The sequence below is a fragment of the Conger conger genome, chromosome 11, assembly GCF_963514075.1.
Source record: "Conger conger chromosome 11, fConCon1.1, whole genome shotgun sequence".
Taxonomy (NCBI): domain Eukaryota; kingdom Metazoa; phylum Chordata; class Actinopteri; order Anguilliformes; family Congridae; genus Conger; species Conger conger.
In genome coordinates this window covers 5,713,201-5,765,414 of record NC_083770.1, presented here as the reverse complement: position 1 = coordinate 5,765,414, position 52,214 = coordinate 5,713,201, and the positions used below count along the sequence as shown (strand labels likewise).

Here is a 52,214-nt window from a genome sequence, read left to right as displayed (position 1 = left end):
CACAAAATAATAATGCATTGTTTAAGTGTATACTTAGCTAATATTAACAGCAGACTGCGCAATATGTATTTGATAATTTGGTCATGGCTTAGAAATTGGGAGCGCACACTACATGAATATTCTTACTCGGTGAGGGATTTTGCCACTCTATATTGGTCAATGCAAATTGGAAGCATTCAGGCCCTCTCGATTGGTCTCAAAACCACTGATACCAAATACTCCACCAGGCGGCAATGTCGAGCATTGCATAGTTTTTAGGAAAATACATCTAATTCATTACATAGTCTAAATGTATCATCAATGTGTAAGTAACCTTATAATCTTTGGACATAATATAATAACTATAATACATTTTAAAGTCATGATTTCGACTGCACAGGGTCTTTAAGGGTGCCAATAATTCTGGGGCCCACTGTATATGACTCCATCATATTCTTCTTTGTTTAAGTTGACTTATAATTGGAAATCCAATTAAAAAAGTGGAAAAACAAACAATGATGGAGGGATGAAAATTGAGTGACACGTTTTCTGTCACACCTTTTCTCATACTAGGCCCAAAGACAATCATTAAAATCACTCGGGGACATCGTCCCTCCCAGTGCGAATTACTACCCCCTGGCTCTTGGACTTACACGATCGGGATACAAAGATTGTCTAATTACTTTTTTTAAACCTGCCGTTATGAAATCAGAAGTCCTAATCAAAGTTAAGCTCCACAAATCTATTACAGCAAAATAATTATAAAAAATATAATGTAGTAAAAACAAATGTCGATTACTGAAGAAATACAGTCTCTCTGGACAGTGAAGTCGGAAAACTCCAATTTGTTGGTGAGTGACAGGTTTATCCCTGAACAATAATATTTTCGTTCGCACCTTGCTCGTTCCTCTTCTTGTGTAAGGCTTTTATTGTGTACTCTTAAACACGCCCACCGGTTGCCTGCAGTAAGACTATTCTGTTTTCTGGAACTGGTATCCTGGAAACCATGAAGCTAAGTTGCTTTTAGCCTGACTGTTGTTAGTTATACATCGTGTTAGCCTAGAAAACCATTAAAAAGGTTTGACTGGAGGCAAATAAACAATTAATACAATTCTCTGCTATGTCAATGGCAGATAAAAGATTCTTGCCCAGCATTGTACCAGCGGGGAAAGACCTACATGCATGGTAAGACGTTTTAAGTGGATTAATACAGCCTACGTTAGACCTAGTTTACATTTAGCAACTTTTTTTTTTTTCACACCGAACCAGCATTAAATTAGTATTTTAGCTACCACTACCCCAGTTTATTACACTGAACTAGCATCCATTTTTTGTTATCTTGTTTTGTTATTTCTATGGTGACTTCGCCGCCAACATATGGATGCCTGTTTCCAATATTGTATAACTATGACATACTAAAATAAGTTTATCAAAGTAAAGCTATGCTTTGCGCGGAAATGGCCTAACGGTTTTCGTATTTGGCTGAATTCTGAAAATATTACCAGAGCATTTTCCAATCTTTTTTCACAGAAACAACATTCAACCCTTGCCTTTAATTAACGGAGACCGGGGGTGGTTGACACTTTTCACTCGTTGCCCCATTTCTCTGGTATAATTTGTGTGTTATTCTAGAATAATCTAATCAAATTATTAAGATCGCAGTTCTAAATGCATGTTAATGTCCACAAATGTTTTGTAAAATTAGGCGGCTAATGAATAAAAGTCATGTTTCGCACTTACGGCTTTGGCTGACACACATTATGGGGTTGGTTGGCACAATATTAAAATGCTATAGTTACAAAGAATGAAGCAACCAATAGAAAAATTTTTGAACATTCACTTCAAATAAGAACCAGAATGCACAAATACTAAAAGGGATAATATGAATATAATAAATATAGTAAAATAGAGTTAAAACTTTTTACTTGAAGTTCATCATTTGAAAGGCCATAGGCCTACCTACAGTGGCCTACTATTCTCTCCTTTTATCTTTCTCAGCGCCAGTGCTATGTACAGGACTACCTACAAAAGTGCTTTCATAAAGTACATATTATGTGCATTAATGGGCTACAATAAACCCATAATATTGTCCAAATAGCTTGTGAAAAATATGTTACAATGTCAGCAAACAGTATTAGGGTGGTATAATTATTGACATTGTCCATATAATTACTATTTACACTTACACTTGTGACTGTCTATAGTGGTATTTAGCCATGATTTTGATTTACATGGTGCAGTGGGCTCCAGAATGATTGGCAACCCTGACTGGCAAAAAATAAATAAAATAAATAAACAATGATTACTGAGAAAATCAAGATGCTGAACATGTGTGGAAAAATACTTTATTAGTGTTTCAATGGAACCAACCAAAATCAAGGATCCATAATTATTGGCACCCTTGGTTTAGTACTTAGCATCCACCTCTGGCAAGACAAGGTTAAGGGACATATTTGGAGTGAGTTGGGACCATTCCTCTATGCTGATCCTTTCAAGATCCTTCACATTCTTGGGTTTGCCCTTGTCAACTGCCCTCTTCAGTTCAGCCCAAAGGTTTTCAATTGGATTGAGGTTTTATTAAAAAAAGAGAAGTTGTTCTACAGTGCTTGTTTCAGGCGGCTTCTTTTCTGTCTCACAATCCCCTGGCCTTTGACAGTGTCCTCTCACATGGCACAGGTGTGCTCAGGTATTGGATGGCGACCCGAAACAGGTGAGGATAAATCTGTTTATGGGACAACCAGTGGGTCCTCTGCCTGTGGGAGGTGTGCATCTTTTACATACGCAGGATAGACAGAAGAAAAACATTTAGTCAATTTCATTGTCATTCAACAGCAGAAAATAGACATGGAACATATTCTACCTACCTAGGGGGCAACATGGCTCAGGCAGTAAGAGCAGTCGTCTGGCAGTCGGAGGGTTGCCGGTTCGATCCCCTGCCCGGGCTGTGTCGGAGTGTCCCTGAGCAAGACACCTAACCCCTAAATGCTCCTGACGAGCTGGTCGGCGCCTTGCATGGCAGCCAATCGCCATCGGTGTGTGAGTGTGTGTATGAATGGGTGAATGAGAAGCATCAATTGTACAGCGCTTTGGATAAAGGCGCTATATAAATGCCAGCCATTTACCTCTGGACTTCCACAATGGCACTCACATGCAGTTACACTGAGTGCTCCTTGCTTTGCATCCACTTGGCTGTCCAGCTGGCCCCAGTGATCCATGTGAAACTGGTTTGTGTGACTGAGCAGGTGCAATGAAATTGACGCACTCTCTTACCGGCTTCTCAACAGCAACCTGAGTGAAGCTGGCATTACTAAAACCCAGGTCATTGAACCCTGGCTCCAGCAGTGTCGTCAGAGACAGGGCAGAAACTTTTTCTATCACGAATAGTTTGTCATTCAGATTTATTTTCACATTGTTGGCCTGCTTCACTTCAAATTCATGCCTTAACCACTGTGGACTGTCTGGTTATGTTATTTTGAAAGAGGGAGGACCTTGGAGCCTGACACCCTCTGTTCCTCAGACAGCTCCACAGTGGCTTGGTGGAGGTCAGTGTTTAGGACTGCGAGTGCTGGACCTATAGGTTCTCTCCTCAGACAGCTGTGTGGATGGTGTGGATGCCTACTGTAGTATACTAGTTGGTGAGTCACCTACATGCCATGTCTTACTGCTTTTAATGTATGGACTCATTATAGCTACTTTATTATCTTTTACATTTACATTTACATTTTAGTCATTTGGCAGACGCTTTTAATCCAAAGCTGCATAGGTTCTTCCATTGCAGCCAATCGCCGTCGGTGTGTGAGTGTGTGTATGAATGGGTGAATGAGAAGCATCAATTGTACAACGCTTTGGATAAAGGCGCTACATAAATGCCAACCATTTACCATAATACAGTGCAATTAATTTTTTTATTTTTTGGTTAGACAAGAGGGATATCGAAGGGGGGGGGGGGGGGGGGGAATCAGGAGAGAGGACTAAGGTACAGTTTAAAAAGGTGTGTTTCCCAGGTCAGAGGTCTGCGTCGAAAAAGGGGGAGGGATTGTGCTGCCTACAGTGGTAGGCAAGTCATTCCACCACTGAGGAACCAGAACGGAAAACAGGCGTGAACGTGCAGCTCGACCACCAGGTGCTCGTAGTGAGGGAACCATAAGGCGACCAGAGCTAACAGACTGGTCTAGCTGGGGAGTAGGGAGTGATTAAGGATTGTATGTTAGGTGGGGCAGTCCCCTTAGCAGTCTGAAATGCCAACACTAGGGCCGCAAAGTGGATGTGTGAGGCAATAGGAAGCCAGTGGAAGCCAATAAGGAGTGGGGTGATATGAGCCAGGCTGCAGCATTCTGGACCAGCTGGAGGGGCTTGATGGCACAAGCTGGGAGACCGGCTAGGAGGGAGTTGCAGTAATCCAGGCGGGAAATGGCGAGCGCCTGGACTAAGAGCTGGGTGGCTTTCTCCGTCAGCAGATGACGGATACAGCGTATATTGTGGAGGAAGAACCTGCAGGTTCTGGCAGTGGAGGATACATGTGGAGCGAGGGTGAGGCTGTTATCAAGAGTCACCCCAAGATTCTTGACCATATGGGAGGAGGATACTACAAAGTCCTCAACAATCAGTGAGAGGTCGATTGTTGGAGAGGACTTAGCAGGGATGTACAGAAGTTCCGTCTTGGCAAGGTTAAGCTTCAGGTGGTGGGAAGTCATCCACGCAGAGATATCAGCCAAGCGAGCAGAGATCTGTGTGGTGACCTGGGTATTGGGGGGGAAGGAAAGAAAGAGTTGAGTGTCATCGGCATAAGAATGGTAAGAAAAGCCATGGGAAGAGATAACAGAACCAAGAGACATGGTCTATAGAGAGAAGAGGAGAGGACCAAGAACTGAGCGCCGCGGGACTCCAGTTTGTAGGGGGTGGGGGTCAGAGACTGAGTAGCACTATATGTAACTGGCTCTAGATCCTTTGTGAGGTAGCGCTATAGGTAGCTGGCTCTAGATATCCTTGGGAGGTTCCGCTATAGGTAGCTAACTCTAGATCCTTTGTGAGGTAGTTGGCTCTAGATCTTTTGTGAGGTAGCATCTATAGGTAGCTGGCTCTAGATCCTTCTTGAGGTAGCACTATAGGTAGCTAGCTCTAGATCTTTTGTGAGGTAGCATCTATAGGTAGCAGGCTCTAGATCCTTTGTGAGGTAGCATCTATAGGTAGCTGGCTCTCGATCCGTTGTGATGTAGCACTATAGATAGCTGGCTCTAGATCCTTTGCTAGGTAGCACTATAGGTATCTGGCTCTAGATCCTTTGTGAGGCAGCACTATAGGTGAGCCGGCTCTAGGTCATTTATGAGGCAGCACTATAGGTGAGCTGGCTCTAGATCCTTTATGAGGTGTAGCACTAGAGGTAGCTGGCTCTTGATCCTTCGGGGCGCCAATTAATGTTATGTAGCAGTATAACTGCAAAAAGTAATCAGTCTCATAAAATTACTGTTATCAGAAATATCTAACCACAAATTTAGTATTGTAATTAATAATTAAAATAACCAATATTAATGATTAAACATACCGATAACCTGAAGGTTGGAAGTTCTTCGAAAGACTGCTTTAACTTGGCTCTCATGTCTGTGTGATTCCAAAACAGACACCGGGTTTAATAAAATATATTTATTAAACAAACGGGAACGGGAAGTTAGTAGGGCAAGTTAGTTGGGTATGTGAGCGTGTGCCCGCGCAAGTGCATGTGTCCTTTGACAAAAGGAAAGGTAAACGTGGGAGTGTTAGTGTTAGTTGGGGAAAGAGAGACTACTTGCGTCGTTTTACTCTAATTACATATGCGAAAGACGGCGAATCAATTCAGGTATATATGTGGCTAACAAAAATACATTCAAACGGTAACACAGACAAATAGAAAAACACATTCACAATATCAATCAAGACTAAACTAAACACTGGCTATGCCTGAATGTTTGTTGTTGAGTCTTACTGAGTCCATACGCATTGCTGGATCCAGAAGACGTGCTGTCCTTGTAGGAGCGGCGATGGTGCGGTGAATAATCTCCTGGAGAGGTGCGCAGAGCTGGGATGTTCCTGTGGGCTGTGTGTTGTCGTCTGGTCCGCTTTGTGATCCTTTGTGAGGTAGCACTATAGGTAGCTGGCTCTAGATCCCTTGTGAGGTTGGGCTATAGGTAGCTAGCTCTAGATCCTTTGTGAGGTAGCTGGCTCTAGATCTTTTGTGAGGTAGCATCTATAGGTAGCTGGCTCTAGATCCTTTGTGAGGTAGCACTATACGTAGCTGGCTCTAGATCCTTTGTGAGGTAGTACTATAGGTAGCTGGCTCTAGATCCCTTGTGAGGTTCCCATATAGGTAGCTAGCTCTAGATCCTTTGTGAGGTAGCTGGCTCTAGATCTTTTGTGAGGTAGCATCTATAGGTAGCTGGCTCTAGATCCTTTGTGAGGTAGCACTATACGTAGCTGGCTCTAGATCCTTTGTGAGGTAGTACTATAGGTAGCTGGCTCTAGATCCCTTGTGAGGTTCCCATATAGGTAGCTAGCTCTAGATCCTTTGTGAGGTAGCTGGCTCTAGATCTTTTGTGAGGTAGCATCTTTTTACATTACATTATTGGCATTTGGCAGACGCTCTTATCCAGAGCGACGTACAACAAAGTGCATATCCATAACCAGGGATAAGTTCGCTGAAAGACCCTAGAGGGAAGTACAATTTGAACTGCTACCTGTACAACAAAGATAAGGACGAGGGCCAATTTTATTTTATTTTATTTTTTATTTTTTTTAAACAAGAAACAAACAAACAGAGCAAAAGTGACCAAAGTTAACTATCAAAACACTGCTTACCTAGCCAACTAAAAAATACCGATACACAAAGCAAGTCACAGAGACAACAATTAAGGTTCACAGGGAGGTAGGGAGGGATGGGGAGAGGTGCTGCTTGAAGAGGTGTGTCTTCAGCTTGCGTTTGAAGGTGGGGAGAGATTCTACAGTTCTGACCTCAACGGGGAGTTCGTTCCACCACCGTGGAGCCAGAACAGACAGCAGTCGTGAGCGTGAGGTGGAGGTTCGGAGAGGGGGAGGTGCCAAGCGGCCTGTGGAGGCTGAACGAAGAGGTCTGGCAGGGGTGTAGGGTCTGATGATTTTTTGTAGATAAGCTGGGGAAGACCCCTTAACTGCTTGGAAGGCTAGCACCAATGTTTTGAATTTGATGCGAGCCATGACAGGCAGCCAGTGGAGGGTAGTAAGCAGGGGGGTGACGTGCGAGTATTTGGGAAGGTTGAAGACCAGACGAGCTGCTGCATTCTGGATAAGTTGGAGGGGTCTGATGGCGGATGCTGGGAGGCCAGCATCTATAGGTAGTCGGCTCTAGATCCTCCGTGAGGTAGCACTATAGGTAGCTGGCTCTAGATCCGTTGTGAGGTAGCACTATAGGTATCTGGCTCTAGATCCTTTGTGAGGTAGCTGGCTCTAGATCTTTTGTGAGGTAGCATCTATAGGTAGCTGGCTCTAGATCCTTTGTGAGGTAGCACTATATGTAGCTGGCTCTAGATCCTTTGTGAGGTAGTACTATAGGTAGCTGGCTCTAGATCCCTTGTGAGGTTCCCATATAGGTAGCTAGCTCTAGATCCTTTGTGAGGTAGCTGGCTCTAGATCTTTTGTGAGGTAGCATCTATAGGTAGCTGGCTCTAGATCCTTTGAGAGGTAGAATCTATATGTAGCTGGCTCTAGATCCTTTGCTAGGTAGCAGTATAGGTATCTGGCTCTAGATCCTTTGTGAAGTAGCACTGTAGGTAGCTGGCTCTAGATCCTTTGTGAAGTAGCACTGTAGGTAGCTGGCTCTAGATCCTTTGTGAGGTAGCACTATAGGTGAGCTGGCTCTAGATCCTTTGTGAGGTAGCACTAGAGGTAGCTGGCTGTAGATCCTTTGTGAGGGAGCACTTTTTTTGATCTAGGTCATCATTATCTTGATGGTGTAGGACGTGTAGGCTGCCAATGTCAGAACCTGGGTACTGTTTGTAAATTTGTACCAGGCAGTCTGCACACCAAACACACCAACCAACCGATACGGCTCACTCTCTGACCTGATTTGGTGAACGATATTTTTGGCAGCTTTCTTATTTTTATTTATTTTTTGTTTTTTTGCAGAAGCATGTGATCGCAATAGGCCTGTAGGTATTGTAATAACATTAATGAGGTTTGGTTCAAACAGACAAACAATGTAAACACATTACTGAAAATATTTTATTGTTTTATTGTTTATTTACTGTATGCATTTATGTGACAAATAATGATAACTGCGCAATCATTGGTTCAATATGTATATGTATTTTTTACGTTTGCAGGTGCAATGAAAGGCTGTGCATCAAATGTCGAGAAGGTACAAACAATAAACAGTTCCCCCCTGGTGGCCTAGATGCTTGTGGTTGGCGTTTCTTAAAACCAGGGCTGGATGATTTCAGAAGTGGTTACTCCCCTCCAATCGGGGATCAAAATTTTATTCGGATCCAGAGAGGTTTTTTCCCTCCATGTTGCTGCGAGATGAAGCCCAAGAATCACCTTACTAAAGAACAAGTGTGTTTCTCTAAGGAGAACCCCCAGCAACATGCACACCGCAAGCATTTATCCGAAGTGGAGTACACCCTGACCCAGCACCCACTTGCCCTTTACCCGCACTTTCAGGAGTGCATGTCCTCTGAGGTGAGTGTACTACGGGCCTCTGGGCTCTGAGGTGAGTGTACTACGGGCCTCTGGGCTCTGAGGTGAGTGTACTACAGGCCTCTGGGCTCTGAGGTGAGTGTACTACGGGCCTCTGGGTTCTGAGGTGAGTGTACTACGGGCCTCTGGGCTCTGAGGTGAGTGTACTACGGGCCTCTGGGCTCTGAGGTGAGTGTACTACGGGCCTCTGGGCTCTGAGGTGAGTGTACTACGGGCCTCTGGGCTCTGAGGTGAGTGTACTACGGGCCTCTGGGCTCTGAGGTGAGTGTACTACAGGCCTCTGGCCTGGGTTCAGTCATCAGTTGCCCTTATCTCATTTGTGCAAGCCCACTAGTGGCCATGGCCTTTGCCATATTTCGTCATAGCAACAAGATTAAAGCCAACAACTAATGTGCACTGCGAGCAGAATGTAGCCTGTGTAGTATGGCTTTCTGATGTTGGATTTTGCATCAACAGTCTTTATTTGTTTTTCCTCCAAGTTGTTAGATCAGGTAACGTCTGTCCTGGACCCCGAGATGAGTATAAACAGTGAGGCTGCATCATTGCTGATAAATTTCAGCAGAGACCATGCAGATGACTGTGCTGAACAGAACAAGCTGGAGGCCTCTAGATCCTATGGGGGGAATAACACAATGGCACCTAACAAGCGCAGGCAAGTTGATTTATAAAACCACTACCCTTTGTTAGATTCAACAAAATGTGCATATTGATGTTTCACTCAGTGAGCACTTTTTTATGTAGACCTGTACACCAGCTTGTTATTGCCAATATTTAATCCGCCAATCATGTGGCTGCTACTAAATGCAGAAAAGCATTGCAGCTGTGGTCAAGAGGTTGAGCTGTTTTTCAGTAGAAAGGTGATCTAAATGACTTTGACTGTGGAATGATTATTGGTGCCAGGGTGGTTTGGGTATCTCAGAAACTGCTGATCTCTCGGGATTTTCACACACAACAGTCTCTAGAGTTTGCAGAGAATGATGTCAAAAACAGCAGTTGCTAATGAGAGAGGTCAAAAGAGAAGGGTCAGACTGGTCAAAGCTGACCGGGAGGTGACCGTAATGCAAATAACCCAAAGAACACGTTACAATGGTAGTATGCAGAACAGCATCTGTGAACGCACAACACGTCAAACCTCTAAGTGGATGAGCTACAGTAGCAGAAGACGAATAAGTAAAAAAAAAAAAAAAAAACGAATAAAGTGCTCAGTGTGTGTTTCTGAATTTTTTTTATGCTATAGAGAAGAATACAATTGTGCACACTCCCAGAATAGTCTATTAGGGGGTGTACAGTATGATGAAGGTAAGGAGGGCATGTTATTTGTGTGTTGTAGTATCTGTATGGGTCTGTGACAGATTGTCAGGTTTTTAGAGGGGCAAAACTGAATAAGTTAAAAAAACAATTTCCATGTGCACTTGACTGTAAACTATGCATTCATATTTGTTTGATTCATTTTCATTCTTTTTCAACAAGACTGATGAGTGCACATGCTGAACCAAACTAAATAAAAATGGTTTATTCATCAATATTTAGACTGGATGAAATGTATACCATTTCATACATTTTTATTAGACAAGAAATAAACAATTTACTACTGTTTTCATCACATCATTCTACACGTCCTTTTGTTCAGTAAACACATGTACCTACAGTCCCCTCCAAAAGTATTGAAGCAGCAAGGCCAATTCCTTTGTTTTTGCAACATATTGAATGCATTTGAGGTTGAGATTAAATTTCAATTTGTTTAGAATTTCAGCTTTTATTTCCTGCTGTTTACACCTAGATCTGTTAAACTACTTAGAACATAGGACCTTTAGTATCAGACCACCAATTTCTATGTGAGCAAAAGTACTGGAACAGAGAGTATTTAAGTAAATGAAAGCAAATAACAATGAATATTTGGTGGCATATCCCTTGCTTGCAATAACGGAATCAAGCCGGCATGTAGCTGGTCGGCTACCCTATAAAACATCATTACATCTTTAAAGATATATAGAAAGCTGTATTTTCTGTAGACTGTATTTCACATATTAGCTAGCTAGTTAACACATTACGTTTTATCAGCATTTACCCGGTTAGCAAAGTACCCTCAACAGTAAAATATTTGTAATGTTAGAAGAATAAAGTAAACCATATTATAAGCCACACAATCCCAAAGGTTAGCTAGTAGCTACTATACTCTATCATGGTCCATTTCATATCTGACTAGCCTAATTACTAGCTAACTTTATAACACAGGCTTACAGTGGACAGCGACATGCCTCCTAAAAGGAAGGCAGATCCTGGACAGCAGATAATAACTGTAAGATATAGATGGTAAATGGTTGGAATTTATATAGCGCCTTTATCCAAAGCGCTGTACAATTGATGCTTCTCATTCAACCATTCATACACACACTCACACACCGACGGCGATTAGCTGCCATGCAAGGCGCCGACCAGCTCGTCAGGAGCATTTAGGGGTTAGGTGTCTTGCTCAAGGACACAAGGGTCCGATTAGGTAATCGAACAATCAGGGACACACTGTCGAGGACCCGGCCCTAGGCCCCCTGATGAGAGATTGACGGGGGATGGGTTAGGAAGGAATGCATTGTTAACCCCTCGCACACGCCATCGAGGTGGTAGTAAGAAGAAAAATATGTGGTTCAGAGATAATGAGCAGCCATACTTGTCAGTAGAGGAGTCTGAAGTCGGGGGACTTAGATTTAGGATTTTAAGGAGCAAGGTTAAAGTTCTGACTGAGAATACCCCAACCCTACAGGGGAGGGGCACAATGCCTGGCTAAAGAAAAAAAAAAGGAAAACGGAAGGGATGTCAATACCGAAAGAAGATTAAGAGGCTTCAAGGGCCTTCCTGATTATAGCACAAATAATTTATCGGATAGATTCAAAGGACTGACTCTAGAAGAGTTGGAGGATGATTTACACTCAGCCATTGGCTGGATGTCCTTTGTAGATCCCTTAAGGTGCCGCGGAGAGGGGCACCTGAAGAGTGTGTTGAGATGGTGGAGGGCACTAACTTCTGGCTTGTATGAAGTCAAAGTTTGGAGAGAGTCCAAGGAGAGATTATGACAGGGAGACAAATACCAGTGATGAATATGTTCCTTAAAAAAATACAAAAAAGCTAGTGTTTTTCCACTCGTATATTAAGATGGTGGAAATTCCCAACCGGAGGGGCACATGAGATAAAGTATTGGGGAAATTTCTTTTGAGGTATGAGAAAATGACAGTGGGAAAAACAGAAGTGATGAATATGGTCACTAAAAAACAAGTTACATAAGAGATAAATGTCTTCCCACTTGAAATATTGGGAAAATTTCTTATCAAAAAGGTACACTTTTGTATGCAAAAAAGATATATAAGGAATAAGCTTTTAGACCTTAGGATAGGATCTTAGAATTTTGCTTCACAAGATATCTACGAGCTGTTGAAGAGAGAGCAACGCAAGACAGCTGTAGTCAAGCTGGAGTGGCGCGTTCCCTCTGCACGCCACTCCAGGATATGGATATGGAGAGAGGAGTGACGTACGCGGTGCGGACTCAGCCCAAGAGTTGTGGCAGCGGGACTGATGTCGAAGAGGTGTTCATGCGCATCCCTCATCAAACAGAAAAGCTGGTGAAAGAGTTAAAGGGCTTTTACGACATGCTTGGAGCCGTGAACTGCACCTGGAGGCCAACAGACGGGACGCGGGGTTCCTCCACGCTACAGAACACCTTCCTGCTGGACCTGAAGCCTCCCCCCCTAACCTCAGTGTCAGTGAGGAGAGGCATATGCTGCGGCTGCACTGAAAAACCCCCGACGTGTTCGAAGACATACCAGTGCACATCCCATACAACTGGCAGGAGAAGTACGAAGTGCAAAGTCACGTCTTTCGAAAGTCTGGGTCCTGATCCTGCCCCAGATTCCCAAACCAAGCTGTTCAAAGAGCTCATCAACAGTAAGGAGGAGGGATCCAATCCCGTGGAAAATAAGATGACTATATTTAGGGCATGGGTGGTAATTATAATCTATATTACTTGTAAAAGTAGGAAAAGTAGTACATAGAAGTAATACATTTAAAGTTTCCTTTCATTTTTATGTCTTTTATTTTTTAGTAAGATACTATATACGATATAAATAAGTAGTAGACTTTAGGGGTGTTTGTACCCATTGTATTAATGGAAGTTCAGTAGCTTTTATCTCCGTGAAGGGGGAGCCATAAGATAAGGTAAAGGCCAAAGAGGAGGATGGGTATTTGAGGGGTGTACCTTGACTTTTAAACATCATGGTGGAAAGGTAAATTAGAAAGAGCTAAAGGGGTATATGTAACTTGCATGTGATCAGCAAACTGAAAGATGATATTTACACTGTAATCTGTATAACTCTATTCTTTTGATTGATTATAATAAAGTATATCTTACTATAATCATGTGATAAAGATTCTTTAGAGGAATACATTGAATACAGGACATCGAATACCAGATTTGCATCACACCCTTCACTTCGAGACTGGGCTGGAAGTTCAGTAGAACTTACCAGGGCTCCAGAACGTTCGGAGTACTTGAGTTCGTCCCTGAGACACCTCAAGGTGAGGTACTGCTCGTGGGAACGTGAGGTCTGAGCTCGGCAAGGGGTCCGTGGCTCACGACAACACTCACAAAAGATCTAGAGCCAGCTACCTCACAAAGGATCTAGAGCTAGCTACCTATATAGGAACCTCACAAGGGATCTAGAGCCAGCTACGTATAGTGCTACCTCACAAAGGATCTAGAGCCAGCTACCTATAGATGCTACCTCACAAAAGATCTAGAGCCAGCTACCTCACAAAGGATCTAGAGCTAGCTACCTATCGCCCGGCGGGGGATCGAACCGGCAACCCTCCGACTGCCAGACGACTGAGCCATGTCGCCCCCTTAATCTGGTACTGCTTGGATACTGATTGAATGATAATGCTGATGAATCAAATTATTATAAGTCTAATAAATACCTAATAAAGTGCTTGGTGAGTGTGTGTGGAGTGTGACATAACATGTTTCTTAGCCAATCAGCACTGAATAATGAAGTGCTCAAAATGTGAGAACATATCACATTATCATTAAACTATCACTATTTTCATGAATGTCTGTTTGAACTAAATATAGTAGCTACTAAATAAAAACTAATATTGAAAAAAACATCCCACATAGGTAATAAATAATTACAGGAAATGTCCTCCCCAAGGCGATATCTGTGAAGTGGTCTAGAGCTTTAAAATGTACTCTCGCATTCTCTATATATTCTTATGCACCTCTGTTTCAGGCGCTCGATTTTCAGCCATGAGAATTTAGTCTATTCTCCACATTGCAAGGGTGACAGTGTTTTGGCCATATTTATACAAGCATGAAGGTGAAGCAATTTGTTTCATGAATGGAACTTTATTAAATGACAGTATCTTATTAATTGGATTTGGCATGTAATGGGCCTAAAATAGCCAAGTCAAGTTATCAATGTGACACTGATAACAGGCGACTACACTTTTTAGGCGATTGTAGGCTGTGACTATAGAAATTGAAAGCGTGTACATACTGCGGGTGTTCCCAGGCGGCTGTGAGCAGTGTCTTAGGGTGCTTTCACGCATGCCTTGTTTAGTCCGTTTGAATCGGACCCTTGTGCATTTCCCCCCTGGGTGCGGTTCTTTTGGGTAGGTGTGAATACAGCAATCGAACCCTGGTGTGGACCAAAACAACCGTACCGGGAGTCGTGGTCTCGGCCCGGCTACAAATGAACCGTCAGGTTCTGTGTTTTTCATTATCTTGGTTTCGTTGATACAAACTCTGAAGTGGATCATTTGTGGTGAGAACATGAACCGACCTAGATCCAACCCAATTACAGGAAACATTTTGTATTTTGGGTTAAACTGGCCAAGGCATTGGCATTTTAATAACACCTTTGGTCTTTGGATTTATATTTTCAGTTACATTTTATTGAATATGTATGTTTTTACTGTTATATTAGAAACATCGTGCATTTGTACACAAAATGTAACATAATTTAACATTGCAAACAAATACAGTTGCCAATACAAATACAATTTCAATACAAATGCAAATACAATTTTACATGGGAAGTAACAAGCTCTCTCTGATCCAAGGGCTGATGACTCAGCAGTGAAGAATCCTTACTGTCACTTACAAGTAAATGAGAAAAGGTCCAAGGATGACACAGAAGCGGCATCATTCAATGAAGAGATTAGGAGAGTGACAAAGCGGCTCCATGACTGGATAGTCTGCTTGGTAAGTACTGCTGACATTATATGAAAGAGAAAATGGGTTGAAGTGTACTTTGTATTGATAGAAGTTATGCATTTATCAATGCCCTTCCACCCTTTTAGAAGTTTTGGAGAATGTTCATGTTTTTAATTCAGTCACGAAAGAATAAACACCTCCAATACACCTGAAAAGAATATTTAATCAGCCAGGAGTTTAACACAGTGGTGAACACATTATTTTGGCTGTCGGGTTTGCAGGTTGACCAATGAGGAGTGATCAGCATTTTAGGCCCACCCAGACTGCAAATCAAATAATTAACTGTCAATTTGTTTTCATGCCTATGTATAAAATAACGAGAATTCAGGCTGAATTCTCAAAACAAGTTGTTGTCTCGTTTTCTCAACCAATCAGGAATGAACGAATGATACATGGACCATGCATGTAACATGGATTGAACAAGGCAAATATCTAACTGAATGCAGCAAGAAATTCACATAAGTATTAAAACAAAAGAATGTCTTAAGAGTAGATTCAGCCCTACGTGAATTAGCAAAGATAAAAAAATATGTGGCAAGAAATCTTGTGAACCTGCTACACAACAAGAAGAGTGTGTCTACGGGTCGGCTGGGTTAGGCATTTACCTACCCTACAAAAGGTGTATTTCTTCACTTTGATGGTCTTCAAGTCTTTATCCTAAGCTAACACATGGAAACTGAGCCAGTGAATGCAAAAAAATGAAAAAGAAGTCATCTTGTCTAAGTCTGGGTAAGTAGGGAAAAAGGTATATTTCCCAAAATGTTGGTGTATTCCTTTTAAGAATGTTCTTTGCTGATCAAGTGGTTCATTAAGCATAGCGAGCAAAACCGACTCATCTTCCGCAGTTGTGGTATTTGAGTTTTTCTTCAATGGCTTATTTGAAGTTTGCACTGGCAGCAGCAGGTTTGTGAAAACACGGTACCTTGCCTCCCCCGATAGCAAGCCACAGAACAGCATGAACAGCAACAGAAATCAAGCAACGCTTACCCGAGACCCGAATATCGGTACCACGTAGAGTGAGAGAAAGTGTATAACTGTCGGTATGACGATGTTCTGGTTTGCTTGTAAGCCATGAATGAGCTGCTAGGTAGGGCTGAAGGAGCGTCAGACAGTAGGTTACGGGAAATAGGCCAAGAACACAGTCGGGCCACCACCGAAAGGCAGACCGGTAACAACCGGTAACTGCGTTCCTCATTCCAAACACTTCGATCTTTAGATTGTCTTTACAGTACTTAGCAAGATTTTTCTTGCTCAGCACAGGGATGCTTGTGTCCAATTTTCACAACTAACTTGAATGAGAATTGCCAAATTGTCTCCATGTGACCATGTCCATGGAGCAAACCCACTGTACGGTGTCAGTCAGACATCAGCCTACATTAGGTATGGACCGGTATGGGATTTTTGGAGTATGATAGCCTTTGGCAAAAATTCCATGGTTTCACGGTATGACGGTATTGCGCACCACTATAATGTGTTATTCTAAATTGAACAGAATGTATTTCACTTTAAATTAACCTACAAGCAGGGTTGAAGGGGGCCAAGCAGTCCAGCAGGGCAGGGTTGCCATGGAAATCATGTTAAACGTGTGGCTGTAAGCACTGATAGCGAGACCAAAGTGTAACTGAGATATGAGCTCACCTCCTGTTTAGGTGGTTTGCCTTTGATTTGGCTGTAATAGATAAATGTTTTTGAAAATCAAAAAGGTTTTTTATGAGAGTACATATACCAAGTTTGGTATCAACACATCAAAGCGTTGCTGAGATATGCCCTCACTTCATGTTTGGCGGCTTTGCTGCCGATTTCGATGGGCTGAAAAAACTATTTCAAAAAGAAAAAATTAAGATAAGATTAAATTAAGATCATCTGTGCCAAATTTAAATGTGAAATCTGAAAATGTTTTAAACTTTTCGATAAAATTCAATATGGTGGCCGCATCAATTAAGTGGACATGAAAAGTTGCCATGACTCGGCCTTGGGACCTCTCACGGTATCACCAGACACAATAATTTTTTTTTAAAGCAAACGCATCACCTGTTATTAGCTAAAATACATTTTTGCTTTTTGCAACGCCCCCCAGTGATCAAATGATGGAAATGTTTTGGAGCTTTCTCAAAATGGAGTCCCGTGTCCAAGTTTGGTTTTGATTCATCAAAGCATTGTTATGACCTCACTTCCTGTTTTGCGGCTTGACTGCCATTTATTATTATTTTTTACTGCCAAAACAACTTTCATCCGTTGGTGGCGCTAGAGCGCTTAAGGTGGAGACCTGGTGAAAAGAATCAAGTCCCCAATCAGTGTGCCAAATTTAAAAACTTTTTACCGTATGCTGTTAGGGGCTGCCATTGATACCCTAGCCAGAAGGAAAAGATGATGATAATGAATAAATAATACTGTGCGCTAAACTCACTGTGCGCTTATGCAGTTTCGCTGCTTGGCCCCCAATTAAAATAAATGCAATCTAGTGAGCCTAAAACCTGCAGCTCAACCTTTTTGGAGACATGCTAATTATCTTCACATTAGCTTTCCCTGGGAAAAAATATGAAAGTTATCAAAATGAATGAAATGGGCTACATCGCGCGATATCACCTGCAACAGGCAGAAGGTTGAGAAAGATGGAATATAGAAAGTTGAGGTGGAAAAACACCTGGAGTTGTAAACTAGCCCTCCAGCATACCTTGAAAGAGAAACAGCTTTGGCAGACGCTCTTATCCAGAGTGACTTGCACTCACTGAGCACTTTATTAGGTGTTACTTTATTACACCTACTTATTCATGCGATTATCTAATCAACCAATTGTGTGGCAGCAGTGCAATGTAGATCATGTCGATACGGGTCAGGAACTTCAGTTAATGTTCACATCAACCATCAGAATGGGGAAAAATTTGATGTAGTGGGAGACAGGGTGGTTTGAGTATCTCAGAAACTGCTGATCTCCTGGGATTTTCACATTACACTAGTCTCTAGAGTTTGCAAAGAATGGTGCAAAACACACAAAAAAAATCCAGTGAGCAACAGTTCTGCAGACAGAAACGCCTTGTTAATGAGAGACATCAGAGGAGAATGGCCAGACTGATCAAAGCTGACAGGAAGGTGATAGTAATGCGAATAACCACACATTACAACAGTGGTATGCAAAAGAGCATCTTTGAACACACAATGCATCATAGCTCTAAGTTGGTAGGCTATAACAGTAGAAGTCTAAAAATAAGTAATACAATGGGAGCAATAATTATTTGATCCCTTGCTGATTTTGTAGGTTTGTCCAACGGAACTGTGTAGAATTTTAATCATAGGTACATTTTAACATTGAGAGACAGAATATCACAAAATAATCCACAATAACAACATCATATAAATTTTATAAATTTTATATCATATTTTCACATGAAATAAGTATTTTATCCATAGAACAATAGGACTTAATACTTGGTGGAGAAACCTTTGTTAGCAAGCACAGAGGTCGTTTGTTGTAGTTTTTCACCAGGTTTGCACAGATCTTGGGAGGGATTTTGGTCCACTCCTCTTTGCAGATCCTCTCCAAATCCTTAAGGTTTCGAGGCGCTTGGCAACTCGAAGCTTCAGCTCCCTCCACAGATTTTTGATGGGATTTAGGTCTGGAGACTGGCTAGGCCACTCCAGGACCTTAATATGCTTCTTTATGAGCCACTCCTTTGTTGCCTTGGCCGTATGTTTTGGGTCATTGTCATGTTGGAAGACCCATCCATGACCCATTTTCAGTGCTCTCACTGTGGGAAGGAGGTTGTCGCCCAAAATTTCCTGGTACATGGCCCCATTCATCCTCCCCTTGATATGGTGAAGTCGTCCTGTCCCCTTAGCTGAGAAACACCCCCAACGCATAAGGTTTCCACCTCCATGCTTCACAGTGGGGATGGTGTTCTTGGGGTTGTGAGCATTTCTCTTCCTCCGAACACGGCGAGTCGAGTTGATGCCAAATAGCTCTATTTTGGTCTCATCTGACCACATCACCTTCTCCCAAGCCTCCTCTGGATCATCCAGGTGTTCTTTGGCAAACTTCAGACATGTGCCTTCTTCAGCAGAGGAACCTTGCCCGCACAGCAGGATTTTAATCCTTCACGGTGTAGTGTGTTACTGATGGTTCTCTTTGTGACTGTGGTCCCAACTGCCTTCAGGTCATTAACAAGCTCATTACATTACATTATTGGCATTTGGCAGACGCTCTTATCCAGAGCGACGTACAACAAAGTGCATACCCATAACCAGGGCTAAGTGCGCTGAAAGACCCTAGAGGGAAGTACAATTTCAATTGCTACCCGTACAACAAAGATAAGGACCAGGGCCAATTTTTTTTTCAAATCAACAAATAAAGCAAAAGTGACCAAACTTAACTATCCAAATACTGCTTACCTAGCCAACTAAAAATACCGAACACTACGTAAATCACAAAGACAACAATTACGGTTCACAGGGAGGTAGGGAGGGATGGGGAGAGGTGCTCCTCCTGTGTAGTACTGGGCTGATCCCTGACCTTTCTCATGATCATTGATATCCCACGAGGTGAGATCTTGCGTGGAGATTGGCGATGACTTTGTGTTTCTTCCGTTTTCTAATAATTGCTCCAACAGTTGTTAACTTCTCACCAAGCTGCTTGCTTATTTTCTTGTAGCCCATTCCAGCCTTGTGCAGGTCTACAATTTTGTCCCTGATGTCCTTAGACAGCTCCTTTGTCTTGGCCATGGTGGAAACGTTGGAATCTGATTGATTGTGTGGACAGGTGTCTTTTATACAGCTACATAACTGTATAACGAGTTGACACAGGTGTTTTGGGTAATGAGTTGAGATTAGGAGTGCTTCTAATGGAAAACTAACTGGTCTGTAGGAGCCAGAATTATTAATGATTGGTAGGGGATCAAATACTTATTTCATGCAAAAATACGATAGTAAATTTATAAAATTTATATGATGTTGTTATTGTGGATTATTCTGTGATATTCTGTCTCTCAATGTTAAAATGTACCTATGATTAAAATTCTGATTTATTTAAAAATATGATTAAATTAAAGTTCCGTCGGACAAACCTACAAAATCAGCAAGGGATCAAATAATTATGGCTCCCACTGTAAATACCTAATAAAGTGCTTGGTGAGTATATATCGAAGACTGGACAATTGGCAGCTCAAATGTTTCTTGGACAGGTGTGTTAAGTTTCATTGTTAATGTTAGGGAAAAACCCTTTCTACATCTCGGTGAGCATTGTCTGATCTAACAGATCTACAGTAAAACAACATTTTACTTGAGTTTAATTTTCTTATTTATTTGCAAATAGATACAGAAAGTGAGAGGGCTTACCAGCTCTCTGATTTGAAACACAAATACAGTATGACTTATATACACAGTGTTGGTACTTTTCCACAAGGGGGCAGATTCTTCACTAAAACAAGGAAGACATACAGCTGACAACCGAGTATTATCAGTATTTAGTCTCCAGATAAACTACAACCTTGCCATAAGATCAGAATGTGCAAGCAGCCCCCTTCTAGGAAAAGCAGAGACATTAATCTCATTAATCTCAAGTCTGTCTGCTTGAGAGAGAGACAGAGGAAAATTCTTAGTCTAAATCCATCTGTATTATAGAGCATATTTTCAGCATACATGGTCTAATTTGTAATACAGATTATAATAAAAGGTTATTTTTAATCACATGATTGTCTCTATGTTAACACACACATTGTCAATTAAGAAAGAAAATTACCCTTACAGTTAGTTCATGGGGCGGCATGGATGGTGCAGTGGGTAGCAGCAAGGAAGTCCTGGGTTCGAATCACCGTCGGCCGGGGCCTCTCTGTGTATAGTTTGCATGTTCTCCCTGTGTTTGCGTGGGTTTCCTCCGGGTACTTCGGTTTCCTCCCGCAGTCCAAAAACATGCAGGTTAGGATGATTGGAGAGTCTAAATTGCCTGTAGGTATGAGTGTGTGAGTGAATGGTGTGTGTGCCCTGCAATGGACTGGCGACCTGTCCAGGGTGTATTCCTGCCTTTCGCCCAATGTATGCTGGGATAGGCTCCAGCCTCCCTGCCACCCTGTTCAGGATAAGCGGGTTAGGAGAATGAATGAATGAATGAATGAATGAATGAATGAGTTAGTTTATGCATAAAATAGCTAGGATCCTTGGAGTGCCATCTGCATTTGGAGTCTGTTGTTGTCTCTCAACATGAGGACAAAAGAAGTGTCAAAGGCAGTAAAGCATCAGTAGGCTTAAAAATATTAAAAACTAAATCATAGAAAAAAAAATCTGCTGTCAAAATGAACTGTTTGGTACATTGATAAGACTGGTAAGCTCAGCAATGGCAAACGACCTGGTGAAGCCATGGAAAGCAGCCCTATTTGGTTGTTTCAAAGAGAATATTTGTTTGAACCCTCAGCAGCCTGCCCAGTGGTACATGTTGTATGAAGTAGACCACCGTAGATACAGTACCCGTAGCCGGTATTAATGCATTGTGAGTTGGAAGCCTTGTCAGTGCATAGGTCAAGATAATGTTCTCGGTGCTTCTGTGAATTTCCTTTATTTTTTTGCTTTTGCCAATCATTATCTCTTATTTAAAACATGTTTTTTGGGCTGAATTTCTTGTCTTTTTTTTTTTTGCCAACCATTATGACATTATCTCTCACTTTAAACATAGTTTTTGGGTTGATTATGCTTCATAATCTACTTAAAGCATTTTATTCATTTTCAGAGTGGTTTTTAGACCCCTAGATATTTTACGGCCCTATGCTGATGAAAAGATAGGAATTCCGACTTGGAAATTATGCAGTATTGAGATTCATGAGTCAAAACATTTGATCTGTAGTAAAAATATATGATTATTTTATGTTTTATAGCAATGCACAATTTAGCTATTTTGGATAGATTTGGAGACACTCATACCGGACACGGATACCATACTTCTTAAATTCTGCTTCAAAAATCTTTAATTATGTGTTTTAATAATATAATTTAATTAGATCTTTTTAATAGATCTTCATTCTTCTGCATATCGACCTCATATTTTGCACCCTTGTGGCCAAGGAATTTAGAAATGTATACTCTTTTTTATCTCTTTCCTGTTCGTGACTCTCAGTAATTCATATCAAAATAAAGAACTTTTTATTTTGTGTTTTCGCCTGCATTGTTTTGTATTAGTAGCACTTCATTTATACCTAAATTATGAACATAAACTACATTAAGTTTTGTCAGTATTATAGAAGTGTCTTCCTTCATGTAAGTCTCTGTGGCTTCATTTGCACCTGATCACCTCATGAGTCACTTCATGAGTCACTTCATGTGACTTGTATCTAGATAGTGTCCGCATATGATTTAACCACATTGCATTTACATTTGGTAGTCAGATGCATCTCTGGTCAGCCTGATTAAAATCAGATTGCTAATTTGCAAAACCCTGACAACCCTCTTCCTGTTTTGTTCCGCCTCTCGCAGAGCAAAAATGGTTACTGCTTTCAAAATAGCAAGTTTCTAATACAGAAGTGACCCTGGTTGTGGCCGCAGCAAAAATATTTTGACTTCTGTAAACACTCTGAAGTTTGTTCTGAATGGAATTATCTGTCTGTATTGCTAGTCACATGACATAATACTTTGGGATCAGTTTCAATTGTCATTTGTGTCTTGGAGAGACAGATGCATTAACACTTCCGTCTTAAACATCCATCTCAAATGTGTCTCAGAGACCACATCCCGAAGTGGTTTGGGTGATTCTATTTGAATCTGTTCCTAATGCATCTTGGGTTTTTACACCTGAATTTTTATGTTTATAATCTATCTGGATATTTTCTGGGTATTCGAGACGCATGAAATTGGGTCTGTCATGCTCACCTCCGGAGTTTTAAAGCCCCAACACTACAAAAATGGGCAAGGGCAGCTAGATTTGGCATCTGTGCAAATGGGTGAAACTGTCTGACTATATGAATTTAACTAGACAAGTAATTACCTGAAAGTGATAAAATGTATTAAAAGGACAAATGTGTTAAAAGGTAATTAGCTAGAACGGTCACAACTACAGGCTTACTAATGGCACTTGGCTGGGATGTATAATTTAGCAACAAGGATTTGCCCTTGGGGAGTGTAGTTTATTACCCGTATTGTTGGAATTAATTATAATCAAAAGATAAGAGATTAGATTCCCCAACCAGTAAAGAACTGTAAGCATAGCTAATACAATGATCTTAATGTAGTTAGACTTTGATTTCCCTGTGGGAATAATGAATAGCACATCTTCTTTTGGAAACGACATGTGACAAAATTATGTCACACTTTGGTACTATATATACAATCCTTTTTAGGTATTTTGCTTCCATAAATAACACTGTGTGTACTTTTATCCATGCAGCATCTCACAATTTTGTCTGGTCATATTGTGAGCCTGATGTGTTTTGGTTTATAGTATTTTGTTGTACAGAAAAGACAAAAAAAGTGATTTCATGTTTGATTATTCTGTATATGGGAACAACATTGTTGTATGGGTGTTATAGGATGTCTGTTGGAGTGCATATTTCATCTAAAAACATTTGTGCAGCCACAATTCAATGCCTGGCTTGTTTCCAACACCTTGTTGAATCCATGTCATGAAGAGTTAAGGCTATTCCCCTCTAGGGGGTCCTACTAGATACCATATATACGTTTCTTGAAAACTATTGTAGGTATACAGAAAAGGTAGAGGGTTGGGATTGTTTGATCATGCTCACATTTTTCATATGCATGTTTTATTTCTGCAGGACAGAGGAGAGAATGATGACCTGACCGAGTCCACCATGTTTAACCTGTTGGCCAGTGCATTTGAGATAAAGCCTGCCTTTCCCAAACAAGTACGCAACAGAAGGCAGCCGTGGAGCTCTGCAGAGAACCTTCACAAAGCAGCTAAGCCCAACACCTTCCTAATGGCCCCGGATTCACTGAAGGTACTGAAGGCACTGAAGGCACTACCATTTAATCTCCCAAAACAGAAAACATGCAATCTGTACACATCAGGGTATCACAGTGAGATTAAATGAAACTTACTGATCATTCATTTTGCATCACATAAATGATATGATTATCACATCACAAAAATATTAATAGCTGTCAATACAGTGCATTTCTAAAATGTATCATGCTAGTGGGTAATTGTCACAAACGGACAATTATTGAAAGTTGCAATAGCTTCACAATTATTTGCTAAATGAAAAGGGTCATTTGAAAATAATAAAATCATAAAATATAATATGACGCTTATAATGTGGAGCAATACAGAAACATGGTCCTTAATGCCTGTATGCTGGTTTTCGTTTTTACACGATAGTTCATTGAAATTTGATCTCCACTGATTGGCTAGGGCTTTAGCTCACCTGGTGTCCCAGGTCTAAACCAGTCCTGATTAGAGGGAAAGGAATTAAAACCAGCTGTACCACTGGCATCTAGGGCCAGATTTGAGTATCCATTCTGTATTGTTCCAATGCATAATATAAATATCATGATCTCTTGTGATATATTAACTGTCTTTCAAAATCAGTGTTGCCCTTGTCACTTCCATCTTACTGATGAGCAGTATTGAAATCAGTCTATAAGTGCCTCTAGTCAAGTTCATACTATCATATACATTTCAGGTATTCCAGAATTTGGAGTATCTCTGTAGTTTATGTATGCTGAATTATGTATTCTAGATTCATTCTGGGAAAGCAAAGGTAAACTATGGAGTCTTGTCCCTAGACTCTAAAACAGAGAAAACAAGAAGTCGATCGATGCAATACCTTCCGAATGACCAAGAGTTTTCTGTATCTTCAAGAAAATTGGTACGTATTTTATCTGATGGTTTGATTAAATCGAGCTCTACCTTCAATATTGTTTTTCAAGTATTGTTTTGTCATGTCTAGTTGGGGATTCACCTTTTTTTGTAGAACTATTCTACAATGAATTGTTTTTCTATCACAGGCATAGCAGCACGTTTCAGCTATGGCATAAAGTGGCAGAAGGACATTTTACTGTAGAATCTACATATTTCTCTGAGAATAGGCAATTGTGCCTTTCATGAACTTTCAGTATGTATCTCCTGAAGTAACCAATGTAACCGTTGTCATGGTACTGATGTCAGTGTGTGATGTTTTAGAATGCGCAGCTTGAGCAGAGTTACGCGGCACAAGCCTATAAGAAGTTCATCGTCAATAAGGGACTGAGGGAGCCTGAGGTAAGACTAAAGCTACATCAGTCTTGTAGTTTTTCTGGTAAGAAATGAATGTTGATTAGATTTAGCCATTTCTCATCAGTAATCATTGATGAATTTTATTTTCTCTTAACTTCAAAAGATTGACTAATATGTCCACAGTATATGAGCAATATGCAGTATATGAAGTCAATGAAAAGATGTGAAAGTGATCTTAAAGTTTCTCAGAGCATGTGAGCAGAGCACATAGACATATATACAGTCCCCTCCAAAAGTATTGGAACAGCAAGGTCAAGTCCTTTGCAATACACTGAGGACAATTGGGTTTGATGTACATTTTACATTTACATTTACATTTTTACATTTTTGTCATTTAGCAGACGCTTTTAATCCAAAGCGATTTACAAGTGCATAGGTTCTTCCACAAGTTAAAGCATTACATCGATAACTAGTAAAAAAGATTTTTTTGGGGGGGTTAGACAAGAGGGATAGGGGGGCAGGGAAAATCGTCTCTCACTTGTCTAAATTATTTGTTGAATGAACGCGTTACCAGTCAGCTAAAGACAAACTCGCCTCTAGCCAAGGGCAACAACGTTCTTTTGAATTTGAGGGTTACGTCATCGGGGAGTGTTGTCGAGGTAATCTGCTACCAGCCTTCGCTTTTCACTGCACCATCCATGCTTACTAACTAGCTGAGCTAACCATGCTACATAAGGTACAGTTTGAAAAGGTGTGTTTTTAGTCTGCGTCAAAATAGGGGGAGGGGTTCTGCTGTCCTAACAGTGGTAGGCAAGTCATTCCACCACTGAGGAACCAGAAAGGAAAACAGGTGTGAACGTGCAGCTCGACCGCCAGGTGCTCGTAGAGAGGGAACCATAAGGCGACCAGACCTGGGAGCTCTGGTCTAGCTGGGGAGTAGGGAGTGATTAAGGATTGTATGTAAGGTGGGGCAGTCCCCTTAGCAGCCTGAAATGCCAACACTAGGGCCTTGAATCGGATGCGTGCGACAATAGGAAGCCAGTAGAGGCCAATGAGGAGCGGGGTGACATGAGCCGACCTGGGCTGACTGGTGATCAGGCGGGCTACATCATTCTGGACCAGCTGGAGGGGCTTGATGGTAGAAGCTGGGAGACCGGCTAGGAGGGAGTTGCAGTAATCCAGGCGGGAAATGACGAGCGCCTGGACTAGGAGCTGGATGGCTTTCTCCGTCAGGAGATGACGGACACGGCGTATATTGTAGAGAAAGAACCTGCAGGTTCTGGCAGTGGAGGATACTTGTGGAGCCAGGTTGAGGCAGTTATCAAGAGTCACCCCAAGATTCTTTGCCGTACGGGAGGAGGAAACTATAAAGTCCTCAACAGTCACTGAGAGGTCAATTGTCGGAGAGGACTTAGCAGGGATGTAGAGAAGCTCAGTTTTGGCAAGGTTAAGCTTCAGGTGGTGGGAAGTCATCCACGCAGAGATATCAGCCAAGCGGGCAGAGATCTGTGTGGTGACCTGGGTATCGGGGGGGAAGGAAATAAAGAGTTGGGTGTCATTGGCATAAGAGTGGTAAGAAAAGCCATGGGAAGAGATAACAGAACCAAGAGACATGGTGTATAACGAGAAGAGGAGAGGACCAAGAACTGAGCCCTGTGGGACTCCAGTTTGTAGGGGGTGAGGGTCAGAGACTGAGCCCCTCCAAGTCACCTGGTAGGAACGACCAGAGAGGTAGGAGGAAAACCAAGCAAGTGCAGATCCTGTGACACCCATCCCAGACAGTGATGAGAGCAGAATCTCATGGTTGACTGTATCGAAGGCGGCCGACAGGTCGAGGAAGATAAGGACAGAGGAGAGGGATTTGGCTTTAGCAGAGTGGAGTGCCACAGTGACCGCGAGCAGGGCGGTCTCAGTGGAGTGGGCACTCTTGAAGCCGGACTGGTTGGGATTGTGGAGATTGTTGTGAAGAAGATAAGTGGACAGTTGAGAGCAGACTGCCCATTCCAGAGTTTTAGCAAGAAAGGGAAGAAGAGAGACAGGCCGGTAGTTCAGAGCAGAGGGGCAGAGCTCTTCAGAGCAGAGGGGTGAAGAGTAGGTTTTTTTAGCAGGGGAGTGACTCTGGCCCTCTTCAGGGAAGAAGGCATGGTGCCGGAAGAGAGGGAGGTGTTGATTAAAGAGGAGAGAAAAGGGAGAATGTCATTAGAGATAGATTGTAGAAGGGGAGAGGGGATGGGGTCAAGAGGACAGGTGGTCGGGTGGTGGGATGTAAGGAGTTTCAAAGTGTCGGAGTCAGAGAGGGGAGAAAAGGAGGCTAGGGAGTTGGGGAAGGTAGGAGGGTCAGCAGGGGGAGAGGGTTGGGTGAAGGAATTGCAAATGTCATCGACCTTCTTTTCAAAGTGGTGTGAGTGATGAGGGAGGTGGGGGTGGAGGGGGGGCCAGAAGAGAGGAGAAGGTTGAAAACAGTTTGCAGGGATTAGAGTCGGACACGTTAATTTTCGAGTGAAAGAACGAAGATTTAGCTAGAGAGACAGAGGAATGGAAAGATGATAGGAGGGCATGGAAGGATGTCATATCACTGGGGAGACAGGACCTTTTCCATTTTCTCTCCGCTGCCCGCAGTTTGGTTCGGACAGCTCGTAGAGCATCAGAAAGTCAAGGACAGGGGGGAGGCCCGAGCTAATCTGGTGGTGAGGGGACACAGAGAGTCAAAGGAAGATGAGAGAGAGGACATGAGGGTTGTAGCAGCATCATCGGGAGACAGTTGAGTGAAAGACTCCGCGGATGGTAGGGAGGAGAGGATCGTAAACGAGAGGGTGGAGGTAGACAGGTGGCGTAGGTTACGCCGACAGGTGACAGTGGATGGTGGGAGAGATGGATGGGTGTTAGAGAAGAGTGGAAGAGAAAAAGAGATGAAGGAGTGGTCAGATATATGGAGTGGTGTTACAGAGAGGTTGGTTGTTGTGCAGCTCCTTGTGAAGATGAGGTCAAGAAGGTTGCCTGCTTTGTGTGTGGGAGGGGAAAGAGTGAGGGTAAGGTCAAAAGAAGAAAGGAAGGAGAGAAAGGTAGACTGGGTGGACTCTGAGTTGAGATTGAAGTCACCCAGGAGGATCAGGGGAGTGTCATTGACTGGTGAGGAGCTAAGGAGGATGTCCAAGAATGCTCATCCAAGAAGCTCCCCAGAGGACCCCGGGGGCGATAAACAACAATAATAAAGAGATTGCATGGGAGAGTAACAGAAACTGCATGAAATTCAGCCGGGTGGCTGTGTTCTCTGGTGAGAGCCACGTTTCAGTTAAGGCGAGAAAGTCAAGGTTGAGGTGGGAGGCATAGGCTGATATGAAGTCTGCTTTCTGGACGGCGGACTGGCAGTTCCAGAGGCCACCAGCCACACAGAGATCAACACCAGCGGATCTGGGAGGGAAGATGAGGTTCAAGATATTCTGGCCATGTTGGTGGGAAGCAAAACTCCTACCTGACTGGGACCTGGGGAGAGGAGAGAGGACAGGAATGGGAAAGAAAAACATGGAGGGAACTAGGGAGGACAAGAGGAATCCTATGCAGTGAAATACATGAGATGACAGATCTTAGAACATATCACCTTTTGTATCAGACCACCCAATTTTTAGGTGAGAAAAAGTATTGGAACATGTGATTCACGTGCGTTTCTTGTTGCCCAGTTGTCCTGTTAAATTGATTGGTTAAACAATAAATAGATCTGAATGTGTACTTTTGGTTTTAGCCTTGGGTTTTGCCTGTGAAGACTACATTTGTGTTAGAAAAGATAAACCAACATGTGGAAACATTGTGAGAGCTAGCTGTGAAGAAAACCCCCAAAAAATCAGTTGGTGACATCACAAACACAGGGGAGGTGTGAAGGTATCTGCACAGGGCAAGTGTGAAGGTATCTCAATCCACTGTTCGTGGAAGTCTTAGAGAGCAGCAATATAGAGGCTATACCACAAGATTCAAACCACTCATCAGTAGTAAGAATCAGAATGCAAGATTACAATTAGCAAAGAAGCACAGGGATGAGCCACAAAACATCTGGAACAAAGTTTCATGGACTGATGACACCAAGGTTAACCTTTACCAAAGTGATGGAAAAGAGGGGAAGTGTGGAGAAAGAGGGGATCTGCTCTTGATCCAAAATATACGAGCTCATCTGTGAAGCACGGTGGAGGAAGTGTCATGGCTTGGGCTTGCATGGCTGCTTCTGGAGTGGGCTCACTAATCATTATTGATGATGTAATTCATGATGGTAACAGCAGGATGAATTCAGAAGTCTACAAAAACATTCTGTCTGCCAACTTCTGGAGAAATGTGTCCAAACTAATTGGAAGGAACATCATGCAGCAAGACAATGACTTAAACCACATTGCCAACACAACAAAGGACTTCATTCGGGAGAAAAAGTGGAAGGTTTTACACTGGCCAAGTAAATCACCAGACCTTAGCCCAATTGAGCATGCATTTCACCCCCTGAAGAGGAGATTGAAGGGAACAAAAAACAAACCAACCAACCAAACAACAATTGAAAGAGGCTGCAGTAAAACCCTGGAAAAGCATCACAAAGGAAGAATGCAACAGTTTGGTGATGTCAGTGGGTTGCAAGCTTGGTGCAGTTATGGCAAGCAAGGGATATGCCACCAAATATTAAGTGTTATTTACTTTGATTTACTTAAATTCTTTCTGTTCTAATACAAAAACTTTGGTGGTCTGATACCAAAGGGGCATTTTTGTTCAGTAGTTTACATCTTGGTGTTAACACCAGGAAATAAAAGCTGAAATTTTATCTCAACCTCAAATGTATTCAGTGTATTTCAAAAACAAAGGAATTGCCCTTGCTGATCCATTACCTTTGGAGGGGACTGTACATGGTGTAGGGACTACAACTTCCACATTCCCACAGGAAAATTCTGCGACGTCCACCACGAATGACGTCTAACTTGGTTCAGCCAATCCCGTAATGGCGGGAGCAATAAACGGTCCCGTATAAGAGCAAGACACGTTCTTGGGATCTCTCTTCTGCTTCTTCTGCCTCTTCTGCTTCTTCTCTTGGACGCACCCTTTTTGGGCATTCGCTTCAGCTCATCTGCTCCGAGACTCGGACAGAGGCTGAATGCTGCACAGCGCACTACCAGGCCTACGGACACACCCAGTTACCTCGCGGTAACTACGTGGCCTATAGTGAGTGGAAATTGTTGTACGCGGAACGCTACATCAGTTTACCCCAATAAAGCCCAACAACGAAACAGCAACGAACTTTTACACCTGGAAAAGGACCAGCGGATCAGACGACAACGCGCTGCTAAGACGGGAACACCCCAGCCTGCGCATCTCTCCCGGACACCATTCACAGCACCATCGCCGCTTCTACAAGGACAGCATGTCTTTTGGATCCAGCAATGCGTATGGACTCAGTAAGAAAACAAACATTCAGGCATAGCCAGTGTTTAGTTTAGTCTTAACTGTTTTTGTGAATCTGTGTTTCAATATTTACCATCCAACCATTGTAATGTGTTTGGTTAGCTACATATATATGTACGTGAATTGATTCGCCGTCTTTTGCGCATATATAGAGTAAAACTACGCAAGTAGTCCCTTCTCACAGCTAACTCTAACTCATTACCACACCCAGAACTCTAGCGACACGCGCGCTTGCGCGCGCCACACACACACGCACACACACATACCAAACTAATTTTCCTTACTAACTTCCCGTTAGTTTATCTGTTATGTGTTTGTATGTTTGTTTAATAAATATATTTTATTAAACCCCGGTGTCCGTTTTGGAATCGCATAGACATGAGAGCCGAGTTAAAGCAGTCTTTCGAAGAACTTCCAACCTTCAGGTTATCGGTATGTTTAATCATTAATATTGGTTATTTTAATTATTAATTAAAATACTAAATTTGTGGTTAGATATTCTGATAATAGTAATTTTATGAGACTGATTACTTTTTGCAGTTATACTGCTACACAACGTTTAACTGGCGCCCCGGTTTCGTAGAGAGTAAAATCCCTGCGTTATTTGGCGGCCCGTGCGAGGACCCTACATTATTTGGCGGCCCGTGCAAGGACCCTACATAATTTGGAGTCCCGTGCGAGGACCCCTACATATTTTGGTGCCCCATGTGAGGAAGACTAGCTTTGGCTCAAATTTCATGTCTTGTGACTTCATAACGAATTCCCCATCCTAATTTGGAGCTCTGCGTGAGAAAGACGAGCTTTGGCTCATGTCACGTGCCTCCAGAACGAATTCTCGGCATTCTTTCTCAGCTAAATTGCCACCAGTGCAATCTTTTGAAAATACCGCTAGATGTCACCCTTGTACCATTTTTGAAAGCCTGCATGAGCCGCTTTCTCAATATACTGCCCCCTCGTGTAACATTGTGGCATTACATTCGTAATCTTACACGGTAGTTTGTTGATTGGCATTTACCTTCCGGTATAATACGTATTATCAATAATAGTATTATTAGCCGCACTGTATTATTAATTATAATTACTTGGTCAAAGTAATTTTAATAATTAATTGAATTTTACATTTAAATCCAAATTTAATTGTAATTTCAACCAATCACATTCTGGTATTTAGGATTAATGTGATCAGCATCACAGTTCCTATTTTACGGTCCGAATATCCGCCATATGTTTGTTCATTTTGCTGTTGTTGCATTGCAGTACCGCTAGTGCAACTCGAGTCCCTGTGTGATGCTATAGCTACCTTGTACTATAGTTATAGAGAATATTCAAAGAGCGTTTTAAATTCTTTATCCTTCATCACAACTTGTATGTTGGATTGTGATATTGGGAAACAATTCATTGCCAACTGTTAGGAGCTCAAGGCCCTTGTCAAATTGTTAACTTCAAGAGTACCCTCTTAAGTTACTGATTTTAGCTTTTAGCTTTATTTGGCTTGAGATATGGAACCCATATCTATTGATGAGTACCTTTCCTTTTTAGCCCAAGGTTTAGCACCTGGCTACATAGCTTTCCTGAATCAGATGAACCTCACTGATTGTAGGAAAGAAATGTTCTCATTAATCAACGAGAAAGGTCACTCCCCCAACCATTCAAAAGACCCAATTCTAAGTTGTCTGGTCTTGAATTTTGCCAGACAGATTAGTCTTGCTCTTCAGAGCAACAAAAACTTAGACTCAGAGATGGCATACCTCAGAGGACAACACACCAGTGTTTTACTTGAGCTTCAAACTGTTGGCAAGAAAGCAGTACAATACTTGCGTGATCTGCATTCAGCCGAATCAGATCTTTGTTCCTACAGAGAGGAATTATTTCAGTTGAAGAGTAGATGCCACAAGCTACTGCATCCACTCTCTTCTGTAAGCCTGCTTTCTCAGGCTTGCCCAACTCCAGCTTCTCCTGCTTCCTCCTTACACCACAAGGCAGGGGAAGGGGGGTCACAAATTGATTCGGGTTTGTCAGATCCCGGTTCCACAACTTGCTCTGATGGACACTCGTCAGTCTCCTCAGATTGCAGTGCTGTTGACCACCCATGCAATGGTTTGCCCACCTCTTCCCTGGAGAGGGAAAGGGGGGACTCCATCCCAACGGTGGTCCATCTCCGCAAGGGAGAAACAGTCAGGCAAGTACAGGACTGCACCTTCCATGCCCACCCCTCTCATGAGGAGGTCAGGGAACCCTCCCGTGGACACGGTAGAGGAGATCTAACGTTATTAATTGGGCACACAAAAAGCAACGCTAATCCCGCTAGCTTTCCCTTTATAACTGAGAGGATAGGTGACAGCTCTGTACAGTACACTGACAGTGACAATTCATCTTCTGCCAACCATTGTGAGAATGACTGTTTTGTAGCTCCGCCCCCTAAACCAAAACCGAGGACGTCGAGCTCCGCATGAAACGCATTCACATTCAAATGTGATTTCAGTCTCTCCTTCTCCAAACAGGCAAACTAGTGCAACTTCACATGGTCTTCGCTTTGAGGAGCTAGAGGCCATGGCGAAGTATGTCCACACATTTGACCCCAAGGACTCCGAATTTAACATTCAGAGTTACTTGAGAGAAGTTGACTACTGTCTCTCGGATCTGCCCAGGGCAACCGATCGAGAAAAGGTACGACTTGTATGGAAAACCTCTACCAGAGAGATCCATACATTTATGGAACAACTTCCACCACAGGTTCGTTCCAGCTATCCCAAGGTTTGTGAAGCGTTGGTAGCTGAGTACCTGCCACGGTTTGATCAGGCCACAGCCATGATCAAATCTGTGGAGGTTAAACATAGCCGTACAGAACGACCAAAAGACTTTTACCAACGACTTAAACATGCTTTTTTCCAGGGCAGAAACGGACCAGGCTTAGATGAAGATCAAGCCTTCAAATCCCTTTTTGTGCACAACCTGCACCCCTGTGTCCGAACTCATGTTTCACTGTTTTCAAGGGGCCAACACTCAGCCCTTGAATTAAGAAATGAAGCCCAAATGGTCTGGGACACTTTAAGGATTGTGCCCAGGAACGAGGTATTGGAAACAGCTAAGCACGTTGTTCCAACCAAGCCCGCCGGCACTTCCCAAGTTGCCCCATTAAAATCTAATGGCTCAAAACAACGGCATGTGAGTAAGTTCCCGGTTAAGAGCCACCGTGGTCGCTTCTCACACTCTGATTCCAGCCGGAATTGGAGAGAAGACCGACCCGGTAGGCCCAAGCCTCAGAGTCACCAGCATGACTCTGATAGGGAAGATACCTTGTCTGTAGAGAGCTTCTTCAGTTCCTCTGAGGACAACTAAAGCCTCTAACCTTTGTTCAGTAGTGTGTATGCCTTGAGTAACCACTCCAAAGAGCTATCTGGTCTTGTTCAACCTCCATCAAAAGACGTTGAATAAGACTGATCTATAGCCGTGGTCTCCTCACAGGCAGACTCCCAGCTGATGCTTTGACCACTTTCTTTTGCACACCTTTCCTACCAAAGGGGGGTGGCAAAATAAACTGGTAGTTTATAGCAGCCACTTAGATTTGCATGTAGCAGCAGCAAACGCAGATCGTAAGTAGGTACTGTAGAGTTAAATCCGACACCTGCTATAACTGATAAACGTTCATTGCTTCTTTCTATACCTACTGAACCATCGTAAAGTATTGCATGTAGAAACTACAGTGTAATCTTTACAAGTATATTGCCACACCCCAGTGTGCCTTACTCCACCTCTTCCCCAAGCAAGACAAGACCACTTGTGAGCTTACCACATCATTTAGAAATGAGACCACCTCTCCATTTCCTTCCTGATGACACAGCCATAAGGTTAAGCTTGGATACAGAAAGCTGCCCTAATTTGAAAATGTCCCCACATATTTCAGATGACAACCCTCGTCAGCAACCTGACTGTAGGGACTAGAACAATTGGTCAGTCTGAACAAGACTTCCAAAAAGACTACAGCCTCTCCATCCTAGACCCCTACATCATCTGAAAATTTTCATGGCTGGGTCATTCCTGTTGGTGCTCCACCTTCTGGACACCATCCAATAACTAACAAAACACCTGAACTAACAAAACGACTAACCCTTTCACCAAGGTTTCTTTTGTTTTGTGACAATGTATTCACTGTTCGACCTTAGTGTTTCACATTGTTTGTATCATGTGTCTTAGACCAGTTTAGTTAATTGTTGATAAATGCCTGGATGTTTGTCAGTCAATTGTGAACTGTGTTACCGACCCAACGTACTTGACCTGTGGACTGTGAACTGACTTTTATGCTCTCAAGGAACACTGGCTTCAGCCGCATCCTGAGACCACAGGGGGGATGTAGGGACTACAACTTCCACATTCCCACAGGAAAATTCTGCGACGTCCACCACGAATGACGTCTAACTTGGTTCAGCCAATCCCGTAATGGCGGGAGCAATAAACGGTCCCGTATAAGAGCAAGACACGTTCTTGGGATCTCTCTTCTGCTTCTTCTGCCTCTTCTGCTTCTTCTCTTGGACGCACCCTTTTTGGGCATTCGCTTCAGCTCATCTGCTCCGAGACTCGGACAGAGGCTGAATGCTGCACAGCGCACTACCAGGCCTACGGACACACCCAGTTACCTCGCGGTAACTACGTGGCCTATAGTGAGTGGAAATTGTTGTACGCGGAACGCTACATCAGTTTACCCCAATAAAGCCCAACAACGAAACAGCAACGAACTTTTACACCTGGAAAAGGACCAGCGGATCAGACGACAACGCGCTGCTAAGACGGGAACACCCCAGCCTGCGCATCTCTCCCGGACACCATTCACAGCACCATCGCCGCTTCTACAAGGACAGCATGTCTTTTGGATCCAGCAATGCGTATGGACTCAGTAAGAAAACAAACATTCAGGCATAGCCAGTGTTTAGTTTAGTCTTAACTGTTTTTGTGAATCTGTGTTTCAATATTTACCATCCAACCATTGTAATGTGTTTGGTTAGCTACATATATATGTACGTGAATTGATTCGCCGTCTTTTGCGCATATATAGAGTAAAACTACGCAAGTAGTCCCTTCTCACAGCTAACTCTAACTCATTACCACACCCAGAACTCTAGCGACACGCGCGCTTGCGCGCGCCACACACACACGCACACACACATACCAAACTAAATTTCCTTACTAACTTCCCGTTAGTTTATCTGTTATGTGTTTGTATGTTTGTTTAATAAATATATTTTATTAAACCCCGGTGTCCGTTTTGGAATCGCATAGACATGAGAGCCGAGTTAAAGCAGTCTTTCGGAGAACTTCCAACCTTCAGGTTATCGGTATGTTCAATCATTAATATTGGTTATTTTAATTAATTGAAATACTATATTTGTGGTTGGATATTTCTGATAACAGTAATTTTATGAGACTGATTACTTTTCGCAGTTATACTGCAACACAACGTTTAACTGGCGCCCCGGTTTCGTAGAGAGTAAAATCCCTGCGTTATTTGGCGGCCCGTGCAAGGACCCTACATAATTTGGAGTCCCGTGCGAGGACCCCTACAATGGAATATACAGCATTACATTAAAAGATATTGTGGCTGATGCATTTATAATAGGTGAGGAGAACAGAGCGTTACAATGTGTCCCAGCTGTGCTAAAACAGCCTACGAAAAAAATCTTGTAACCCATAAGGCAGTGATGTCAATGAGATGTATTTGGAGTTTGTGGTGTTCATGATAAGTTAACCAAGCAAACTTGGTGAAAAAACATTTCATGGTGCTAACACACAGTTTTGTTAATAACTCTTGATGAAGTCTTCAAATCGTCCTGCCACTCCTGTTTATGTATAAGCACGTTGCTATAATACATACAAGTGAGGACGAACCGATCATTTTTGTGCAAATGCACACCGAAATGCCACTATGAAAAATCCCCATGTTAATTTGTGGCACGGTCTCCCATAGGCTATATGTGAGTTTCTCTATCAAAATCAAAAAAAATTTCATTGCGAGTTGTTACTTGCTGGGAGATGACCGACTCTGGGCTAACAAAACTTTGGGCTATACCTTTTCATCATGTATAAAGCTATATTTCTACTCTGAACGTTTACTATTGACATTAAGACATACAGACCATGAAAGCAAATACATTTTTTAGTAAAATCCGATGAAGCCAAATAGCTATATTAACTTGACTTTTACTCTGAATTTGGCAGTAAAACATGCAGATTACGAAAGCCAAGATATTCTGCTACGAAATTAAGGTTTTATTTATAGAAACATCTATGTATGTGAAATTGGCCATTGTGACATTGACTCATATATACAAGGTCACATATTTAATCTTATTTCCCTATAGCGATTGCATTTAATAAAATCACAGAAAATATTCCATAGGTTATAGTGATACTACATCTGAAAGAATTTAACTTGCATTCATTTTACATTTACATTAACCTATGCACTTGTAAATCGCTTTGGATTAAAAGCGTCTGCCAAATGACAAAAATGTAATGTAAAAATATTTTGGACATTAATCCAAAGCGATTTACAAGTGCATAGGTTCTTCCACAAGTCAAAGCATCACATCCATAACTAAGAAAATACACATGTATACATATGAAGTGCTGTTCTAAACATATAGTCATCATAAGTGCAATAATTTTTATTTTTATTTTCTTTTTTTCTTTTTTTGGGGGGGGTTTAGACAAGAGGGATAGGGATATCAGAAAGGGGGCGGGAGAAATCAGGAGGGAGGACTAAGAGTTTGAAAAGGTGTGTTTTTAGTCTGCGTCGAAATAGGGGGAGGGATTAGGTAACAGTGGTAGGCAAGTCATTCCACCACTGAGGAACCAGAACGGAAAACAGGCGTGAACGTGCAGCTCGACCGCCAGGTGCACGTAGAGAGGGAACCATAAGGCGACCAGTGCTGGCAGACCAGAGTGGTCTAGCTGGGGAGTAGGGAGTGATCAGGGATTGTATGTAAGGTGGGGCAGTCCACTTAGCAGCCTGAAATGCCAACACTAGGGCCTTGAATCGGATGCGTGTGGCAATAGGAAGCCAGTGGAGGCCAATGAGAAGCGGGGTGACATGACATGTGTAGGTTTGTCCAAAAGCTGCTTTTACTCTCCTGTTCAGACTTGAAGTCCATTTGGATTTTCAATGGAATCTTTTTTTATGTAAACCTATTAGGATAAAAAAATATATATTGTGGGGGAGACAAAAAATGTCAAGCTTTAAATCCCCCTATTAATACAGATGACATACAATAACACATTCTTTAATTGCGTTACTTTGAATTTCCCCAACCTAATAGGCTGACATCACTGGATGTGTTTGTTTTGAGAAGTTTTGCCCCATATTTAGGAAACAGCGACACTGACGCTGATTTAAAAAATGCCTACACACATAATTAAAGCATTTAATCCAAATAAGCTCAACTGACAGTGACAGTGCTCCTTTAACTATGTTTTAAATGCGTTTCAGGTGCCGTCAGGGAAGACTCTCCCAGGAAGAAGGCGCACAGTCCTCTTTTGAAGAGGCTAGGAAGAAATGGTGGCGAGAGCACTGTAACGTTAATTTTATTTTAGGATTTAATGTAGGCTATGTGTTCTTTAATATGTTTTTATCTTGCTTGTTTCTGTTTGTTTTAATAAATAATAAACATTTATCTACGGTCTATGGTTTGATCTCTCTATGGCTATATCCAACTAATTGTGTACGTGTAAAAGACTGCCAGTGTGCAATCTAGCCAGTAGTCTCTGCAGCTCTAGCCCTTGGAGAAGGGCAGTTTAGGTGACCACGATTGGACAGAAAATACCTTCCACATTAAAAAGAATCAACAAGAGGGTGAGTATCTTTCGTTAAAAAAAAACCTCCACCCTTACTATCCTACCATTAGGAGTTTTTTCATGGTAATCACACTGAATACTCAGAGCACATAATCACCAATATATTACTCCAACTATGGGAACAGGACAACACACATTACAAGTATGTGTTTCTATACCTGCAGAATAAAATGGCATGTGGAAATATTATTCCAATTCTAAAGTGTTGTAATAATGTAGTTCATATATCCAAAATGTTACAATCCTTATGACATTCTTTCATTTAAAAAATTGTTTTTTAATCACAGCTCCCCATTGAGAGAAGCTGTATATAGCCTGCAAACCTTTACTTAGTGGGACTACGAAAATGTAAAAAGAAAAATGCTCAATGTAACTATGAAATTGAATTTGGACCTCAAGTTTATTAGTAATTTGAATCAGAATTGGGGGAATCTTTGTCGTCAATCGTTGCAAGGAGGGGGTCATTTGAATTCTAACTAAAACAGTGACCCCGTGTAACTAAAGGGAACGCTTCAACAAATACATTAAAACACTGCTTACAGGTGAATTCGTAATTTTACCATAAGTCTTTCAAATACGCCCACACATGATTTTCTACCATTGGCGGTATACCAAAAAACAAATATGAGGAGTTAAACTTCATATTTATCCATACGTATAAAAGTAAAACTGACTGATTCTCACACACAGATTTACAACCGGTCTGGTTTCAGATTGGACAACCCACTAAAGCAGTAAAACTACTGCTCACTTATCACGGTCCCCAAAACTGTTATATTCTCATATTGCTCTTTTTATTCATTGTACAAAATTATGAATAAATATTATACACTACACTCATGAATGATACCTTATCTTCTATCATTTTATTTATGGTGGACTCTGGAACATTTCTCTCCCTCAGGAAATACAAGTGAAAAATTAGAATATCGTGCAAAAGTTCATTTATTTCAATAACTCAACTTTAAAGGTGAAACTAATATATTACATAGACAAATTACATGCAAAGCAAGATAGTTCAAGCCTTTATTTGTTATAATTTTGATGATTATGGCTTACAGCTTATGACAACCTCAAATTCAAAATCTCAGAAAATTATAATATTACATGAAATCAATTAAAAAAGGATTTTAAATACAGAAATGTCGGCCCTCTGAAAAGTATAATCATGCATATGTACTCAGTACTTGGTTTGGGCCCCTTTTGCACAAATTACTGCCTCAATGCGGCGTGGCATGGATGCGATCAGCCTGTGGCACTGCTGAGGTGTTATGGAAGACCAGGATGCTTCAATAGCAGCCTTCAGCTCTTCTGCATTGTTCGGTCTCATGTCTCTCATCTTTCTCTTGGCAATGCCCCATAGATTCTCTATGGGGTTCAGGTCAGGTGAGTTTGCTGGCCAATCAAGCACAGTAATCCCATGGTCATTGAACCAGGTTTTGGTACTTTTGGCAGTGTGGGCAGGTGCTAAGTCCTGCTGGAAAATAAAGTCAGCGTCTCCATAAAGCTTGTCTGCTGAAGGAACCATGAAGTGCTCTAAAATTTCCTGGTAGACGGTTGCGTTGACCCTGGACTTAATAAAGCACAGTGGACCAACACCAGCAGATGACATGGCTCCCCAAATCAACACTGACTGTGGAAACTTCACACTGGATTTTAAGCATCTTGCATTGTGTGCCTCTCCATTCTTCCTCCAGACTCTGGGACCTTGGTTTCCAAATGAGATGCAAAATTTGCTCTCATCAGAGAAGAGGACTTTGGACCACTGAGCAACAGACCAGTTTTTTTTTTTCTTTAGCCCAGGTAAGACGCTTCTGGCGTTGTTTGTTATTCAGGAGTGGCTTCACAAGAGGAATATGACATGTGAAGCCCATGTCCAGGATCCGTCTGTGTGTGGTGGCTCTTGATGCATCAACTCCAGCCCCAGTCCACTCCTTGTGAAGCTCATCCCTGCACCTTTTTCTTCCACACTTTTTCCTTCCACTCAACTTTCTATTAATGTGCTTTGATATAGCACTTTGAGAACATCCAACTTCTCTTGCAATTACCTTTTGAGGCTTTCCCTCCTTGTGGAGGGTGTTGATGATGGTTTTCTGCACAACAGTCAGGTCAGCAGTCTTCCCCATGATTGTGAATTCTACTGAGAGACAATTTAAAGGCTCAGGAACCCTTTGCAGGTGCTTTGGATTAATTAGCTGATTAGAGTGTGACACTTTGAGCCTACAATATTGAACCTTTCCACAATATTCTAATTTTCTGAGATTTTGAATTTGGGGTTTTCATAAGCTTTAAGCCATACTCATCAAAAATATAAGAAATAAAGCATGATATTCTAATTTTTTTATATCCTAAACACGCATAATTCACATAATGTTAAGACAATTGTAATCTGTTGTCAAGTTAGTTTGGATTTTATGAAACTGAAAGACATGTTTGATATTTTTTATTGAATGTAATTAGAACATAGCCTATACTTTGTGGGATGCCACGATCGTTGAGTCTTGTAATGTACAAAGCATTAACCTTCGATAGGCCTATATCACACCGGATGAAGCGAAAGTTTAGTTTCATTGCCCCTTTTTGTTTCAAACCTGTTGAACATTTACAAGATCATTATCGTTGCAAGTTTCGATGTGGGCTACCACTCGTACACACACAATTTTAAATATTAAAATACCTGGACAGAGCAGACTCCCATTGTACCCTTCGCTCCTGTTTGCTACTGTACTCGTCTTGCATTTAACCATTAAAGCAGGAGCAGGAGTGATCGCTCCAGCTACTTGTTTGTTGTCAGAATTCAGAGAAATAAAGTCTATTCCATATGTAGCCTACCTCTTGTGACAGAAAGGAGCCAGTGAATGAGAGAGGCAAATGAGCCACTGAATGCCTGAACGACCGAGCCATGAGTTGATGCTGAACTGAAAGTAGCCTATGTAATCGATCATTTTAAATATGTCTGAACTTTAATAACAATGTAGTTTCTTAACCCTTTACCCCTAGGCCTGTAGCAGGCTGTACTGTTAAATGAAGCTTTTTCACTCATATAACTAGAAAACCAAAATCATAATTTATATTTCTGTGACTTTTCAGACAAATAAATATTACTATCATTCCTATCATTTAGCTAGCTTTCGGGCTGCTATGCCATTTTCGAAGTGAGACCACAACAAACATGGACCAAATAGAGGAGAGGTTGACTGAGGAAGTCCATAGATACGTACATTTGAATGACCACATTACAAAGACTGCCAGATGGCAGCAAATTCATGGAAAGAGATGTCTCCACATAATCCAAACGCAATAACCAGTATTCTGTCAATGTAGTCATATGCTGTTTTCTCATCTTCATAGCTCTGCCAATCCATGTATAGACACTGACTGTATATTATTAACTGTATGTAAAATTACAAAGACTCACTTCAACTATTTACAATTTCCTTCACAATCACAGGCTGGAAATGATTCCACCCCAAGTACTTCAGCTGTTGAAGAGACACCCACAGAAACAGTTGCTGAGGAAAACCAACAACCACCAGACATTCCACCTTCATATTCAAAATCATCATGAAGTAGTGAGGTCAACCTGTATCCCCCCAACCATCTCCTCTATCCCCCCAACCATCTCCTCTGTCCCCCTCAACCATTGCCTCTATCCCCCCAACCATCTCCTCTATCCCCCAACTATCTCCTTTATCCCCCCAACCATCTCCTCTATCCCCCAACCATCTCCTCTGTCCCCCCCAACCATCGCCTCTATCCCCCCAACCATCTCCTCTATCCCCCCCAACCATCTCCTCTATCCCCCCAACCACCTCCTATATCCCCCAACCATCTCCTTTATCCCCCCCAACCATCTCCTTTATCCCCCCAACCATCTCCTCTGTCCCCCAACCATCTCCCCTATCCCCCAGCCATCTCCTCTGTCCCGCCCAACCATCGCCTCTATCCCCCCAACTATCTCCTCTATCCCCTCAACCATCGCCTCTATCCCCCCAACCATCTCCTCTATCCCCTCAACCATCTCCTCTATCCCCCAACCATCTCCTATATCCCCCAACCATCTCCTCTACCCCCCCAACCATCTCCTCTATCCCCAACCATCTCCCCTATCCCCCAACCATCTCCTCTGAACATCTTATTGATTTTCATGGATGCTACCATTAGTTCAGATATACACTATATACTCAGGTAATTTGGCAGTGATTACCCCTTTTAGTTTCTTTTACAGAGCATCAATTATGAGAAAGTAACAAGACACATAATTGGTACATTTTAAGTACATATAGCAACAAAATACTTACCTAATTCATTTATAGAAATGAATCAACTCTTTAGGTCCTGCATTCCTCTGAAAATAGTCCATTTGGTTGTTGATTCAAAGAGAATATTTGAATCCTCAGCAGCCTGCCCAGTCTTACATGTTGTTTGAAGTAGACCACCATAGTTACAGTACCCATAGCAGGTATTAATGTATTGTGTGTTGGAAGCCTTGTCGATGCATAAGTCAAGATCATGTTCTCGGTGCTTCTGTGATTTTCCTGTCTTTTTTTGCTTTTGCCAATCATTATCTCATCTTCAAAACATAGTTTTTGGGTTGAATTTCCCGCAAATTTTGCCATAATAACTTGAACTATTAATGACTATATAATTTGTATTTGATAGGTAATTTTTCAAGGTTATCAATAGGTTACCTATCAAATACATAATGGCCCTTACATGTAAACGTCACAGCAGCAAGAGCTTCAATGAAGTAGCCAACAAGCCTTGAACCCCTTGAACCACATTCTTTTCCGCCTTTTCCGGACAGAGTCAAAAATTACGTCCAGAAGCATTGTGATGGCTGATTTTGCTAAACTTTCAGCTACCATTTGGCTTGTGCCATTGCAAGTGGATTAACAATTTTTTGTATTAAACTAACTAGTTAGCTAGGTCACTAAGCTAGTGCAAAAAGAGAAGAGATGAAAGAGATGCATGCACTTTACTTGCTACCCAAGACCATGTAAATATTATGATACTAACTACCACACATACTAGATGCCGAAAGCTGACATTCAGTTATTTCCACAGTGTCGTGAGCTACGGACCCCTTGCCGAGCTCAGACCTCACGTTCCCACGAGCAGTACCCCACGAGGAGGTGTCTCGGGGACGAACTCTCTTTTCTTTTAAGTACTTCGAACGTCCTGGAGAACTGGTAAGTTCTACTGAACTTCCAGCCCAGTGTCGAAGTGAAGAGGTGTGATGCAAATCTGGTATATGATTTCCTGTATTCACTGTATTCCTCTAAAAGACCCTTTCTCACATATGATTATAGTCAGATATACTTTATTATAATCAAAAGAATAGAGTTATACAGCTGACAGGTTAAATATCATCTTTCAGTTTGCTAATCACATACTTGATTCACATAAGGTTCATATAACCCCTTTTGCTCTTTCTAATTCACCTTTCCACCAGATGTTAAATTCAAGATGCACCCTACAAATATCCATCCTCTTTGGCCTTTACCTTATGCTATGACTCCCCCTTCCGGGAGATAAAAGCTACTCCTAGAATATTGTGGGCACGAACACCGCTAAACTTTTCTACTTTATTCCTACCTTATATAGTATCTTACTGAAAAATAAAAGACATAAAAATGAAAGGAAACCATTCATGCCATTCAGAGGCCCCCTGCTTCTGTAGCGGTATGTGTACTTTCAGCATTCTTCGAACACATCGGGGGGTTTGCAGGGCAGCCGCAGCATGTGCCTCTCCTCACTGAGGTTAGGGGGGGGAGGCTTCAGGTTCTTGCGTGGGTCCAGCAGGAAGGTGTTCTGTAGCGTGGAGGGACCCCGCGTCCCGTCTGTTGGCCGCCAGGTGCAGTTCATGGCTCCAAGCATGTCGTAAAAGCAATTAAACTCTTTCACCTTTTCTGTATGATGAGGGATGCGCATGAACACCTCTTCGCCATCAGTCCTGCCACCACAACACTTGGGCGGAGTCCGCACTGCGTACGTCACTCCTCTCTCCATATCCATATCCTGGAGTGGCGCGCAGAGGGAGCTTGATTATAGTTGTCCTGTGTTGCTCTCTCCTCACTCCTTTCTTTCTTCTTCTTCTTCTTTCTTCTTTCTAACGTCTAAAGGCTCACTCCTTATATATCCTGAAACTTATATAAGAGTGTACTTGTTTTGATAAGAAATGTCCTCATTATACCGAGTGGGAAAACACTAGCTCTTATGCAACTTTTTTAATGAGCCTATTCATCACTGGTATTTGTCTCCCTGCCATAGTCTCTCCTTGACTCTCTTTGACTTTGACGTCATATACCCCTCCAGTAGGGAGGTTCCACCATCTCAATACATTCTTCAGGTGCACTTTCTTGTGGCGCCCATCCAATTAATAGCCGAGTGTAATTCATCACCCTCTACAGTCAGAATCTATCCAATAAATGATCAGATTATCATTTCCCCATCATCTATATTGTTTTCCTCATCTTTTTGCTTTAACCAGACATTATGCTCCTCCCCTGTAGGAGCAAGCCCACACTTCTCAACCAAGAATGTTATTATACATTTATGTTACGCATGGCCTCAGTCAAACCTTTAGCCTTGCTCTCTAGAACCCTAAATCTAAGTCCCCCGACTTCAGACTCCTCTGCTGACAATTAGGCTGCTCATTAGCTCTGAACCACATATTTTTCCTCTTACGGGCGTTCTTAATACCACCTCGATGGCATGTGCGAGGGGTTAACAATGCATTCCTGCCTAACCCCTCTTCTGTCAATCTCTCATCAGGCGGGCCTAGGGCCGGGTCCTCGACAACAGGGTCAGTCTGTATGTGTGTGTGTGTGTTGTTTTTTTCCTGCGTATATGATGTAGAATACTGTATTAGTGTTTCCACTACTGTAATCAGTAAATATAGTGCGTTATATACCACATATCAGCCACAACATTAAACACACCTGCTTAAACCCGTTTTTTCATGATTAAAAATGCTTTAAACTGTATAAGCTTGTCTATAAACACACACTATATATATACAGTGGTGTGATTTCTTATTTTTTTGCATGTTTGTCACACTTAAATGTTTCAGATCATCAAACAAATTTAAATATTAGTCAAAGACAACACAAGTAAACACAAAATGCAGTTTTTAAATGAAGGTTTTTATTATTAAGGGAGAAAAAAAATCCAAACCTACATGGCCCTGTGTGAAAAAGTGATTGCCCCCCCTGTTAAAACATAACTCAACTGTGGTTTATCAAACCTGAGTTCAATTTCTCTAGCCACACCCAGGCCTGATTACTGCCACACCTGTTCTCAATCAAGAAATCACTTAAATAGGACCTGCCTGACAAAGTGAAGTAAACCAAATGATCCTGAAAAGCTAGACATCATGCCGAGATCTAAAGAAATTCAGGAACAAATGAGAAAGAAAGTAATTGAGATCTATCAGTCTGGAAAAGGTTATAAAGCCATTTCTAAAGCTTTGGGACTCCAGCGAACCACAGTGAGAGCCATTATCCACAAATGGCGAAAACATGGAACAGTGGTGAACCTTCCCAGGAGTGGCCGGCCGACCAAAATTACCCCAAGAGCGCAGCGACGACTCATCCAAGAGGTCACAAAAGACCCCACAACAACATCCAAAGAACTGCAGGCCTCACTTGCCTCAGTTAAGGTCAGTGTTCATGACTCCACCATAAGAAAGAGACTGGGCAAAAATGGCCTGCATGGCAGAGTTCCGAGACGAAAACCACTGCTGAGCAAAAAGAACATTAAGGCTCATCTCAATTTTGCCAGAAAACATCTTGATGATCCCCAAGACTTTTGGGAAAATACTCTGTGGTCTGACGAGACAAAAGTTGAACTTTTTGGAAGGTGTGTGTCCCATTACATCTGGCGTAAAAGTAACACCGCATTTCAGAAAAAGAACATCATACCAACAGTAAAATATGGTGGTGGTAGTGTGATGGTCTGGGGCTGTTTTGCTGCTTCAGGACCTGGAAGACTTGATAAATGGAACCATGAATTCTGCTGTCTACCAAAAAATCCTGAAGGAGAATGTCCGGCCATCTGTTCGTGACCTCAAGCTGAAACGAACTTGGGTTCTGCAGCAGGACAATGATCCAAAACACACCAGCAAGTCCACCTCTGAATGGCTGAAGAAAAACAAAATGAAGAGTTTGGAGTGGCCTAGTCAAAGTCCTGACCTGAATCCTATTGAGATGCTGTGGCATGACCTTAAAAAGGCGGTTCATGCTCGAAAACCCTCCAATGTGGCTGAATTACAACAATTCTGCAAAGATGAGTGGGCCAAAATTCCTCCACAGCGCTGTAAGAGGCTCATTGCAAGTTATTGCAAATGCTTGATTGCAGTTGTTGCTGCTAAGGGTGGCCCAACCAGGTATTAGGTTTAGGGGGCAATCACTTTTTCACACAGGGCCATGTAGGTTTGGATTTTTTTCTCCCTTAATAATAACCTTCATTTAAAAACTGCATTTTGTGTTTACTTGTGTTGTCTTTGACTAATATTTAAATTTGTTTGATGATCTGAAACATTTAAGTGTGACAAACATGCAAAAAAATAAGAAATCAGAAAGGGGGCAAACACTTTTTCACACCACTGTATGCTTATATAAGCAAAAAATTATAAGTGAATTGCATTCAAAAGTTTTAAATGAAGCGGCACAGATGGTGCAGTGGGTAGCACTGCTGCCTCACAGCAAGGAGGTCCTGGGTTCAATTCCCCGTCGGCTGGGGCCTCTCTGTGCGGAGTTTGCATGTTCTCCCCGTGTCTGAGTGGGTTTCCTCCGGGTACTCCGGTTTCCTCCCACAATCCAAAGACTTGCAGGTTAGGCTGATTGGAGAGTCTAAATTGCCCATAGGTATGAGTGTGTGAGTGAATGGTGTGTGTGCCCTGCGATGGACTGGCGACCTGTCCAGGGTGTATTCCTGCCTTTCGCCCAATGTGTGCTGGGATAGGCTCCAGCGACCCTGTTCAGGATAAATGGGTTAGGAGAATGAATGAATGATTGAGTTTTAAATGAAGATGGAAATCTTGTAAACTCATTGGGCTGGGGGGTTCATTGTTTTGTTATTTAAATGTCTTGTGCGTACTGGTGTTCATGATCATGTATTACAGCTGCTCCAGGACATGTAGAATAAAACATTTTTTAAAGTCCACCCGCCATATTTAAAAATGCATCCATCTAATCCTACATCAGTAGCATATGTAAACATGCATGAATGAATTAATTCAACCAACCGTGTCCAAATGGAATATTTATTACCAATACATTTCTTACAGATGTTACAGTGGGAAATAATTGTTTTTCAATGCGAACACTTGCGATAACTGACATATGAAGCACCATATAGGATAGACTACATTTCACTAACCTAGGGAAATGTTTCTGAATTAGCGTAGGTATGTGAGATACAACTGACAATAGCCATGAACATAAAACTGTTACAGTACACAGTGTTCAGTTGGACACATTGGAATTCTGGGATTAGCCTATGGAGCTGGTCTAAATGGTCAACCAGCTGTTTCCAAACCTAGCTCAAACAGTTTTTTCCAGCAGGGGTTGATATTCGCTTGCGAAGCTGGACAGGGATGTAACGTCACAAGCGACAAGAAAACAATGATACGGACCCGGTCTAGTTTCGTTGGCAGCTACATCCCAAACAAACGACAGCCAGTGGGGACAGAGTGTTACTGTACCATTCATGCACAAGTTACAGTGTTTAAGAGAAGATTTCGGTCTCTTCGTCTACATCGGACAGTAGCAGGGAACTCTTCTATTCGCTTCGATAAGTTAGGCCTGCATACAGTAGCTTGATCGCCTAATTTAATTTGCCTTGCAAGAAGCATCCACCCGGGAAACCAAAGTTCTACAATACTGACAATCGGTATTATTCTTTTTTTTTACTTTCAAACGCGCACAAGTTGGAAGAGGCGACCGGACCCCTTTTTTACAGGAGACCAGCCACCAAATTCTCTGGGATTGCCCGACTCAAGACCTGTTCGGGGACGCTGCAAAGAGCTTGTCGACTCAGAGTAAGAACTGGCTGTTTCATCAGCATTGCCCAGTATAAGTGATAGCAACCCCATAATTTTTGTAACCGCTAACACAGATCAGGCGTAATGGTTCAGGTAAATGACTGGGACCCGCAAGGTTGGAGGTTCGATCCCCGGTGTAGCCATAATAAGATCCGCACAGCTGTTGGACCCTTGAGCAAGGCCCTTAACCCTGCATTGCTCCAGGGGGGATTGTCTCCTGCTTAGTCTAATCAACTGTATGTCGCTCTGGATAAGAGCGTCTGCCAAATGCCAGTAATGTAACAGATACTTGTATTGTGAGAGTATTGTGAGGTGGCTATTGTATTTTGTTTGCTGGAGAGAATATTACTTAGGCCAGAGAAATTGCGCAAGCATTTTCCTGTTCCCTATCTTCTATCCCTTCCTTTCCTGCATGCTCTAACCATCCATACAGAATTTATAACGCACATAATCTGTATCTGCGACCAGTTGCAGATCTAAGGTTAACCGTCTAAGTGCATCTTAGCTGCTGAAAACCAGCTTTGATACTTATTTAGGTCACGCCATTTTTCAGCACCATTCTTTTGTCCAATATGTTTGAACCTCCCGGCGTCCATGCCTGCGCACAGACTCCATTATACACGCGTGTTCACCCTGCACGACATTCCATCCTATGTGCACATGCCCTGACGCACATTCCAAACACACCCTACTTTTATCTACACATGCTCTCCCTCTCCTACAACTCCATAGTTAGCCGCACCTTTTATAGCATTGTACTTGTTTTAGTGATTAAGTGTGAGTTGTTTGATTTGTATGTTGCTATAGGCAACATGCCAAATAAATGACAAATAAATGCCTGTGTCAGTTTATTCAAATTATTCTATGAAGCCAACTTTGATCCGTTCAAAGACCTCTACAGGGTTCATGAGTTTGATTGTCGGTAGTAATTTGATTGTTAAATCTAATTAATAGCTACCATTCATTTCAAACTCTTTTAAACTTACACTTAATTAAGAAATTTTAACTAATAATTAAAATTATAGATTCAATTTAAGCTATATGTATAACAATGTAAAACCCCATGCTAACCCAACGACGGAATTTAGCGAAGCTTGTCCTTCTGGTGTTGTTGGAAGAATATTAGTGGGGTTAAATAGTAATGGCCTCTATTCGGAGAGTCTAGATCAGCCAATAAATAAACCACGTTACAAAGACAGTAGTATCACTCTGCCTTCCACTCTCTACTAGTCCGGGCCGACCAAGAATCTCCACAATAGGGCCAATACATTCACCTTTGTAATCTGACTCCATTTTAAGATAGAATTTAGAAATTGGGTTTAATCATGCGCAAATCTTGGGAGTGGTTACACTATAACGATCACATGGGCAATGTTTTCTAGTTTTACCCGGTCTATTGACTATCTCAACAGCAGTTTTGTAGCTTTAATCTAGGAGAGCAGTAACTGGTGTAATGACAGCGGTGCCCAAATGAGGGGAATCTTTCCCCTAGGAAATGACCAGGTGTGGGGTCACAAGAGAGGGCACAAATATTCTGGAGGACATTCTTTTTCCATGGTTTGGTCAGGGGCTTAATGACCCTTTAATGACCTAAATGCCCTTAAACCACACATACAACCACCATCCATCTTCCCCTTATCACCTTCGGAGCCGATGGTCTGAAACCCCCCCAAAGGAAGTCTGAACAGTATTGTCCTCTGGTCCTTTGAAGCGTATCATGAGCCCCAGCTCTCAGGTTCTTCACAAATGGCAGCCCTTCCTGAGTCCCACTTTGCCTTTGGATACCCAGGGTCGTAGGGCTGACTGTGGGGATACCTGGAGAGGGCTGAGATCAGGTGTTGTGCGGGTTGAGGCGTGTTCTGTAAGGAGCGGATCAGACGTCGGATGGTGGAAGATGGTCATGCCACAAACTGTCTGTTGCACCAAGCCCATTAGATCAGTCACGGCCCGCGGTCTTCATCCGCGGGGCGGTGAGGAGGCTGAACCCAAACAAGCTTGGTGTGATCGTGGGGAAAAGGTTGCAAGATATTATATCGATGAATGATGTAGTTGGGAGTTTTCATGATAACTGCATTATGCTGTAAATATGTTTTTGTACCTCTCATGGCAATATACCTTGTGATTTTGGATAAACCCGATTTGGGTGAATTAAAGGAAAGGAGACAAAACATGAAAAAACATTGTCATGAAACATCTTTATGTCATCTCCAGTTTTTCTGTGCTCAAAACCTACAAGGAATGTGAGAGAAGGGGGGCTCCCCAGGGGGCCCGGGAAGACTCCTCCAGGAACCAGACTCTAGTTTCCCCCCACAGGCCTGGGTGCCAAAAGGTGGGGGCTAACGATGTATGCTCCGGGGGGGTGAGGTGACCAGCGCATGACGCATGACATGTTCATTATTTCCGGCTTACAATTCTATATGATAGCTTTGACTTTTTCCTCATTATAAGCCATTAGCCACCAAAGCATGATATTAGCCACCAAAAATTATATAGTAAGCCTTTAAAGTCTGTTACAATTGAAGAATGTCATCTGACATGTTTTCCTGTCTACCTCATGGACAATGCTATCAGTGTGTAGATTATTTGGCTTGCTGTATGGCATGTTAGCTTTTCTTATGGATGCTGGTAAGTTGTGACTGTATGGCATATTAGCATTTCTTATGGATGCTGGTAAGTTGTGACTGTATGGCATATTAGCATTTCTTATGGATGCTGGTAAGTTGTGACTGTATGGCATGTTAGCTTTTCTTATGGATGCTGGTAAGTTGTGACTGTATGGCATGTTAGCATTTCCTATGGATGCTGGTAAGTTGTGACTGTATGGCATATTAGCATTTCTTATGGATGCTGGTAAGTTGTGACTGTATGGCATGTTAGCATTTCTTATGAGCCCAGGTAGGGGCCCAGGTGTTAGAGGGAGATATGTGGTGGCAAAATGGCTCCAACAGATGGAGCCATGAAAGATTTCAAACGAAGATTTCACCTGCAAAGATGCACACCTGGGGCTAATACCCATCAGGCACCCTGTCTAAAGCCTGCCACTCCACACCCAGATGTGAAGTAGCTGTGGGGGAAATGGGCTTTTATGGCCAGATTTGAACTTGACCTGTTTTGGTGGAGGAGCAGATTGTAGAACTGACCCTGCATGACCAAAGACGTGGCCTGGATGTTTGTGAAACTGGACTGGATTTAAGGACTGTGAAAGCCACTGCCTTGCTGAATGAAGAAATAAGACAGCTGTGAAAACATTAAATGTTAAATATAAAATTATGATTAATGTATGCTATGGCACTTACCTGTGCTCTTGGTACAGTTGTTTCAGAATGTTGCTTGATAAAACCTGCCCAGGAAAATCACTTAGTGATCCAGGCTTAGGCAGGGAACTGAAAGTGAAACAAACTCCAAAATGGAGCAAGGATTATTTCACTTTTCAGGTTGTGTGTTTTGTGTAAATTTTAGTTTGGCCTTATTAAAGCCCCAGCTACATTACATTTCATTACATTAGTGGCATTTGGCAGACACTCATAACCAGGGATAAGTGGATAACAGCTAAGCACTATTGTGGAGTTTGTGTCCCTAATATTGCAATACAAGTGCAATCTATAAATCGACACAGCACTGTTATTCACTTTATCTATTCAGTGAATTCTAGAGAACCTTCAGCTTCTGCCATAAATCTCAACCTCGAGTTCAGTCCCTTGCAATAGCGCCACAAATCCACCAGATGGCGGAATGCATCCACTTTGTGTTTCCAGTATTCCAACATGACCCACAGATCTGATAGTAGTACTTTTGGCCATTTCCAGCTTCTG

The 52,214-nt window shown here is 42.2% G+C and overlaps 1 protein-coding gene and 1 long non-coding RNA gene across 3 annotated transcripts; one reads left to right on the top strand and one right to left on the bottom strand.

The window, feature by feature from the left end:
* The first annotated feature begins 999 nt into the window (after positions 1-999).
* zgc:158260 (uncharacterized protein LOC571389 homolog) lies at positions 1,000-38,173 on the top strand. 2 transcript variants are annotated; one of them, XM_061259371.1, is made up of 8 exons: positions 1,000-1,164; positions 8,551-8,661; positions 9,159-9,331; positions 14,785-14,926; positions 23,683-23,865; positions 24,607-24,735; positions 25,050-25,127; positions 37,990-38,173. In XM_061259371.1, the coding sequence occupies exons 1-8, from the start codon at positions 1,162-1,164 to the stop codon at positions 38,038-38,040; spliced, it is 870 nt and encodes a 289-aa protein (XP_061115355.1). In that variant the 5' UTR covers positions 1,000-1,161; the 3' UTR covers positions 38,041-38,173. The 2 variants fall into 2 exon arrangements, with proteins under 2 accessions (XP_061115355.1, XP_061115354.1); XM_061259370.1 differs by having other exon boundaries at positions 8,307-8,661.
* Positions 38,174-47,608: 9,435 nt separating this feature from the next.
* Positions 47,609-51,741, bottom strand: LOC133140053 (uncharacterized). The gene is made up of 2 exons (XR_009709982.1): positions 51,699-51,741; positions 47,609-50,396 (listed from the first exon to the last, which is right to left on the bottom strand). It is a non-coding gene; the product is annotated as an uncharacterized LOC133140053 (long non-coding RNA).
* Between the last annotated feature and the right edge of the window lie 473 nt (positions 51,742-52,214).

Coding starts and splice junctions, on each gene's coding strand:
- zgc:158260 (XM_061259370.1), top strand. CDS start 1,100: ATGTCAATGGCAGATAAAAGATTCTTGCCCAGCATTGTACCAGCGGGG. Junction 8,662..9,158: donor AGGAGTGCATGTCCTCTGAG/GTGAGTGTACTA, acceptor TTTTCCTCCAAG/TTGTTAGATCAGGTAACGTC. Junction 24,736..25,049: donor CTGTATCTTCAAGAAAATTG/GTACGTATTTTA, acceptor GTGATGTTTTAG/AATGCGCAGCTTGAGCAGAG.